This window comes from Cibotium barometz, chromosome 33 (assembly GCF_041138505.1).
Source record: "Cibotium barometz isolate CiBa-2024 chromosome 33, ASM4113850v1, whole genome shotgun sequence".
In the NCBI taxonomy this organism is placed as follows: domain Eukaryota; kingdom Viridiplantae; phylum Streptophyta; class Polypodiopsida; order Cyatheales; family Cibotiaceae; genus Cibotium; species Cibotium barometz.
Genome location: NC_141078.1, coordinates 41,500,913 through 41,573,001, shown reverse-complemented (window position 1 = coordinate 41,573,001; position 72,089 = coordinate 41,500,913). Strand labels below are relative to the sequence as shown.

Sequence of the window (72,089 nt, the reverse complement as noted above, 5' to 3'; positions counted from 1 at the left end):
TTGGGATTTAGTGTAATTACTTGAAGGCAAGAAAGCCATTGGATGCAAGTGGGTGTACAAAGTAAAACATAACATTGATGGAAGCATAAATAGGTATAAGGCTAGGTTGGTAGCCAAAGGATATGCGCAGACATATGGCATTGATTATGAGGAAACTTTCAGCCCAGTTTTGCTAAGATGGCAACAGTGAGAGTTGTGATAGCAGTGGCTGTGTCAAAGCAATGGTCTTTACATCAAATGGAAGTAAAGAATGCATTCTTGCATGGGGATTTGCAAGAAGAGGTGTATATGTTGCAGCCACCTGGTTATGAGGATGTGGGTCACCCCGAGCATGTTTGCAGGTTGAAGAAAGCCTTGTATGGCTTAAAACAAGCACTAAGAGCATGGTCTGACAAGATTTCTAAATATCTTATCACTATTGGCTTTCATGTAGCCAATGCAGATTTCTCGCTGTATGTGAGACATGGTGATAGAGGGGTTGTGCTTGTTGTCATCTATGTAGATGACTTGATCATTACGGGGGACCATGATGCAGAGATCTTTGATGTAAAGATCCTGCTTAGACAGAAGTTTGAGATGAAGGATCTGGGGGAGCTCATATATTTCTTGGGCATTGAGGTGATTAGGTCACCACATGGTATTGGATTACTGCAGAGACAGAGTATGGCTTGGACATGTTGTCCAAGTATGGTATGACAGGCTGTAAGTCTATTTCCGTGCCATTGGATCAGAATGGCAAGTTAAGTGCATATTCAGGAAAGATCTTGGAGGATCCTACTATGTATAGGCGCATAGTAGGAAGTTTGATCTACATGACAATCACCGGACCAGATTTGAGCTATGCTGTTGGGTTGGTGAGTCAGTTTATGCAGGTTCCACGGAAATCGCATTTGGATGCAGTGAGACGCATACTGAAGTATGTGAGGTCTACTTTGCATTGTGAACTATTCTATGAGACTGGGACAGAGATATGTGTACATGGGCACACAGATGCTGATTGGGCTGGTAGTATCTCACATAGGAGATCTACTAGTGGATTCATGTTTTCTTTTGGGAGTGCTGCTGTGACTTGGAGCAGCAAGAAGCAGCCTATGGTTGCTCTATCCAGTACAGAGGCCGAGTAGAGAGGGGCTTCTATGGCAGCATGTGAGGTAGCTTGGTTGAGAAAGCTACTTGCAGATTTGGGTCTATCAGTGGATAGACAAGTTGTCATTTTCTATGACAACATTAGTAGTATAGAGTTGGCCAGGAACCCAGTCTTTCATGCTCGTACGAAGCATATAGAGGTCCACTACCACTTCGTCAGAGAGAAGGTCTTGGCAGGAGACCTCGACCTTGTTTATGTCAGCACAGAGGATCAGGTAGGTGACATCTTCACCAAAGCATTGGGTATAGAGAAGCTCTGTAGATTCAGGGCTTTGCTTGGTGTACATGAGATGGAGTTGAGCTCGAGGGGGAGTGTTGAGATATCGAGCTCATCCAGTGAGGCGGTGGACACTGATGACCCGCCTGGGGGATAGGCCCCACACTTACACCACTGGCATGGTTGGTGAGATCATGGGTGATATACGGCCAGTGGGATGACAGGCTGTGTGACAGCCATTCTAGAGACTGGTATAGTTATAGCGCCAGCTCATTTAGTTGGGTTCACACTATAGAGAACCCGTGTATGTATTGGTTGAGTACCTTTCATATTGTGTGTACTCTCATCTTTGTATATGGTGTGTTGAGTGTTGAGTAGAGATGAAGAAGATTTTCAGGCTCTCACCTTGTGTGTTCTCTATTGGGGTTTTGTGAGTGTGTGTGTGCTTGCAAGAGCTCAAGCTCTCTCCCCCCTACATCTTTTCAAACCTTAAAGGACTTTGTGAGACAAAGAGAAAGGCCAGAAGCAAGCATGGTAGATAAATGGGATATGGAAGAGTGTCTTGTGTATATCTCAAAAACATTTATCTCACATAGATCCTTTCATGCCACGATTGTGGAGCAATGAGGAGGATGACCGACTCATCACTGATGTGCCTCAAAAAAAAGGAAGGCAACGAAGACTAGATGAATTATTATACCATAAGGTGAATACATTCTGCATTCTATATAGTCCCATCATGGAGAAATGGATTGGGAAATACAAGGATGCAATCAATAGACGAAAGGATGAGAGAAGAGCTTTCAGAAGAGCAAGTAGACGCTTGTCATTCCTGCCTAGCTTGGAACCTCTACCAAATGTGATTAATATAGAATGGCTTTATATGCAAATATCAATGGCATCGCAAAATGGAGAGATGATCACAAGAGAAGAGCAAGAGTATGCAAGAGGATGTGACCCTCAAGTAAGTACATTCTTCATCTCTATCTCACATATATACCTTGTGTAATGCACTATACCTTGTGTAATGCACTATACTAAATGTCATGCTTTTGTTTTGCTTCTCAAAAGTTTTTGACTATCTTTTTTTTTTTGCTTGAAACATGGCTCCAAGGGTTTTAATGAATGTTTTTTTAGAGCTATATATCATTTTGTGTGTGTATGTGACATGTATTTTTAGAATTTAGCATCTAAACACTCTCTCTGGAATTTCATGCAACGAAATTAGCATCGTAATTTTGCTGCTATTTTTGTTGTTCATTAGTGAAATCATAGTATAGCAGTGAAATTTCACTAATAAATACATTGCTCAGCAATGAAATTTCGTTGTTAATAGTGCTGCCCTCCTGCTTTGACATTTTGCTATTGGATAGAAAAATTTCTCTATGGAGCAACGAACGGAATCCCCGACATCCCGTCAAAAAAAGTGTTGTTTAAACGTTGCTGTGCCCCCGATGTGTTGTAGTGATATTCAATCTTCTTCAGTTGCTCTGTTGCCAATAATTAGTTACTCTTTAACTACTAAAATTGACATGATCCATTTCCTATTGATGGCTAGAGAGTATCGGATCTATCTCCAAAGTTTTAGCATTGATCATTTCATTTAAGGCTTTAACCTTCTCTGCATGGGCTTTGTTTGTTTGTTCCCATTCAATCTTAAGACTGATCACTTTTTGTTCAACTTCCACGTGACGGATTCAGTGAGGGTGGAAATTCGCTTAGTTAACCCTTCTTCTTTCACATGGAACAGGGCCTAGGCCTCCTTGAGCTACTATGTAAGTTCTTCTTTTTCTCAGGCATGAGCCACCTCTTTAGCTTGTTCGACTTGTGTTGTCAGCACAGTGTTCTCTTTGATTTTTGGTAATATGGTTTTATTGAGCACTTGGTTGTTTCCTTCTAATACCTGGTATCTGGCCTCTTATTCTTCTAGAGCCTTTAGACCCTTGAGAATGACATCTTTGTGTGTAACATCGGCTGCAACCATTTGTTCCTTGAGCAGTTGTACTTGGTGTGTCGCTTCCTGCACTTGCTTCCATAAAGTTACATTCCTGTCATATGTAGCAAATGAGTGGTGAGTAAATGACATTGCAAAACCCGTTGCCACTTTCTCCCAAATGGAAGCGCTTGTAGAGGCTGACCCTCCTAATTCTTGTAAAGGCAATTGAAGAAAGCTATCCAGACCCACCATTGTTTCGTGTAGGAAGTAGTCATAATAGAGGTTATGTAAAAATGAATCTGTTGTGACGTGGCCTTCGTCATCCAGTCTTTGTCTCTTGCTTGAGCTCTCAACTTTGTCAGTGCTTTTCCTTTTTTTAGCTTCTTGACCATCTTCTGTGGTTTTTGGATGTGCTAATGATTCTTCTTCATTCTTGTGGCTCACATCTTCTTGCAGTACTACTTTCTTCGAGGCCTTCTCTGGTGCCAATCTCTATTGATGTAGGTTGATCTGATATAATAGAATCTCGAAGTGGGGAGAGGTTCTTAAAAACCATATGAGATGGGCTTGGAGGGGGTGTTTGTTTAGGTAATTCTGAAGCTGTGCTCACTGGTACATCTAAAAAACTAACTCCCCTTGCCTCTTATTGTTCCACCACTTGCTGATAAGAAGCAATGTCATGGGTCAGTTCAGCTTCCAAGCATTGGGACTCCTTTGCAGCTCCCAAAATGATGCCCCTCATCTTTTTGTCTATCTTTTTTTATCTTCCCTTTTTTTATCTTCCCTTCTTTAGTTCCTGCAATATCTCCTTTGTTTCCTTTAAAAGTGCTTGCCCTTCTTGCAACTCTTCAGGGGTAATGTTGGTAGTTCTAGCAGTGCTGTAGCTTGTGGTACCTGTTCTTCTAGCATGCTTTCTGGAATTGGAAGATTCGTTGCATGACTAAGTACCTTGGTGAGCAAGTATGGATTGCACACTTTTGATTGGTGTGCCTTCAAATAGTTCTCCATCTCTGTGTGGATATACCAAGCCTAGTCTTCTTCTTTCTCTTCATGTACTTTGGCTATTTGGTTGAGAGAGACTCTGTTGTGCCTGTTGACTAGCTTGACTTGCATAATTATAGACAATGCTTAGCAGGCTTTCTCTGTTACTTTATCTCGTAAGTTCTCATATTCTTCCCCATTTGAATTGTACGAACTCCTTTTGAGCATTACTTTTACTGGCATCTTTTCAAAATTGTGAGTGTGTATTTTTATCGATGGTGGCAACTGCAAAGCTTCACATATTAACTCTTCGGAGAGGAGGACCTGCTCTATTGTTCCATCTACCTTTGTAACATGTCCCCTCTTGGTTACCCTATCATAGGAATTTAACTATTCTGCACATAACTTTGTGTTGATTGTGTGGGGGAGGCATTCGACCATTCTTCCAAGCCCCTCTTTCTCCAAATTTTCTTTGACTTATAAATCCTCCAAAATCCATAAACACTCTGAGCTATAGTACTGTAGGGTTATCTTTCAATGTACTATCTGTTGTTGATCTTTTTTGATCATTGATCCCTTGAAAATTTGTGCAGACAGCCCCAGATAACTAAGTTTTGTACCGTGTGGTTCTCTCTTCTTTCGGTCCATTGGTGACCCTGTGATATTTGTTTGTGTGATGACCAAAGTCTCATTGACTTCTAGTTCTAGGGTTGCGGAGGATGACATCTGGAACATTGAGAAGACTGTCAATCATAAAATGACTGGTAAGAGCTTGTGGCCAATTGTATATAAGGCATTTTCTCATAATAGAAGGACACAATTCCCCTTTGTGCTATGTGATCTCTTGTCTTGTCTTATGAGAGAGAGAGAGTGTGAGAGTGTACTCTAGTGCATGTTCCTTCTCTCTATGCATGTATGCGTAGAGGAGTGAGAGAGATATTGGCTTGTGTTGTGGTGAGAGAGACTCTACGGTGACAGCGTGGAGGTGGAGCTTGGAGGATTGGAGCTTCTAGAAGTGAGCTTGGGGACCTCAAGGGATGTGAGCACAAAGAATTGGTAAGTATCCTAACGATGGTTGTTTTCTATTGCTTCTTTCAATGGTGAATGTTTAGAGTTATCTCTTGGGAGGTACAGTAGCCCCATTAACACCACTATCGGGGAACCATCCCTTGGCTTTTTCCATTGTTTTTCGCTAATGTACATATTAACCATTGCCCATTGTCTTGATTAGTGGTTTCCCATGCAATAGATGTGGATTTGATGGCGATTTGTTTGTGATTTGGTGTAGAGTAGCTCTCTTTTAGTTTTGTAAAGAATGTTTTTTGTTTAATTTTTAGCCCAAATTATTGTTTTTGGTTGTTGGTTAATGTGATTTTTTATGTTTCTAGGGATTACACAAAGAGTGTGTTAGGCTTAGTTTACATCCATTGCATTAGTGGTTTCCCATGAAATAGATGTGGATTTGATGGTGATTTGATGGTGATTTGTGTGTGATTTGGTGTAGAATAGCTCTCTTTTTGTTTTGTAAAGAATGTTTTTTGTTTAATTTTTAGTCCAAATTGTTATTTTTGGTTGTTGGTTAATGTGATTTTTAATGTTTCTAGGGATTTCACATATAGTGTGTTAGGCTTAGTTTACATCCATTGCATTAATCATTGCAATAGAATGTAATTTTTAGTGATGTTTAGCTTACTTTAGAGTTAAACATAGATCTAGAATCATTAATTTTTGCTTAAATTATGTGTTTTTTGTTTGAATTGTATGCATTAGAGTGTTAGCAAGAAGCAATATTACTACCTTAATCATTGAAAACATTTCTCAAAACCATCAAAAAATCCTTGAAATACATTTTTTATTATAAAAGTGTTATTTTCATTGAATTCAATTTCTATGCGTCGAAAGATGCATAATGGAAATTTTTTTAATTATAAAAGTGTTATTTTCATTGAATTCAATTTCTATGCATGGAAAGATGCATAATGGATTTTTTTAAATATAAAAGTGTTATATTTATTAAATTTAATTTCTATGCATAAAAAGATGCATAAATAAATTCTTTTTATTTTAAAAGTGTTATTCCTATTAAATTGATTTTATGCATAAATAGATGCCAAAAAAAAATTTTATATCAAAATTAGATTCTCTTTAATTCTATGTTTAATTTCCATGAATATTTGATAAATGAATAAGTAAATACTCTGAGAGAGAAATTTCTATCGTTTCATATTCACTCGGATTGTAAAGAAAAAAAATAGAAAATCTATCGAAATCAAAATTTTAGATAAATGATTAATTTATTCCTCATCGAAATTCGTTGATTAATTTAGAAATGAGTTAAGTGAATATTCAATGAATGAAATTCAGTAAAATAGTAACTAAAATATCACCCCCTTTTCGAGAAAGATAGTTCAAGAAAAACCTTATTAGACTCGAGCCCAAAATTAGACTATGATCAAGACCAAACTCTTTCGTTAGATTGGAGGAAAGAAGATGTGACCAGTTCAAGAAAATACACTCAAATCTCCCCCCAAATCTGAAACTAAGTTAAGACCCTTCGAATTGATCTGAGGATCAAGGTTACAGAATTCGAGGAATTCTGTTTTGAAATTCAGTATTATGATTATGAAGTTTTGGGGATACTGATTTAAGATATACTCATGTATTCAAAAGAAAATCAAACTAAAAACTTGCATAGAAACCCTGTTTTCGTAAAGGACTATCTTATGCCAGAATGTTGGAGCGTTTGGTATATATGTTTTTCTAAGGAAAGTTAGGTTGCAATAGTTGGCAGGGAGTGTTCAAAGGACAGCTCACGCACAAAGCCTATCCAAGTCTTGACCAGCCTTGGTACATTTAAAATGGTGCTCTTCCGGTACGATGGACGAGGGCCGACGAAGCGGTCCCTGAGTGAAGTGCCATGACACCTAAGGAGGATCTTGGAGGGTTCTGATCAAGCGATGGAGGGGCTCGCGGTGCCTAGGACACCCATGCGTATGTTGTAGAAGATTTGTATGATGGACCAATGATTATTGTAATCTGTTACTGGATCTCTTTGTTGCTGACCAGTTGGTCTCAACAAAGAGTCCAGAGTGATACTGTTTTTTTTTAGAAACAAGGATTGGATGAAAATTTTGAGTTATGACATCTGTAATCAATAACTGTTTGTCAATGGATTGTTTTATAAGTTAAAGTTTAAAGAGGAGTGTATGCGTATCTGTATTCGAAAGCAAAAGTTAAGAAAGACATTCAACTATGGGTGGGCGAGTAATTGTCTGGTTCTACCAATTCCAGTGGTTGGGCGGTGGCTAACCCATGGGTCGGATGGGGTTAGGTTAGACTCAATAGAGTTTTAATAATGAAATTGATTAATAGGAATACGCTTAGAACTCGAGTAGTTAAATAAAAACCTGAAGACTTCTCAAATGAATAGATCAATGGTAGCTGTGCTGCCTGATTCAGTTAGAAAAAAAGCATTGATTTCTTCAAGTTAAGTCTATAATAGTTTTCCTTCTATCTGGTTTAATTAGGTGAAGGTTAGTTTAGTCTCTTGACCCCGTTAGAAAATTCGTTAACGAAATCAAAAAGGTGGAATCGTCTCCGTTTTCCAGGCAAGGAAAATTTTTTCAGTTTTGGTTTCGGTTTTGGAATGACTACCAGATTAGTCTCATGTCATCCGGACATTTGAGGGTGAGCCCCTGAGTGGGAAACCCTGCCCCGCACAAGAAGAAGCTACTTCCACTGCTAGCAACCGGGAATCCCCGGTGCATGGAGGGGGCAGTGGAATCTCACAGGCGCACTTATTAGAAGAGAATTAAGTTGTAATCCTGATTAGAGTTGATTCAGCTCTAAGTAGTATAAGCAAATTGATTAACGTAGGAGATTAACACAAGTGCTGATTATTATTCCACTTCTAATATACTCATCATAATTAGTTTGATCGAGACGACTTATTACAAGCAATTACTTGGTGATTTTTTACAGAGGACGATGGGGTGCGCTCTTACCATCGTCATTAGGAGATCGGTGCCCTTGCTTAACGGCCATGACGGATGCAAGCATACCAGCTGAAGGGTGGTTGCAGGATCAAGGTGCCCAGTTTTGCCCACTCAGGCACCATGTAAACAGTAAAAAAATAGGCATTTGTTTACCTTTAGTGGCTAATCTCTCCTAGAAAATGAAGGAATTTCCTTTCAAGTTCTTTTGTTGGAACATCACATTCACAGTTGGGAATATAGTTTCAGAATCTGATTAAGCATTAGATAGTCAAACATTAGGAAAAAGGGGAGCTCATTTTGGGGCCTTTTAGGATTCAGAGAAAATGTCTCTCAACCAATCAGGAGAAGGCCAATGTATTATAGAAAACCCACAAAAAAAGAGTGAAAAATAGAAATAGAACAGTACTTTATCGTGGCAGAAGCATGCGAGTTGAATAGGGAGATTTATTTTTTATTCTCTTCTTCAGCATGTCTCTATCATGAGATTTTAGTCCATCTTTGAGTGTAAGAGTCTGTTTTTAAACTTCTCGCTCACGACAACCCAATTTCCTTTCTTCTCAGACTTTCGAGGGACTATTCCATCTTCAACAAGCATCCCTCCTTGCCATAGCTTTGTTGTAATTTGCTCTCTTCAACATTTCACCTGTTGTGGATATCTTTTTGTTCTTTCTTTTAAGTCGATCTACATTACTTAGAATGTTAGATTAATTGAAATCTAACATCATACTATCTTTCTTTTGTGTTGGTTTCTATTAGGGGTGTGTTAGATTCGAAGCCTGAGATGGCACCCAGAAACAATGGACGCGGCATTAGAAAACATTCGACGGGTTTAGATAGTGAAGACTTTGTTAATGTACGAAACATATCTTTGCCACGAAGGCCTATCACACAGATTTCAAGCATAGAGGTTTCCAATATTGTAACAGCAAATGCTAGTTGGAAAATGTTCGAAGTGGGAAAAGGAGCTTAGGCACTAATGCAACCCAAGAGGATCAGGAAGAAGAGCAAAAAGCAACAATCAACGAGTATTTCTTGACATCCTGGAAAGGCAGAGTAAAAGGTTTTAGAGTGAAAGAAGGCAGAAGATACGTAAAAGAGATTTTGGTGCAGCATGTTTATATGCATTGAGAACTTCAAATGCAAGAATATCCAGCTTATCTTCCACATCATAGACCAAATTGTAAACACATAATATAACTTAAATTATTTTCAAGGCACAATTGTTTCTCCCATTATAACTAAGATGATCTTTCTGAATGTTTCAGATCTATATCCTTCATCATATGAGGAGTGGCAACCAGTGGAATGCATTTTAGGATTCTTCAATGTCGTACATGGCGCGGTAGAAGACCCATCTTGAACTCAGGTACAATAGACAATTCATATATACTTTTACCAGACAGTAAAAGCATTATAGAATTCTTAACATTTTCAAACCAAAAAGTGATCCATTGAGAAAAATAATTGCATTTATATTTGCATTTACTGTTGTTGTTCTCAGAGGAGGGTATATCTACAGATGTACAAATATGCCTATATTTGGGACTCTAGCTCAGGCTGAGCCTGGCTTTGGTCCAAAGACTCAGATAAAGGCTCCTTGTCGCTATGGCTCTCCCTCGGCTTCTCCTTTTGCACCTCAGTTACACCCGAAGACTTCATATTTCGTGGGAGAGGCTCATCTTCCATTTTCATCTCCTCGGGCACTTTGGAAGGCTGCTTTTGAACTTTCTGGAACCCATTAAGAATGTTATCATTTACATTGAAAGATTTCAAATCATCTTTTTGCTTAGTACTCACCTCTACATCAATATTGGAAGGGGATATTGGCTCGTTTAGAAGTGGAGGAGATGCAGGAATAGGAGAAGCAAGTCGTAGTAGCAACCTCAAAATTGTATTGGCTCTGAAACTATAGACGTAGTCAGAGCCAAGACTATTTTCTTGCATCTGCAATAAAGAAAATATTGTTTTCAAAATCTGATTGCATTTATGTTAAAAATTAGAAAATTTGAAGATTGTAAATCTTTTGACTTACAAACTCAGGCTGCTTCTCTCCAAAGTAGGAGTCCAACATGTATTTATTAGCTGCTATAAGTAATCTCCATCCACAAGAATATGGGTCTGTTTGTTGTGGTGTTTGTAAATGAAAGTATGAAAATTTAAATAAAGATAAACAGTTCTCTATATAGAATGAGAAGATAAAATAAGATTGGTGTTCTTCCACAAACCTGCAATGCAATTGGCTCAATCAGTTTGAGTAAATTTGTATTTGGAGGACATAAGTCCAGGGCATCAAAAAGTCTTTTCAAGACACTACAATACCAAAGGAAATGTGAGAACTATCCAAGATTCTTTGATATTAGCATTCTCCATACTCCAAAGTTTCATGAAGGATAAGACTTACAGGCCTAGCTCCTGGTGGGTACCCTGAAGAGAGTTAAATGTATAACATCTCTTTTGTTCAAGGTCAATGGAAACAAAACTCCAATGAGAGATACAAAAAGAAGAATAATATAAGGGCCAAAAAGATAAAGGAACCAAAAAAGCAAAGTACTGTTAAATCTAAAATCTAGGTGTACTCACTTGGAGTGATATGGTAGGAAGATGACATCAACTACTTCAAAATTGCAGTAATTGAACCATGCTCTCTGTGTGATCTCTGAGCTTGAAAGAGATTCCTGGATCAGTGATGAAGATCCTGTGCATAACCCTAGGATGCACTTTGCTCTTGAACATGCTGCACAAGGAAAGACTCAAAGACTCAGTTTGAGATTGAAGAGGATTGATACTTTTGTAGAAAGAATAATCTTGGAAAATACTCACTAGAGAGTAGCCAGGATGAGAGTATCTATCAGATACATCTTTCTCTGGGAAAGAGCTTTTATACAGTCTCTAGTGAGCCTGAACTCCAAATCAGCCAAATCAAAATCAGTGGTCTCTAATTTTATTGTAATTTTGGGCCCCAACTCGAAAAGCCTCTCCTATATCTTCAACTCCTTAACAAGTGTTTCTTACTCTAGGTCCGAAGATGAATCCTTCACTTGTTGTTTCATTAAATCCTCATAGGCTGACTTCCCTCTGGTCTCATAGTTGTGTGTGACCTCTTCTATCTTCACCTCATCCTTAGAGGGCTTCCTGCTTGGTGGTATTAATAAGATATCTCTCATCTTAATATCATCCTAGTTTTCTGCATTCAGAATTTTATCATATCTGTACCTTACTCTCACTAATGTGTTGATATCCTTTTTCATCATTGTCATCCTGTGTGCATGGGCAGCAACTAGCATGGTATCCTAGAAGAACTCTATGAGAAAATCTTCTACTGCCTCCTGTAGGATGAGAAGGGCTGTTCTACCCCACCTGAATCCGACACCCCAATAGTCACATATTTGTCTCACGAGTCTCTCGAAAAGGAGCCATGGGCATTGCAAAGCCTGCAGCCTTTTGTGCCTTCCTGATCTCCTTGAGAACACTGGTTCCCTGATTGATTCTCTTCTTCTGGCTTTTCTGGAGCATGTGCATGGGCTTGCCTTTCTTGGAGGACTTTGACCTCCCCTTTGAAGGACTTTGACCTCCAGCCACACTGCCAAGTTAGGCCCACTTCCCTTTGAAGGACTTTGATCTCTAGCCACACTGCCAAGTTAGGCCCACTTCCCTTTCTCCTTGCAGTTTCCTTTGTTCTTTCCATCAAAACTGAAAGAGAAATAAGCAAAATGGTAAATTACCTTTAAAGATGACATCCAAGCAAGGTAAACTTCCACTCATAAATAGGTACAATGATGAGAATCATCATCGAACAGAACATGGAAGAGGAGGACTGGAAATTCCTATCTATCATCAAAATCAAGTAAGATATGGAATAGAGAACACATCAAAGCAACTCGAAATTTGCCGTCTCCACGAGAGAGCATGTCAAGGGAAGAGATTTTTTTCAAAACGCGATTTCGGAACATTTGCTAGGAAAATTGCACCATATCACGTTTCCCCTTTTAAATTCTAGTACTATCTATAGACACATATTATCTCATCTCACTAATTATTCCATGTCATTGCAGAGAGATGTACGATACATGAGTGATCCAAGGTGAAAGAATAGAATCTCATTTTTCAAATGGTATGTCCTACAAATGAGATGAATATGCCAAAGACATTTCATGTCATTGGAAAGGGACGAAGATGATGTTTCTCACTACATAAGCCAACATATCAGTTCGAAAAGCTTAAAGAAAAAATTTGCAATGAAATGCGATTTCAAGATTCTCGCTCTGCAAAGACATATCGAAATCGCATTTTCCGACAAAAACGTGTTTTGACACTGAAACTTGTTTTAGCATGGCTTAGCTTATCTGCTCTTCGATGCAGATGCAGATATCTATTTTTTGAAAAGATTCTTGAAAACTTGGACTAGATATCGAATATATATAAGGAAGAAATAATACGAGGTTTTAGTTTTGCAGGAGTATCACCTCTCAGATGGTACAATCCTTTCTGAAGTATTTGTACTTTGCTTTGGTTGAGCTGGGGATATGCTGATGGGGTTATCCTTCAGTCGGAGGATGCCTTTTTGTGGATGAGATGTTTGTTTTTGTGCTGACCAGACTTGTGGGGAGGGCAAGTGTTCTAGCACATTGTATACTTTATGTCTCGAAATTCATGCCCACATGGCACGTGCCACACTAAATGTCACACGTGTGTACAACGGTACTTGCCACGTGCCACACTAAATGTCACACGTGTGTACAACGGTACCTGCCACGTGCGTCATGATGATGTGCCCTCGATTTTTGTGCAGATTCTTTAATCGTGTCCTTTTGTGTTTTCCTCCACACAGACCATCTAGTGACCATGTTGACCATCCCCTTCATATGAAGTACCCAGCCAATGCTTTCCTCATCAACCATTATCCTCAGACCCCACAATACCAAATAGACACAGTTCATCTGCTCTGCAATCCTAAACCACCTTCCTGCCATCTTGATATTTCTTTCCAAAAAACTACATCTCCTTGCAGGCAATCTTGGTACACCTATTCAAGGTCCTGCATACACTTTTGTTCAGAAAGCATGGACAGAGGAAAAAGAGGTACTGTTCAAAGCGATCTCAATTTTATACTTTTTCTGAAAGATCCATAATAACTGCAATGTTATATTCTGTAATGTCAGAATCTGAGACTTCTATGAACAGTCCACACACATGCACTTGTCGACGTTGTCGAACCCCGAGGTGTAGTAGTTCCCAAAGTAAAGTTTGTGGGTTTTGATGGAAAACGCGATATAGGGTGGTTTTGCATGAGGGATACACAATATCGCGTTTTCTAGCAAATTTTGTGACAAGCCATGCTTAAAGCATTTTCTTGTATATCCTTTCCTTGAACTCATCCCGGGTCTTCATAGAATGGTTGAAAGAAATAGAGAACATGCCAAAGCTCAAAATTTTTCGTCTCCACGAGAGAGCATGTCAAAGGAAGAGATTTATCGCAAAACGTGATTTCGAAACATTTGCTAGGAAAATTGCTGCATATCGCACTTTTCCACTAAAATTCTCGTACTATCTATAAACACATATTATCTCATCACGAATTATTCCATGTCATTGCAGAGAGATGTATGATACAAGAGTGATCCTAGGTGAAAGAACAGAATATCATTTCGAATTGTATGTCCTGCAAATGAAATGAATATGCTAGATACATTTCGAATTGTATGTCCTGCAATTGTGTCATTTCTCACTACATAGGCTAGCATATGAGTTCTAAAAGCATACACATAAAATTCGCAATGAAACACGATTTCAAGATTCTAGCTGCAAAGACATATCAAAATCGCGTTTTCCGACAAAAAAGTATGTTAACACCGAATTCTGCGATATGATATATTTTGTGATGAGAATCGATGCATATCTCGTTTTCCAGTTAAATCTCCAGGATTTTCTTGCCTTTTTTGATATATTCTATAATAATTTTCTTCTCATCTCTCTGTGTTTCTTTATGTGCATGTACAGTTTTGGATAATGCTCCTACGAAGAGAACATTGGACCTGTCAACATACTCTATCAAAGCTGAGGAAGGTCCAGGTGAGCAATATTTGGATTTACTCTTCTTTTTATGAGAAAATATAAATTATGTTTTATTTTTGCTATGATATTTTTCATCACAGCTAAGAGGCAGAATACCAGTAGTAAAGGAGTAATCAAATCAGGTGAGCCAAGGAATCCTCTAGAAGAGAAAAAGTCACGAGACCTATAGCTTTTTGAGTTTCTCCAAAAGTCCAATGCCCAAAAGGAGTATCCAACATTTCACAGGATGTTCAACACTCCTTTCAAATTGACTGACATTATAGCTCAGCACAAACACTTTTTGGAGGACGAGTTTGAGGTGTTTAGACAGATGACAACTAATGGAAGGATTGTGAATAAGGATGAGGATTTTGTGCATATCAAGGACTTATGCCAAAGTGATAAGCTAAGGTATCATATGAACAGGAGATTTGATGTTTTACCTGGCTGCTTCAAGGGTATCTGCAATCTCCACAAGAGAGGCTGTAGGATATTCGAGGAGAGGCTTTGCATTTGCCATTTATTTACATTATGTTGAACTTGGTGTTTCTGAAAAGTTTGCTCAAGAACATGACTTGGAAGAATATGAGGAAAAGGAGGAGGATTTGGCAAGTGAGCAGAGTGAAGAACTTCAAGATGAGGAGCAAAGCATTAATCTAGAGGAGGAGAAGTCTGCTATTGCAGCACTTGATCTTATATCTCTGAAATTGGTTACAGTTGATAAAATTGAGCTTGATAGTTCCAGTTATGCTGTTCCCATCCTTCCATCATTCAAGATAGAAGGTGGAGAATATGTTTTCCTAAATGACATATTGTACATTTTCAATCTAAGAGAGGACTATGCACTTGGCCTCATAGCTCAATCATGCAAGGTGGACAAGGAAGTAATGATAGATGATGACCCCTTGCTGGACCTAGAAGACAAGTTTAATCCTGCATTGGAACTTTCTATATGTTTTAAGGAGGCAAGTAATTTTCAAGAGGTGGATGATGAAGTCTTTAAAGAGGTACAAGCCTGTATGAATCTCACTGGAAGCTCAGCTCTGGCACATCATTCTGCGCAGACATCAGAACATAGTATCTCATTGTGGAAAGAGAACTTGCTTGAGCAGGATGAGAATATGAAGGTAATGGCATCTTATTTGTGTATTTTTGTGATATTTCAATCCTTGCTTTTGAGTTCTAATTACCATTTAGGTAATCAAAGAATATTGTCTACATGATTTTGCAGTTCGGTATTGAAGATGAAACCTTCCTCTTGAGGTCCAAAGGAAGCAGAGTTGCTGGCTTGGGTAAACTGTCAAGTCTTTCCCATTTCATTGCAGACTTATGTAATGCCAAATTGTTAATATACCATGGGAAAATGAGCAACAATGGGGAAGCAATTTTTTTTTTTCAAGTGTATGTCAAAGGCCCTGGGGTGGCCATTCCCTTTCATGGTCTGCAGACAAAGTGATATTGATAGAGAAGAGGTATGCCTTACATATTTTTGGTTATTATTCCGAAAAACAGTGCTGTAGAACAGGATATTTTGGGTCATATACTGCCTATGCGCTCGCTACTCTGCTAGTGTAAAGAATCCTCTCAGGCTCGAGCCTTATGGCAAGCACAAACTTATATGGAACCGAGAGCTAGCACTATTGGGATCACCAGAGAAATTGGAGGAAGGAGAAAGTGCTCGAGAACTGACCTCACCAGAACAAGGAAGATCTCAGAGCACTCTGGTTTCATTGAAGAAAAAGAAGTCTCCAAGTAAAGTGAAAGGGAGGTTCCCATTAGCAGACCTTGGGAGAAACCCTAAGACCATTTTAGCTTTAGAACAACAATTTATTTCTATTGTATCTTTTGTATCCACCACAAAAATTTTGTCTATACACATTCTATAATTTCTATGCATCATAATTTGAGAAGTGTTTTCAATTATGAGATACACAATTTTCACACTTGTATTCTTCTGTTTCCACCACAAAAGAATAGTAAACACAAAATTTCTATGCATCTAAATTTGAGAAGTGTTTTCAATTATGAGATTATGAGATACACAATATTTACACTTGTATTCTATCCACCCATTTGTGATCTACAAAGACCTTTGATTTTCTCCATTCAGCATGTCTCTTTGCTGCATTCGAACTCTCTAAAATTTTTTATCTTCTCTGCTTCTGAGCTACTTGAAAGGCTATCTTAACTTGAGATGCATTGACCTTTCTCAATAATTCTACACAATGCATGCAATGTGCAAATGTGAACATTGCATAATGGAATATCAAGAACTGCTTTAAAATTTGGATCTTCCTTGTCCCTATTGGGTGCTCTTCTCCACCATTTGAAATCCAAGACATGGGCTGGTTGTTTACAATACAAGCAAGGAGATTTGGAGTTACCCCCTTTACTGATATTGTACATACACTTCAATGTCTTAAGAGCTAGCCTTCAACTCTGCAATGTTGTGGATTTTTCTATTCCGTAGTCTCTCTCCTAATACAGTGCCTTTTCTCCTCGCTTTCAGTAGCATTGCCTTTGTCTTTTTATGTTCTTCCTTCTCATTTTCTAGAAGTTGCTTCAATGCCACACACTCTATCTTATCTTGCCTCCTCCTCGTAGATATAAATTCTTGTACATATTTGCATTAGCACATTGAGCTGAGATGTATCCATGCAATCCATTTACTCCATTGCCTACAAACTTCAATAGAGTTGTTGAGTTAGAGAATGGAGGTGTTGAATTTCTAATGATGCATGTTGGATAGATGCTTTTGTCACACCACAAGTTTATATGCTGCAAACCTCCTTTCTGCAGCATGTCTCTTTACTCAATGCATAGATGCAAACTCTTTTGGAACTTCAATATCGGTGCATAGTGTTGTTCCAAGTCGACATGGAAATGATGAAGTCGTTTCCTACTGGTTTCTACTTTTGCCATGTTTCGCAACAATGCGATGTATTCTTTCTTACTATATATTGTTTTGTTTGAGAGTTGATGAAGGCGCTAAATATTTTTAAATCCAAAATGAGAGAGATTAGTTATGTAATATTGACAAAAGAATCGTTCACACGTGTGAGCCAAACCTATGAAAAAGGTATCTTGTCAAAGCTTTTAATGATAAGACCTCGTTGTTTGTGAGCAACAGTATATATATTGTCTCAAACTGACGGTTTTGGACCTGTTGTTGTGACTATTTTAGGTAGTTTAAGAGAAAGATAAATAAGAAAATAGTGAATTTCTTACAGGGCCCCAAAATGAGCTTCGAGTTCTTCTAATGAGTCCTCATTTCCTCAGGTACAAAGTCAATGTATACATGCTGTCCCAAATTTGGACTGATTTCATAAAATGCTAATATCTTTTACATATAAACTCATATGTGATTACCACTTTGTACCTTAGATGTTCACATAATATAGAGCTTAACTTGATTTTTTGAGAAAATTTTAAGCTATTTGTCTATTTTCTTTCAATATTTCAAGGTCTTTAAAATGTTATAATATATGCCATTTTTTGTACCCACAATAACTACCACTTATAATGCTCAATCTTGTAGATCAAAAGAGTGGCATATAGTGAGACTTTGTTAGAATGTGGTGGTTAGTAAAAATTACAAATCCAATGGTTGGATTTTTTAATGATCTCTTTTTCAAAAAAAATTTCGGCTAACAGAAAGCCTGTAAATATTAATAATCTAATTAGTAAAATTATATTTTTGATGTAAATCATCTAAACTCTATAAGCACTAGTGTACCTGTAATGGTGCATCTATGGAAAAAAACTTTAGATCACTCTAAGTATGGAAAGATCAAATTTTTATCATTTCATCATATTTTTATTTAATTTTGATTAATTAGACTAATTTATATTAATTTGAGTTATATTGAGTTAATTTAAGTGCATGTGTACTTTCTATTAGTTTCTTGATCTCATTTGAAGTGTCTTACCCCTCCAAATTTGCTCTCCAAGAATTGTCCCAGTCCAACATAAACTAGACAAAACTGGACACCGTGATCTTGCAACAACCCTGAAGCAGTCCAGAAAGCAAGCCTTCGAAGCCCAAATCTGGTGGCAACATCTTGTGTGAAGTAGAGGTAAAGGTCCGAAATCATGCATGTGACCGGGCTCTCCACGTCGGATCAGAGCAGACCTTCCACCAGCTCTTCAAAAGCCGGTTTCAAGCTAAAGAAAGGCTTGCACAGCTCAACAAGGGTTTCTTGCCCACTCGTGCTCCCATTCTCCCTCTTATCCCTTATCTCCGCAAACCGTATGTCAAGGCCTTGCTCTTCAAATCGCGGCTGCAAATGCTGCAATAGTGCATGGTTGTGCTGTGTATTAACGAACGTAATGATGAAGCCTTCCAAAGCTAGCTTTATAGACAAGTGCATCATGGGTCCGATGTGGCCTTGTGCAGGGAATGGGATAACAACCGCATGTGGCCGTAATTTAAGGTCGCGGAGGCTTACAGGAAGACCCATTATATTGCTTGTGTTTCTACTACAAAAATTAAGTGAGATAATACTGCAATCGGCTAGTGTGAGATGAGGCAACTAGACGAGGAGGACAGCTCCAAATGCTTAATTGGAGCTTACGAGCAGCATTTTTATGCTTACAGAAGAAAAACCGCCCTTTAGTGTATTTTATTATCAAGGCAAACTTTGGAACTAAAGGAATGCTTCATGAGAGCTTACGAGCAGCATTTTTATGCTTACAGAAGCAAGGGGTGGTTGGTGGCATTAATAATATATCTTTGAAAACCGACGTGTCACGACAAATTGGCATTGGCTTTTGAATTATTCAACACCACACGTTAAGTGAGATAATGCTGCAATCAGCGAGTGTGAGATGAGGCAACTAGAGGAGGAGGATCAGCTCCAAAGCACTGTAAATGCTTAATTGGAGCTTACGACAGAAGAAAAACCGCCCTTTAGTGTATTTTATTATCAAGGCAAACTTTGGAACTAAAGGAATAATTTTCTGTCTAAATTTTTTCAAAAAGGAGAAAATTTGATCCTGAAACTTGATATTCCCGGTAGGACAAAAATTTTCCCGGGTTATGTGTAAGTTTGTCCTTACTTCAAAGGACATGGAATATATATACCTATTAAAAAATATATAATATTAATAATACTATAGTTACATAGTATATAATATATATTTTCTCTTTTCTGGATGTGGTGGGTGTGGTGTTAATGCTCTTTTTTTTTCTTACTTTTGAGCTTGTAAATAAGAACCCCCTACCATGTCTAAGGCCAAAATAAACTAATAATCTTCATTGTTTGCAAGGTTCATTGATGTTTTCTATAGTCCAGACTTCAATTTGGTTGCCTATTTTTTATAGTATTATGTATTAACATGAATTGGACTCTTGGAAGTATTCTCAATGGCTACAAAATGGGAAAGCGGGAGGAAATTTGAGTTGCTCTTGACTGAGCAGTTATTTTATGTAAATAGCTTTGTTTGACAACATACTCAATGAGGATTAGTTATAGAGTTGTGTTTTTTAAACGATTTTTGGTTAGCTAAGAGCTTTTTTAAAAACCGAAATGATTGTTGTTTTGGCTTTAAAAAACCGGTGTACTTGACATGGTGCCATTTGAAAACCGGCCCATAATAAAAATCCTGGCTTGAATTAGAAGGAAGGTTTTTTTCACTTGCTTAAAAAATCATTTTTCCTGAGCACTAAGGGGCGGTGGTGGCATTAATATATTTATTATTTGAGGGCGGCACCGCGCCAATAACACTAGACGAGCATTGAGACGGCCTGAAAACCGACGTCGCACGACAAATTGGCATTGGCTTTTGAATTATTCGTCTTTTGAAAATAGTCAACACCGCACGTCTTTTCAAAATAATGTCGCCCGGGAAAATTTGTGGAAAATAGAAGAATCGTCAGTGATTCGTCACCTTAGACAGCATGATGATGTAGCGCTCGGAGATATTTAGTGGTTGTCGAATCAAACTAGGTTTCTCTGTATCTTAAAAGTCAATCTTTCATATCTCAAAAGTCAATGGTATCTAAAGTACCGCGAAAAACCTGTAGGCCCTCCAACGGTCAAACAATCCTCACTCTCTAAACAATTACTTTCCTAAGGGAGAAACTTGGTAATTACCTTTGTTACTAGGTAGCCTGGGTACCCAAGCATTAAATATAGGCTACCCAAGCTTGATAAAGAAGGTTGGCATGGCTCATACCTAGGCACCGGCGTAAAGGGGCCATAGCCAAAAAGACACACATCATAACCAAAGGAATTAGAGATGGTTGTCGTGGTCACTCAGCACAAGCAAAGCGGTTGTTGTATCAGAGCCATGCAAAAAGCAAGGAGGCGGCACCCTAAGTAAGAAGGTGGTTGGGGACTCGTGGGGCAACGCCATGGAGAGGTGGCGTCCGAAGCAAAAAGGTGGTTGTGGCAATGCCCTGGAAAGACTGGCTATAGCCTAAGCAAGAAGACGGCCCTCGGTGGCAAGTAAGAAGAAGGTGGTGTGGGTTGTGCAAGCAAGGCAAAAAGCAGTCATCGTGGCTCAGGAAGGAGATAGCTGTGTGGCAAGGCTAGGCAAGGCGACGCTTCGTGTTCTGGGAGAGCTTCGAGGTGGCTAGAGTAGTGCCGCAAAGAATCAAGAGAAGGCTCTGACGTGGCATCGCTTAGCATAACGAGCAAGAAGGGAGGCGGAGCTAAGCACAGAGGGGAGGCTAGCTGTCATACAGGAACGCAAGCAAAGGAAGCTGAGGCGGCCTAGCAGCAAGCAAGAAGGTGGTGTTGCAATAAGCGGAGAAGCAGAGGAGGCATCGTGGCTTCACACTACAGCAAGGCGAGGGCGGAGGCAGTCATGTGGTGGCAAGCTCAGTAGGTTGCAGGACTCACCAGCAAGCAGAAGCGTTGTCGGAGCAAGCACGGAGAAGGTGGAGGTGGATCTGAGGCATTGGGATTATTAGATGGTTTTTATATTGTGGGTAGTAGATGTAGGAGCTTCGAGGAAAAGTGCTTCATTTTTAGGGAAATATTGAAATGCATTCCATTGAAAAAGTTGATAAAGATAATGTAATGAGATTTAAGATTATTGATGGATGAGTCTTCTCTCTCTCTCTCTCTCTCTTCTCTTCTGTATGTTTGATTGTTTGTCTATCTCTGTCTCTCTCTAAACCAATTCTTATTATTCACTTTAATTTTATTTGGTGTGAAATATAGTTAGGAGAGGGTGAAAAAAATACAGAGATCATAAATTTGTTCTTTTATGTATCTTTGTATGTCTATGTGTAGAAGCAAGCACAAGGGCGATTGAATCAAAGTTGGTGCTTTCGAGTATAATTCTGTCTTCAACTTGAGGTTAGTTCTTTTGATGCTATCACTGTCTCTCTCAATTTTTATGTTGAAAAGAGATGCATAGAGAAGGAGAGAGAGAGTGGTGGAGAGAATTTTGTGTACATTAACATACTTTAAAAAGAAAAAAAAACCTTTCATAGAGAAATATATGTATCACTGTGTACTTCTTTTTGTTGTTGTGATATACATATACGATACTAGGGTAAGGTTTATGTTGGCAAAGATACATAGAGATAATTGTGGATCTTGAACATTTTAATTTTGGATTTCAACAAATGGAGCTTCAAAATGATAATAACCTCTCCAAAGATGTAGTAGTTGTGGTGGATGATTCTTGCAATGAAAAAGTAGCTTTGTGTCTATGCCATATGAGTTAATGAATGTTTGAGCTGCAAAGCACCTTGCTCGGTCAAGGTCTCCATCTAGACAAACAAGCTGTAAACGTCTTCAAACTATTGCGGATACACGCGACCGCACTGAGAAAACTTCGGTTTCTTGCAAGGAGTACTTAGATGCCCTTTGGGATGAGATTCGTGGAAGTGGCAGCCAAAGGGGAGATACGTTGAGAGATAAGTTGACTCATCATCTCCATCACATCCATGACAGTAGTGGTCACATGGAGTGACAAACCAACTAGGCATGATTTCTTTCATGGAGAACATGCAATTTGAAATTGGGGAATGTCTAGGCAAGTCATGCATGTTGCATCATCCAAAATTCGAAGCCGACGAACTTGGTTTGAGCTCAAGTATGTATAGCTCCTAGCCATCTTTAATCTCCTTCGAAACACAAAATTATGAATACTATTTTTCTTAACTTCAAACAACATAATACTTGAGATAGACAAAGAGAGAGACAATGACATAGACACACACACACACACACACACACACATATAGAGAGAGAGAGAGAGATAAAGGAAGGCAGAGTTGAAATATGTTGAGAGATAGAAGAGAGAAGTATTAAATTTGAAAAATAGAAATTTCATATATATCGCCAAAATGAAGAGCCAAAATTTCTAAAAATCGGAACACAATTTGACCCTTGATAAAAAAACATCATCCCTCTCGCAAAATCTCTAAGCAACTACCATGGCTTCTAAAACACGGCACATCTTTTTTATAATTGCATTGAGTCGATTAACAGATATCTTTAGACTCAATACCTCCATGCCTAATGCACGCACTCTACATGTTCTTTACATTGCCCATTACATCCACATTGCCGTAAACGGTCACAGACAAGGACTTGCATTCGAAAACAAAATGGTGCTAATTTTACGGATTACTTTGCCATAGCTGGAATTGAAACATTTGGAAGGGTTGAAAATGAGGAGCATAGTGAACCCCATGGCAAAATCCACTTGAATTCAAGAAACAGGACTATTCTCAATGCTATGGTTCTTCAGGAACCTATCAATGAACCTCACAATGCTCAGACACATAGAGATTTGGTGCAGGGCCCTTTCTCATTTGATTTAAATGAGCTACCTCCTATGGATGATAATTTACATTCTATAACATTTGTTGTTGGTGATGTGAAAGATATTAAATCTGAATGTCACTCTATAAGGCGGGTGTTTTATTTTCCTCGGAATATCAAGCACCCAGCTACTATGGTGTTATATTCTGGAGATTATACTCTTCACTCATTAGGAGCCCTTTCTTGCAAGTGTCATTTTTGTGGTGCAATGATTTGGAAGTGTGAGGCGACAAGAAAGCTTGGAGAATATGTGGGCAAACACTGTTGTGGAAGTGGGAAGGTCTCTTTATTGCCGTTGGAAAATCCACCTCCTGCATTAGTCGAGCTGTTGCTTGGTAATGATAATGCAAGTAAGTAATACAAAAAGAATATATGATCTTATAATAATGCCTTGGCATTTGTTTCACTGGGTGCTCACTTGGATAGTTAGTTCACAAGCGGAGGAGGAGTATTCAATTTTCGAATCCATGGTACCACCTATCATTCGTGTTGGTTCTGTCATAACCTGATGGAGCCCGAGATGCGACTCCTCAATTTGCCCAGCTTTATGTGTATGATACAGAGCATGAACTAGAGAAGAGACTTCATGGGATGCCCTCTTTAAATCACAACATTACTGAAAGGTTGCAAACAATGATGTATGTACATAATCCATACGCTCGTGCACTTCGTTCAATGAGAGAAATGTTGCTATCTTGTCCACATGCAAATTTGAGAATGGTCATCACTAAAGCTCGATCAACCTCACGGCAATACTTGGTTCCTACAGGAAGTGAGGTTGCAGCTATCGTGCCGGGTCAAGGAGATGATTTTCATGTGGGGCATAGAAACATTCAAATAATATCACGCACATGTGCTATAAAAAAATATCTAACTTGCATTGCTCATATATGTCTCTATTATATGTTCTTCTATTTCCTCAAGGAGAGGATGGTTGGCATGTTGGAATTCCACTCAATAGATAAGGCTCAAATGAGGATACAAAGACCGTAACTCAACGACAATATTATGCTTATAGACTACAGATTAGGGAAGATACAAATGCATGCCTTCTACACGATGGTCATCTTTTGCAACAGTAAATCGTTGATGCATTTATTAGCATGGAAGAATCTAGATTAGTATGGATATGCAATAACGAGAAAGCATTACATGCAAAAGTATAACAGGGTCTTGCAGATATTGTTAATTTAAGTGATGGAGTTAATAGAGTTTCTGTAGGCATTGCTGGACGCACGGTGGTGCTGCCATCTACATATACTAGGAGGGCCTAGATATATGCATCAATTGTACCAAGATTCAATGGAGTTAATAGAGTATCTGCAGGCATTGCTGGACGCACGCTAGTGCTGCCATCTACATATACTGGGGGGCCTAGATATATGCATCAATTGTACCAAGATTCAATGGCTATTGTTAGAAAGATGGGTAAACCTGACCTATTTATCACCTTTTGCAATCCTAAGTGGGATGAAATAACCAATTCTTTATTGTCGGGTCAGGTTGCGCAAGATCGACCCGACTTGACTGCACACGGGTCTTTTATGAGAAGCATAAGGACATGATGCACTTATTGGTTAAAAAATCAATATTTGGAACGGTATTGGGATTTGTTTCTGTTATTGAATTTCAAAAAAGAGGCTTGCCACATGCATATATATTATTGATTTTGGAAAGTGCATGTAAACCGATCGAGATTTCTCATTATGATATGTTGGTGTGTGATGAACTTCCTGACAAGGTGATGTTTCCAGAGCTGCACAACATAATTAGTCATTGTAATGTCCATGGACCATGTGGTGAACTGAATATGCACTCTCCTTGCATGGTTAATGGGAGTTGCAAACATCGGTATCCATGAAATTTTTGCGCGACAGTACTAGCGTTGATGACAATGGGTATCCAACTTACATGCGACGCGATACTGGTAGTTTCATCCAGGTAAAGGATTATAGGGTGGATAGTTGATGGGTTATTCCATATAACCCTTTTCTCTCTTTGAGGTACAAAGCCCATATTAACATAGAAGTATGCTCTACCATTACAGCTGTAAAATATTTGTATAAGTATGTATACAAAGGACATGATAGAGCTACTATAGAGTTGCAAGACATAAATGGGGTTATTGATGAGGTTAGTCAATATCTGGATGCACGGTACGTTTCTGCTTCTCAGAGGTATGTTGGCGCATATATCAATATGATTTGCACGATGAAAAGCCGAATATACAAAGGTTATATGTTCATCTGCCAATGCACAATAATGTGCTTTTCAATGACTAGGATGACTTGCGTGATGTGATTAGTTGTGAGAGAAACCAAAGAATATCTTTCACTAAATGGTTCAAAGCCAATCAATTGTATGCAAATGCAAATAGCATACTATATGTTGATTTCCCTTGCAAGTGGGTGTGGAATTTGGCTCTTCGCTCATGCACTAAAAGAAAAAGGGGAAATATGATTGGACGCATGTATAATGTTAGTCCGAGTGTAGGTGAGCAATATTACTTATACGGATGCTACTCATAGTGTGCAAAGAGTGCAAATCTTTTGAGGATTTGCGAATAGTGTGGACATTTGTATCCATGTTTTAAAGCTGCATGTGAAGCCTAGGGCTGCTAGAGAGTGATGAGGAGTGGTGCATGTGTCTCTTTGAAGCTACAATTCAAAATACAGGATTTCAGTTGCGTCAATTGTTTGTCATTATAATGGTTTTTTGTGAGCCTATATAACCTCGCGAGCAGCTTTGGGATGAATTCTCCGCTGAACTTTCGAAAGATTTTTTGCATTTCATTACTACATGTGTCGATGTTGGTGTTTGTCATTCTATAGCATGGAATCTGGCTTTGTTGCACATGCAAGATCTCTTACACTAGTAAGGAAAGCGGTTAACTAATTTTGAAGGGTTGCCTACTCCGAATAGATCAAGTTTTGCCACCACTGTCAACAATGGTTTGCTAAATGGTGGAAGAGATGATGTTTGATTCTGTTCAGCAGAGTGATTTATCTGTTTCCATGGAAAGGAGTCTTAATAGTTGTCAACAGGGATTTAATATTCATGTGATCACAAGATTTTTTGTGATAATAACACATGTGAACAAGTTATTCACATGTTCTCATGTTACCGTTCACAAAATAACAGGTCACTTGCCATTTGGGAACCCCTTAAAAGCTTGGCTACACATGGGAATAAGCTATTCACATGTTCTCATATTACCATCTTCACATAATAGCAGGTCAGTGGCCACCTAAGAAGATTTTTTATGCCCGACAAAGATAATTTTTTTTGGCCCTTGTGAAAGCTTTGTGAATATAATATGTGATCGCAAAATTTTTTGTGTTATTAACATGTTCACATGTTCTCGTTTACGTCAGTGAAATCCCTGGTTGTCAATCAAGAGCATTTGATACTATCCTTAGAGCCGTTTCTTTGAAGCAGGGTGGTGTTTTTTTTCTTGATGGACCAGGTGGATCAAGTAAAACTTATCTTTACAATGCCTTGCTATCTCGATTGCATGGAGAGAAACACATTGCCTTGGCATGTGCATCGTCTGGAATAGCCACATTATTACTCTCGAATGGTCGTACACAGCTCACTCGCGTTTCAAAATTCCATTGGTACTGAATGCTTCTAACATATGTGGAATTAAAGCTAATAGCCTATTGTCCGAGGTGTTGAAGCTTGCAAGGTTAATCATTTAGGACATTATTGAGGGACAATATGCAAAGTGATATAGTGTTTGGTGGAAAAGTTATGCTTTTTGGTGGTGACTTTAGGCAAATCTTACCCGTTGTGCCAAAGGGATCGTGCAAAGACATTGTTGATGCAACATTATGCCAGTCACATATTTGGAGATATGTGTTTTAAAACTCACCCAAAACATATGGGTTAGACAAAGTGCTTACTGTGGTATAGAACATGAATTTGTCAAATGGACATTACAAATTGGGGATGGTACTATAGGTCAGCCAAACATTGAAAGTAGAGTAGTAATTCCATTGCAAATGTTGATCCAGGGCAACTCTGTTTTGAGTTTGGTACCTAGAATGGGTATACAAAGATCTTCATAGAGTTGAGGATTATGCATGCTTCTTCAAAGACCGTGCTATTCTTGCACCACGAAATTTAGAGGTTGATGAGATCAATTAACTAGCCTTGAGTTCATTGCCTGGTCTTGAAAGAAAATACCTTAGTGCAGATTATATTGTTTCTTGTGAGAATGACGCAATACTGTATCCAATTGAGTACTTGAACAGTTTGAACTTAGGTGGCGGTTACCCTCCTCATCGCTTAGTTCTAAAGATTAATGCACCCATCATTTTGCTCCGCAATTTGGATCCTCGACGGAGACTTTGTAATGGGACTAGATTGATATGCAAGCAATTTAACTCAAAGGTCATAGAAGCAGAAATCATTACACGTACAAACATTGGAGACAAAGTCTTTATTTCCCAGGATAACATTTGTGCCTACTATGCTTCAATTGTCGTTTGACATGAAAAGGAGGCAATTTCCTATCAGGTTAGCTTTTGGTATGTCAATAAATAAGTCCCAAGGACAAACATTGAGTGTATTGGGACTTTATCTGGCCACGCAAGTATTCACACATGGACAACTGTACATCGCTATGTCACGTGTTAGATCATCTAATGCAATGAAAGTGTGTGTAAAGCATATTGTGGAATATGATAGTGGCACAACAGGTTCAAATGAACTCTTCATAATCAATGTTATCTATACAAGGAGGTTTTGCAAATGGCATGTCGAAGAATTTAAATGTAAATGGCAATTTGCAAATGTAAGAGACTACATTTATACCTATCTTTGTGCAAGGAAGGAAGCATTTGATTGGAGAATGTTTCTGAAGATGTGCAAGTGCAGTCTTTGTTTGCTATTGGATTGCTTTTATATACAGTGCCCTTATACTCCGTGTGTGTGTGTGTGTCTATATATATATATATAGAGAGAGAGAGAGAGAGTGTGTGTGTGTGTGTGTGTTATATTTGATATCAGGGATATACTCCTGAGGATAGATATGGCAAGGAGATCATTTTCGTTCGTGTATGGTGATGTACAGACATTGAAGGTAAATGTTTTAGACATTTGCTATAATTTAGGTATTACTGTTTTCCAAGATTTATTTAACACTGGTTCTGTAATTGGACACTTAAGTGTCCTGAGACACTAAAGTGTCCTGAAAAGTTCTTGAATTTTTGTGGGCAATCTATTAAGAGTTTGGAAATGCTTAACATCCACAGATGTTCCTCAAGACCCCAAAAAATCCTTGAGATTTTTTAAATTGCACTTTTCTTAGCTTTTGCAAGGTAATATTTTAATTTTCTTAGACACATGCTGATAAAATGCATGATTTTTGCTGTTTTCAAAATAGTAGTAATTTGGACATAACTTTTAGAAGGGACATAGTTTGATCATGAAACTTGGCTTGATGGAAAGCCCATGATGTAAACTAAATCCTGGAATCATCAAACGACAATTATTGAATAAATTTTTGACTCGCTAATATTGAAATGACGTTTTTTATACAGGTGGAGCATGAATTTTTCTCCTTCCATATGCAAGCTAATAATGTAAAACTTGAGGTGCACCCATGTTATATAGGGTAAATACTACTTTGTTTTGAATTTTCCAAAACTTTAGAGCTACTTTTTGGGCCTCTTCTCATACATGGCCTTTTGCGCAACCTGTTTTTAATACATAAAATGTCTAATTATGAGCCTAATTTTGATTTTTATCAAAGGGAAAAGCTGTGTAAGTGCAATATTTGTTGTAACTATAGGTGTAGACTACTTGTGCAAGCATAGTTATGATTAGTTTTTGATAAAAGATGATCAAATTTTGTATTTTTATTTTTTACAGTTTTTTTAGAACTAGGCAATAAGAACCTACTTAAGTGAAGGCTAAGTTAGTATCATACACATCAAATTATGGCTTATTTATCTCATCTCAAGCATGAAAACCAATAATCAGCATTCTCATTGATAGGGCTACATTATTTTTTAGTGGCATGATTGAGTTTTGATAATACGCGTTACTTTTGCTGATTTTATGCAACTTTTTTGAAAAAAATTCTAGGAAAGGAAAATGATTTTTTGGTGAACTTCTACCTCCTTGGACTGATGTATGCTATTAAAATATCTTGGGAAAAATGCTATTGATATCATTGGATTTTTTTTTTGAGAGAATGATGCTTGCATATTTGGAAAAATCCTGAAAAATGTTCATTTTCAAGACATATGCTACTTTGTTGCTTATGTACTTCCAAATAAAAAGGCATTTTATATGTTTAGCATTTTTTACATAAGAATAGGGTTATGTTCTACATGCCCAATGAAGCATTTTGGTTTTTAAAGCCTACATTAGGAGTTTGATTTTTTTTCGCAACCCCCAAAAAAGGACACTTAAGTGTCCTGTTTTGGTACCAAACTAGTGTATTCATGGCTGAATTGTAGACCCTCCATTTTGGGAAGGCCAAGCAACAGCTTCTCTAATTATCGAATTGTTAGAGAGCACTAGTGTTTTACGGTATATATACAAACTTTCTTTTTATGTAGCTTTTGTGTTTTGTTTGATTAATTTATATTTTTGAAACATTCATTTGCAACAGGGAATATCTTCACTTTTTAAAACCCAGATTATTGTTGGGTTTGTATGGTCGAGATAGTTACGAGCAACGAGAAGGAGTTTACAATCTACGATTGTGGAAGGTTACAGATCAGCTTCATGTACGTGTAATGTTTGTGGATTATGAAAAGCCTGATAAGTTAGATTTTCAGTGCATACGCACCGGACAATATAGAATTTTTCGATTTGCTATTTACAAGCCTGTTCAAACGCCGTTCGCCTCAAATATTGATCCACCAAATGAGTTTTGTAAGCTTTTATCTTTTTCCAACTTTTTTCTATGAGAGTTATATTTTCAATGCTAATATTTTTTATGGCATACATTTTGCCAGATGGAGGCGCGGGATATAGGCTACCAAGTAGAGAGAATCCCATTGTCCGAAGATTGTTTTGAGGTTGTGTTCATGTGTGTTAAGATACTCATCATTTTATGGGCTTGTAATGCTAGGAACTTCTATATGGATATATATGGCAATCACGATGTTTTTTATATATTAGTTTGGCAAGTTGAGGGCGATGTATACATATATGTATGAGTGTGACTAGTATCTATGGATATTATGGGTGCGTGTGCATACACAGACATAATCTATATGTGTGTATGTGACATGCACACATGCATTCATAGGCGCGTACACACTTACACATATCTTCCAGTTGTCGCTCATGTATGGTTTCGTACGTACATGTATATACATACGTATATCTTTATGCATGTTTGTGTGTAACTCGATGTGCCTAGCTTCTAAAAGGAAAGGAAGAGTGATTTTACACATATATCTTTTACATGTACCTAAATGCAAAATGCTTCTTGCCGTCGAAGACGGGTCGCGACACTAGTATATTTAAAGCTTGGGTACCCGAAGATGGGTCTTCTCTCGATGCCACGTGGCCTTCTCTCGATGTTTGCTTTCATGCAAGCATCTTAGGCCACCTCGTACCAAAGGTAATAACCAAGTTTCTCCCTTAGAAAAGTAATTGTTTGAGAGAGAGAGAGAGAGGGGGGGATTGTTTGACCGTTGGAGTGCCTATAGGTTTTTATCGGTACCTACCCTTCGGGACTATTTGACAACCCTTTTTTCAAAGGGGATCAATGGCGGACATTGTCGCTCAAAAATCGAGGATCGGGTGGGCCGTCGAATTTTTTGTGATCCAAGTGTGAACCCTGTGTGATCCCATCTTGGCCATTTGGCTCCCTTTACACAGGGATCACAAGATGGGATCACACAGGGTTCACACTTGAATTTCACAGGGATTACACATGGATCACAAAAATCTGACGGCCCACCCCAATCCTCGATTTTTGAGCGACAATGTCTGCCATTGATCCCCTTTGAAAAAAGGGGTGTCAAATAGTCCCGAGGCTACCTACCCAAGGTAATAACCACCGTAGGAAAGTAATTGTTTGAGAGTGAGTGACAGAGAGGGGGGATTGTTTGACCGTTGGAGTGCCTGCAGGTTTTTCCCGATACTTTAGTTACCGTTGACTTTAAGAGATGAAAGATACCGCGCAGAGAAACGTGTAAGCCTTGAACTCTCTACTATCTAGTTTGATGAATAGCGTTGGGAAAAGTTTGTTTTTGTCAATAACCGACGAGTTTCGACAACCACTAATTATCTTGAGCGCACTAATTACCTTGGTAGACTTAGAAATTTTGGATGTTACTAGCACAGTTTAATCATGACACCTAGCGTTCGACAGCCACTAATTATCTTGAGCGCACTAATTACCTTGGTAAACTTAGAAATTTGGATGTTAGTACTAACTAGCACAGTTTAATCACGACACCTAGCGTTCGGAGAACACGTATATGTACACATGATGAACACGCACAAGTGTCACGAGCACGCCCGTACATGTACACATGATACACGTACACGGGTCACGAGCACGTTCCTCAATATTTCCGAGCGCTACATCATCATGCTGTCTATTTTCAACAAATTTTCCCGGGCGGCGTTAATTTTGAGAAGACGTGCGGTGTTTTCAGAAGACGTGTGGTGTTGAATAATTCAAAAGCCTATGCCAATTTGTCGTGGCACGTCGGTTTTCAAAGATATATTATTAATGCCACCAACCCCCCCTTGCTTCTGTAAGCATAAAAATGCTGCTCGTAAGCTTCCATGAAGCATTTACAGTGCTTTGGAGCTGGTCCTCCTCCTGTAGTTGCCTCATCTCACACTAGCCGATTGCAGTATTATCTCACTTAATTTTTGTAGTAGAAACACAAGCAATATAATGGATCTTCCTATAAGCCTCCGCGACTTTAAATTACGGCCACATGCGGTTGTTATCCCATTCCCTGCACAAGGCCACATCGGACCCATGATGCACCTGTCTATAAAGCTAGCCTTAGAAGGCTTCATCATTACGTTCGTTAATACACAGCACAACCATGCACTATTGCAGCATTTGCAGCCGCGATTTGAAGAGCAAGGCCTTGACATACGCTTTGCGGAGATAAGGGATAAGAGGGAGAATGGGAGCACGAGTGGGCAAGAAACCCTTGTTGAGCTGTGCAAGTCTTTCTTTAGCTTGAAACCGGCTTTTGAAGAGCTGGTGGAAGGTCTGCTCCGATCCGACGTGGAGAGCCCGGTCACATGCATGATTTCGGACCTTTACCTCTACTTCACACAAGATGTTGCCACCAGATTTGGGCTCCGAAGGCTTGCTTTCTGGACTGCTTCAGCTGGTACACTTGCATCCGTCATGGCCGTTAAGCAAGGGCACCGATCTCCTGATGACGATGGTAAGAGCGCACCCCATCGTCCTCTGTAAATAATCACGAAGTAATTGCTTGTAATAAGTCGTCTCGATCCAGCTAATTATGACGAGTATATTAGCAGTGGATTAATAATCAGCACCACTAGTGTTAATCTCCTACGTCAATCAGTTTGCTTATACTACTTAGAGCTGAATCAAACTCTAATCAGGATTACAAGCTAATTCTCCTCTAAGAAGTGCGCCACATGTTGCAGAGCCCGCTGATCAGCGTATAACCTGGGTCCCAGGAGTGCCACCGCTGAAGATGACCGAGCTAAACACGTTTTTGCAGTGCTTTGATCCGGAGGACTTCATGTTTGACGTGTTTCTGCAGCCATACACAAGGCTGAAGGAGAACACGTGGATTGCAATTAACACGTTCGAAGAGCTTGAGCAGGGTTCAATGGAAGCCCTGAGAGAGGAAAACAATCCCATATACACAGTGGGACCTCTGCTACCACCTTCCTATTTCGACCAAGAGGCCGAGGGAGGAAGAGTTGCTACTGGTGCAGGGCTAGCCTCGTATCAAACAGCAGCCCTCTGGCCAGAAGACCACACTTGCCTGAAATGGCTGGACGGGCAAGAGCGCTCTTCTGTTCTGTATGTATCGTTCGGGAGTATTGCCGTGATGTCCGCCCAACAGTTTGAAGAGCTGGCCTTGGGCTTGGAAGCTAGCCAATCAGCTTTGCTTTGGGTTATCCGACCCGACCTCATGTCCGGAGACACGGCCCTTTTCCCGCAAGGGTACCTTGAAAGGATACAAGGGCGTGCATGCTTCGTCGAATGGGCCCCCCAGCTCCAAGTGCTCACTCACCCTGCCGTGGGAGGCTTCCTCACTCATTGTGGCTGGAACTCTACACTAGAAAGCATCTCGGCCGGGGTGCCCATGCTGGGTTGGCCCTACTTTGCGGACCAAATGCTCAACAACAGGTGCTCTGTGGACGGCTGGAAAGTGGGGTTGGATTTCAAGGCAGACCAAAATGGAATCGTGCATAAAGAGGAGGTGGAGAGACAAGCTCGAGCCCTTATGCGAGCTGGAGAACACACCACGGCCTCTTCACAGCTCAAACGAGCAGCATCGCGTTGGAGAAAGGCCGCCCAGGAAGCTATCGATGCCCAAGGATCGTCCAATCTCCAATGGAAGCAACTTGTCAATTCTATGGCGGCCCAACCTCCTCCTTAGCTGCTGTTATTATATTCATCAAAATTAAAATAAGAAGAAAGAGCTGTTGTTATTATATTCATCAAAATTAAAATAAGAAGAAAGCAGCTGTCCTCTCCTAAGACATAGTATCTAGATATTTGTTGTTCAACTTGGATATTTTGCACCTTTTGATTCCATTTACTTGCTTTTTTCCTCCTGACAAAAATTCCACTTCCCCTTTCTCGCTCAAATTTTTTTTAAAAGAAAAATCAAGATGTCACCACATCCATAACGTATGTGTACTTATATAAAATATGAATACATATTTTCATGCACGTGGCAATTACACCCTTTTTTTTTAACAAAAACCGCCCTTCACATAAGACCCCTAATTATCAGAGAGAATGCAGGGGACAGAGAGAGGTTGGGTTCGTTGCGAGCAAACACACATACACAAGAGAGAGATGTATGGCTTAATTTTTTTTCTATCTTCTTCTCTTCTCTACAACCATATAACTAAAAAGATTAGAGTACATGCTATAAGAAAAAATATTCTCCTACAATAACATGCAATGGTCGGTCTATAGTGTGAACTCGATTATATAAGCTGGTGCTATAACTGTGCCATAGCTCTAGTACTCCAAAGTGATTGTCACACAGCCTCTCGTGCACACTAGCGGCATATCAACCATAATCTCACCAACCAAGCCAATGGCATAAGTGCGGAAGCTATCACCCAGGTGGGTCATCAATATTTGTAGCACTAGTTAAGCTCGATATCATCCTTTTATTTTTATTTAAAAAACCACCCTTCATGTAGACCCCTCCCTAGTCATGACAAGCATGTGTACTTAACAAGATATAATATACACACCTCTACAAAAATGTGTAATGTGGGCTACGTGAACTTGATCTCTCCATTGCCCAATGTGTTGCACTATTATGAAGTTGTGTCCCCGCGGTGGCCTTTTTTGAGCCTAGCCTTATGCTTCTTCTTTTGGCCCTCCACGTCAGCTATGGCCCAACAACCTCATTTGTAAGGAGTCTTCATACCTTGCGTTCTAAATCAGGGCATCAAATATACCGAGGGTTGTTCACAATATACCTCCTCCTTGAGATGTTCATTGACAAAGGCAAACTTCACATCCATCGGTGCACATTACTAGCCACTTATCATGAGTAAGAAAAGCTAGTACCTTGTGAATAGTCAATCTATATGTGGGAAAAATGTCTCCTGAAAGACAAATCCCTCTTGTGTAAAGCCCTTTTCCAATAGCCATATCTTGTACTTCTCTAATAGTTTACCATCACATATGTACTTAGCCTTCCAAACCCACTTGGTTCGGATGACTTTATGTCTTTGTGGACAGTCTACTAGATCCCAAGTGTGACTCCTCAATCATAATTATTTTGCATGGCTTCCTTCTAGTTTTTTGGATCTGCTTGTGCTTCCTCCAAAGATCTTAATCATGCACTTTCATTACCTTAGGCATCAAGACCATAATGACAATTGTGTATGTACCCTCTTTAGGTCCTCTAATCTCTAACCATGGAAAATAGTTCATAGCTCATTCTCTAGAGACCTAGAGATTTCTCATCAAGAAGTTCCTTAAATACATGCACTATAAAACAATGGAGACATGCAAGATTGACGAGTTAGTAAAGTCGAATGTGTAATGCCTGTTTATTAGCAGCAACTCTGTATAGTTTTATTGCTCTTTGTTTTGTTTCTCAATGTTCTCCTGGCTTGGATAATAGCCACACTAGTAGTAGGGCTAGTATCACAGTAGAAAAAATCCCAAAAATGGTTTGAACTAGGTATGCTTTTCTCCTACCACCTAGTCTGCCTTCTTTTTTTCAAATAACCCACATAAATATTCTTGTCCAAGGATCGTCCAATCTCTAATGGAAGTAGCTTGCCAATTCTATGGCCCATCCATAGGAAGGAGAACTAAAGTTATTCCTTTACTAAATTGAAGAAGGACAAAGAATTTGTCCTCTCCTTCTTGATCCATGGAGGTTGCCCATTGCGAGCGACGATTGTTTTGTTGGCCCACCCCACCAATTTTTTTAGGCATCTTCATTGAAGACATAGTATCTAGATATTTGTTGTTCAATAGAAGGAGCAACTTGGATATTTTGCACCTTTTGTTACCATTTACTTTATTTTTTCCTCCGAACAAAAATGTCATTTCCCTTTCTCGCTCAAAATTCTTTTGTAAAGAAAAATCAAGATGTCACCACATCCATAAATATGTGTACTTATATAAGATATCAATATATATTTTCCTGCATGTGGCAACTACAACCTTTTTTTTTTAAAAAAAATCACGCTTCACGTAAGGCCGCTAATTATTAAAGAGAATGCGGGTGAGAGGGAGATCTTGAGTTCCTTGCAAGCAAACACACACACATAAGAGAGATATGGATGGCTGAATTTTCTTCTATCTGTTACCATATTATAGTAGTGATGTGTGTGAACACACTTAGGACCGCCGGGGCACTTTTTCCCTCACTAGGAGGTTTTTTCCCCCGTGCATTGTATATACGCCCATTATCTTCTAGGGCTGGTTATCTTTCATTTTTGGCACTCATAATACACTACTGTGTTGTGCTCAAGCTTCCTCATCTTCTTGAAGTTGTGTGTGCATTCCTGCAACCCTAATTCCAACAATTGGTATCAGAGCAGGCTTCCTCTTCCCGGGCAGCATCACCGGCACCTGCCGCTTCATCTCCTCCGATTGCGACGAGGTTTCACGAGCGTCTGCAGGTTAGTATATGCCGTGGGAGAGCCCGTGGGGCTTGTTCGTTTCAGAATTTTGATCTGAAGTCATTTCGCCCTCCGTTTTTGCATTCCAAGTACTGCGCAGGCAAAATCGTCCTACTGTTCAGATTTTCTGTCAAGATTAAAATCTGCAGGACAGGTGCCCATTCGTCTGTTTTGGGCTGTGCTACATAGCACAGGTCGATTTTATACAGGTTTACCTCTTACAGACAGCATTTACATCTAGTAGTACAGTCATTGGCCATGGCTGACAACAATGATGTATTCCGCATGTTGGCTGCTGAGGATAAGTTGGATGGCACCAACTATCCATTGTGGGCATATATGATGCGACATGTATTGGTAGCAAAGGGGTTATGGAACATTGTGCAGGGTATTGATGCACGTCCTATTGTGGCTGAGAATGCTGCAAACACATCAGAAACAGGTACTGTTGATGATGGTGCAGGCACAAGTGCTGTAGCAGCTGTTCGAGAACCACCACTTTCAGCAGAGCAGATTCGTTGGGATGGTAGAGATGCGCAGGCTCATGCCTTGATTGCGCTGTCTGTCAAACGTACCATTATCCCACATATTCGCTCCTGCAGGACTTCTAAGGATGCTTGGGATGTACTTGCCACATTGTATCAGGCAAGAAATGAGGCTCGTGTTGCTTATCTCCGAAAACAGTTGGAGAGTGAGCATATGAACGAAGGTGATTCTATGGATAGCTTTTTGACAAAGATCAAGGATTTCAAAGAGCAGCTCATTTCTGCAGATGAAATCCTGTCAGACAGTTCACTTGTGCAGACTGTTTTGAATGGTCTACCAGATTCTTATCAGGGTTTTGCTTCCACTCTTCGCTTGATGATGAAAGGCAATCCCAATGCCTTATCATTTGAGGAGTTAGTTTCTGTTTTGCTGCAAGAAGACCAGTCAAGGCAAAACAGGAATATTATGCGTGTCGCAGATCAAGCTTTCGTTGCTAGTCAGAGAAGCGGGAAAGGTAAAGCTGGCTTTTCTTCTAGTAAGCAGAAATCTGCAAATGCTGCGCAACCAAAGAAGGAAGACAAAGATGAGAAGAAGGGTGACAAACAGAAGACATTTTGCAAGTACTGTAAGGGAAATGATCATGTCATCAAAGCGTGTCCTAAGCTGGCTGCGAAAGAGGCTAAGAAGAAAGAGGCTGGTATGGCTGTTGCAGATGCCTCTCCTTCTAACAATGAATCTGCTAATGTTGTGCTAGATACAGAATGGGCATTCAATGCGCAGTGCAGTTATGACCCATCTTTGCATGACACATGTATGTCTGCAGTAGATTCAAATGTATGGTACTTTGACAGTGGTGCCACTAAGCATATCACCTCGCAGCGCAGTTTATTCACTTTCCTTGAGTCTGCTCCCACAGGGAATACTGTCACTTGTGCCAATAACTCCTCTTATCCCGTTGAAGGAGTTGGACAGATTGTGCTGAATGTTGCAAATGGCAACACCTTTACACTTTTTGATGCATTGTATGTGCCAGGGATCAAAAAGAATCTGCTGTCAGTCTCCGCATTTGCCAAAACAGGTTTGGTTGTAAAATTTGTGGATGACAGATGTACTGTTCATGATCTCTCTTGTGGTGACATCATTGTAGCATCTGGTTCACTATGTCGAGGGCTGTATAAGCTCAATATGGATGGCAAATGTGTAGAGGATTCAGCATGTGCTATTATGGATACGCAGGCTATTTCAGATGCAAAACTGTGGCATGCACGTTTTGGTCATCTGAATTTTGCAAGTTTGTTGCGCCTGCAGAAATCTGAAATGGTGTCTTCTTTGCCTAAGCTTGAGGCACCTGTCAAGCATGTTTGTGAGGGCTGCATATTGGGTAAAATGCAGCGTGCTTCCTTTCCCAAAGATGGATCAGTGAGAGCTGAACGCAGATTGCAGCTTGTTCACAGTGATGTTTGTGGTCCCATGCAAACTCCATCATTTGGAAACTACCTTTACTTCGTGACTTTCATTGATGATTTTACCAGGCATGCATGGGTATATCCTTTGAAGGCAAAGTCCGAAGTGTTTTTGTGCTTCAAACAGTTTTTGGTTATGGCTGAAAATGTGTCAGAAAGTAAGATGGGCACCCTCCGTTCAGATCGAGGGGGGGAGTATATGTCTTCAGAATTTAATGCATTTCTGGCTGAGCATGGGATAAAACACCAATGTACAGTGCCGTATACACCACAACAAAATGGTGTGGCTGAGAGAAAAAACAGGTCTCTCATGGAAATGGCAAGATGTATGGTTAAGAGTCAAAGTCTACCACATGGTTTTTGGCTTGAGGCTGTCATGTGTGCCACTTATGTACTAAACAGGTGTCCCACCAAAGCATTATAGGTTGTCACTCCATATGAGGCTTGGCATAGCCGCAAGCCATCTGTTGGCCATTTACGTGTTTTTGGTTGCCTGGCATATGCATTAGTGCCTGTGCAACATCGCAGAAAATTGGATGACAAAGCTGTCAAATGTATTTTTGTTGGATATAGTGCTGAGAGCAAAGGCTATCGTTTGTATCATCCACAGACAAAGCGCATTTTGGTTAGCCGTGATGTTGTATTTGTGGAAGATGCAGTTCAGCCCTTGGTTTCATGTACTAAGGAGACAGATATCAGCTCACGTGATGTCTATGATACATTGTTGCCTCTTTTCAGTGGTGCACAGTCAAGTGCAATACCTCATGAGGCAGTTTTTCAGCCTATGCAGGTTTTAAATGATGGCACAGATCAGCCTATATCTGATGCAGATGTGCATGATGCACTTGAGGATGAGAGACAAGAGATTGAGGGCTCTAGGAATATGCCTAGATGGCTGGTGCAGACTTTGCGTGACAGCAAGTTGGATGCCCCTTTGTCTAGTCGCACTCGTTCTGGCTCTCATGGTGCCTCTTATGCGTCAGATTGTTATGCATTGGCTGTTTCTAGTATGTGCGATGAAAGTGAGCCTGTTTCATTTGATGAGGCACAAAGTTCAGAAAATTGGATGGCTGCTATGCAAGCAGAATACGATGCTATTATGAAGAATGGTACATGGTCTTTATGTGACTTGCCCCCTGGCAAGAAGGCCATTGGCACTAAGTGGGTATACAAATTGAAGCGTAAGCCTGATGGCACAGTGGATCGCCATAAGGCTAGGCTTGTTGCAAAAGGTTATGCTCAAGAGAAGGGCATTGATTTTGATGAGACTTTTGCTCCCACATGTCGTATGACCACTGTTCGTAGCATCTGTGCATTAGCAGCTCATAATGGTTGGAATGTACATCAGCTGGACATAAAGACTGCGTTCTTAAATGGAGATTTGCATGAGGAGGTGTATGTATCGCAGCCTCGTGGTTTTGTTCAAAGAGGGCAGGAAAACAAAGTGTGCAGGTTAAAAAAGGCTTTATATGGTTTAAAGCAAGCTCCACGAGCTTGGTATGAAAAAATACATGCATATTTGACTGCACATGGGTTTCAGAATAGTCCAACAGAAAGCACTTTGTATGTTAAACGTGTGGATGGTGTACATCTAATCATTGCTCTCTATGTCGATGACATGCTGCTCACAGGACCAAATGAGAGTCATATTGCTGATTTTAAGGCTAATTTGAATGCCTCTTTTGAGATGTCAGATTTGGGGCATTTGCATCATTATTTGGGGATACAATTTAAGCAGTGTGATGGAGGTATTGCTTTGTGTCAGACAAAGTATATTGAAACATTGTTGCGGAGATTTGGCCTTGAAGACTGCAAGCCTATTGCTACTCCAATGGAGACAGGTTTGAAGTTGAGTCTTCATGATGCTGGAGATCACTTTGATGTCACACTCTATCAGACAGCTGTTGGTTGCCTCATTTATGTATGCATTACGAGGCCAGACATTCAGTTTGCAGTCTCACAGGTGAGCAGATTTATGCATAGCCCAGGCATTAAGCATTGGCAGGCAGTGAAGCGTATCTTTCGCTATTTGAGTGGTACTCGGCATCTTGGGTTGTTTTATCCCAAGGGGGGATCATTGCCGCCAGATTTACATGCTTTTTCAGATTCTGACTGGGCTGGTTGTTATGACACACGCGTGTCCACGAGTGGTTTTTGCTTCATGCTTGGAAGCTCATGCATATCATGGTTGAGCAAGAAGCAGCCTACTGTGGCCACTTCTAGTTGTGAAGCTGAGTACAGGGCAGCTTTCACAGCTACGGTTGAGTGTGTGTGGCTCAGACGCCTTATGGCTGATTTGGGTGTTGGGCAGCCATCTGCCACCACCATCTTCACTGACAGTCAGAGCGCATTGGCAGTTGCGCGGAACCCAGTGTTCCATGCTCGTACGAAGCACATTGAGGTGCACTACCATTATGTCAGGGAGAGACTCTCTGCAGGAGAGATCAATTTGGCTTATGTGCCAACACAGGATAACCTTGCAGACCTTTTCACAAAGGCTCTGCCTCGTGAGAAGTTCGAAGCTTTTCGCAAAGCTTTGGGCTTACTCCCTTTTGTGGATTCGTCCACATAGCTAGACACTTCCCTATACATGAGTGCTAGCTCTTGTTCACCGCATCACTCCAGGGGGGATTTGTTACCATATTATAGTAGTGATGTGTGTGAACACACTTAGGACCGCCGGGGCACTTTTTCCCTCACTAGGAGGTTTTTTCCCCCGTGCATTGTATATACGCCCATTATCTTCTAGGGCTGGTTATCTTTCATTTTTGGCACTCATAATACACTACTGTGTTGTGCTCAAGCTTCCTCATCTTCTTGAAGTTGTGTGTGCATTCCTGCAACCCTAATTCCAACACTATCTTCTTCTCTTCTGTACAACCACATAACTAAAAACAAGACTACTTTTAGAACACAAACGGGTCATTATGAGTTCTTAGTGATGCCCTTTTTGGACTCACTAATTCTCTGGCTACTTTTAGCCACATGATGAACCGCATCTTCCTCAAATATCGCAACTTTGTTGTAGTTTTCTTCGATGATATTTGATAGTGTTGCTGTGAGCATGAGAAATATCTGGAGATAGTGTTTAATCTCTTAAAAGAGAATGAGTTGTATCTCAATCCTGAGAAGAGCTCTTTCTTTCAGACAGAGATTGAATACCTTGGTCACATTGTTTCTGCGGATGGTATTCATGTGGACCCCAAAAAGATACTAGAGACTATAGTGACTTGTCCGAGACCCAAAGATATTCATGAACTCTGATCATTTCTTGGTTTGTGGAGTTACTATAGATATTTTGTGAAGAATTTTGCTTACATTTCTCATTATCTGACTTTTCTTTTAACGAAAGCAAACAAGTATGTGTGGACTGATAAACAGGAAAAATCTTTTAATGCTTCAAAAGAAGCACTCACTAAAGCACCAGTTCTGCAATTACCAGACTTTGCTAGACCTTTCTTTATTGTCGTAATAACTGATGCTAGTGGTACAGGCATAGGGGCAGTATTAATGCAAGATGGTCACCCCATAGCATTTGAGAGTAGGAAACTCAGACCCCCTAAGTGCAAGTACAACATTTATGACAAAGAATTGACTGCTGTAGTCCATGCCCTAAAGATTTGGAAACATTATTTGATGGGATTAGAATTCATCATTAAAACAGACCAACAGAGTATCAGGCACCTGTTACCCAGCCTTTGATATCTGACCGACACATCAAATGGATTGCTTTTATTCAAAGTTTCCAGCCTACTATTCTCTACTAGCTTGGAAAAGAGAATGTAGTCGGCTGATGCCCTTAGTCCACAGCCTAGTGTTCATCACATGACGGCTGTAGATAGCTCGACTTTCAATGCTATGAAAGACTCTTATGACCAAGACCCAAACTTTTAAGACACTTGGACCAAAATGAGAGATAATGGGTGGATTCCCCACTCAGATTACTTTATCTCATGTTTACTATCATATCCATGCTTAATACGTTTGAATCTTTTATTTGTATGGAGTTGATTACTAATTCTTGATTTATGGGAGTACTTGTGGTACTTTGATTCTCTTGTGTGGCAAAGATCGTGACATGGAGTTTCCATGTCAGTAGAATTTTACCACGTGGTAAAACGCATGCATTTCATGATTTAATTATAAAAAAGTATTTTTAAAATATTTTTTTAATTAAAAAATTTTGAAATAAAATTATGTAATATAATTTTAAGGCTCTCCTCCAGAAAAAGAAAAATAAATATTTTTTTAAAATAAATATTATTTATTAACTAAAATTGTTATTAAAAATTAAACATTTATTTTATTTTTCAAGTAAGTGAATATTATGATATAATTAAATAAAATCTTAATATTTAAAAAATACATTTTAAAAAAAAATAGAAAAAAACTTAAAATATGTCTAGCCCAATTTTTGGTGTCTCCGTCATTCTTAGAGCTTCAACAACTTTGGAGATAGCTCCACTCCAAGCATATGTTAATCTTGTTCTAGTATTACTTTAATCTTGATTATCTTTAGTTCTTTGCTTAATCTCTTTTTTCCTACTTCTTTGCATGGCTTCACAAAGTCGTAGGAGTAGAAAAAGAAATAGGCAACGGGATCCCCCAATCCACCTTGTTCATGAGGAGCAAGCAAGTATTTGAATGGAAGATAGGAGAAGAAGAGATCGTGAGCGCAAAGCAAAGGCTCGAGCATTGCAACGCACAGCGGGTTCGATTGATGAGGCATCATCTCCTCCCCCACCATTCTCCATCTCTTCACCATGACCCCACTCCACCTCCTTCTCCTCCTCATTATCCCACAATTCTTTCTCCACACTATTTCGAGCCCTTTTCTACTTCTGTTGAGTGTCACATTAACAGATCCACCTCCACCTTCTCCGTGCTTGCTCCGACAACGCTTCTGCTTGCTGGTGAGTCCAGCAACCTACTGAGCTTGCCACCACATGACTGCCTCCGCCCTCGCCTTGCTGTAGTGTGAAGCCACGATGCCTCCTCTGCTTCTCCGCTTATTGCAACACCACCTTCTTGCTTGCTGCTAAGCTGCCTTAGCTTCCTTTGCTTGCGTTCCTGTATGACAGCTAGCCTCCCCTCTGTGCTTAGCTCCGCCTCCCTTCTTGCTCGTTATGCTAAGCGATGCCACGTCAGAGCCTTCTCTTGATTCTTTGCGGCACTACTCTAGCCACCTCGAAGCTCTCCCAGAACACGAAGCGTCGCCTTGCCTAGCCTTGCCACACAGCTATCTCCTTCCTGAGCCACGATGACTGCTTTTTGCCTTGCTTGCACAACCCACACCACCTTCTTCTTACTTGCCACCGAGGGCCGTCTTCTTGCTTAGGCTGTAGCCAGTCTTTCCAGGGCATTGCCACAACCACCTTTTTGCTTCGGACGCCACCTCTCCATGGCGTTGCCCCACGAGTCCTCAACCACCTTCTTACTTAGGGTGCCGCCTCCTTGCTTTTTGCATGGCTCTGATACAACAACCGCTTTGCTTGTGCTGAGTGACCACGACAACCATCTCTAATTCCTTTGGTTATGATGTGTGTCTTTTTGGCTATGGCCCCTTTACGCCGGTGCCTAGGTATGAGCCATGCCAACCTTCTTTATCAAGCTTGGGTAGCCTATATTTAAAGCTTGGGTACCCAGGCTACCTAGTAACAAAGGTAATAACCAAGTTTCTCCCTGAGGAAAGTAATTGTTTAGAGAGTGAGGATTGTTTGACCGTTGGAGGGCCTACAGGTTTTTCGCGGTACTTTAGATACCATTGACTTTTGAGATACCATTGACTGTTGAGATATGAAAGATTGACTTTTGAGATATGAAAGATTGACTTTTTAAGATATGAAAGATTCCGAATTTCCGCGCAGAGAAACCTAGGGCCAGGTCGCATGGCTACAGCTGCCCAGCTTTTCGGCTCTCTGAAACGGGCAGGACTCGCAGGAGGAATTCGCACTGCCCCAATGAGAAAAACCACTTGGAGGTCGCATTTACACCTGCCCTTTGAACAGAGAGAAAACGCTGGGAGGTCGCATGCTGTTCGAATTTTTTTTCCGCCCAAATTATTGGCGCTCCTCCTCCTCCCTTCACGCTCTCGTTTGGCCTCAGTTTCTACCCAGGTACTCTTTTGCCTCTTGCAGAAAGCTCTCTCTCTCTCTCTCTCTCTCTCTCACACACACACACACACACACACCTCTTTGCAGAAAGCTCTCTCTCTCTCTCTCTCTCACACACACACACACACAGACCCACCTGGCGCGAAGAACCCCCACTCCTCACAAGTCTGGCAGAGCTCTCAGATTTATAATCTTCCTTCTTGTTGGAGGCCTGCAAAGGAAATCTTACTCCAGCTAGAAGCTCACATTTGGTGGTGCCTAATCATTAACATGGCCCTACCAAAGCACATTCCATTTTCCCTCATGTCTGGGCTTATTTTCACACTCGTGCTCATTCTTCGCCGCCGTCAACAACTACGAAGCCTCTGTTATCAATCACAGAAGATTCATCAAAGAAGAGAACTCGGCCCTTGCAGCAAGCCATCATGGGATTATTTAATACCTCTGCTGCATGCTTATGTTGAGCACTTTTGCATGGAGGCTTTCATTGCACGCAGGGTAATTTCAGAGTGGTATGTGAAACCACGAACACCCCAATGGTGGAACAACTATGTTGGCTTTGTGCATGCAGATGATAAGAGGTTCAGGAGTGTATTTAGGTTGCCTTTGTGCCTCTTCCAAACCACAGTGGAGCTTCTAAGGGTGCATTTGCAACAGGACGACATACCAAGGTCATTTGCCAACATTAAAGGGAGGGTGCTTCCTGTCGAGAAGCAAGTGGCAATGGGGTTATTTCGTTTGGCAACAGGTACATCCATGATAGCTATGAGTGAGTTGTTTGGTGTTGGAAAGTCCACAGTTGTTGAGTCTGTAGATAGATTTGTGAAGGCCTTGTTGGTGCATCAACGCCAATACATAGCATGGCCGAGAAGCTCCAATGAGATTGAAAAGATCAAGGCTGGCTTTTATGTCAAGCAAGGCTTGCCTAATGTTTGCGGAGCTATGGATGCTACACATATTCAGATGGAGAAACCAAATGGTGAGCTCGGCTTGGATTGGTATGATAGAAACAAGGACTACTCTATGTTGGTTCAAGCTGTGGTGGATAGTGACATGCGTTTTTTGGATGTATTTGCTGGATTCCCAGGGTCGGTCAATGACAATAGATTGCTTAAGAACTCAGCTTTTTATTCTTGTGCTGAACGTGGTCTAATACTAGATGGTCCTGACTATGTGAATGGCTCTTTCTCCATACGAGAGTTCATTGTGGCTGATGGAGGCTATCCGCTACTTCCGTGGCTAATGAGACCTTACAAGACTCACACCACTTCAACAGAAAAGTTGCTCAACTACAAGTTATCGTCTACAAGAATTGTGGTAGAACGGTCATTTGGACTTCTTAAGATGAGATGGAGATATCTACATGGCAAAGTGATGAATCCATATCCACGTAAGTTGGCCCGGGCCATTGTTGCTTGTTGCATGCTCCAAAACATGTGCATAGAAAGTGGTGTCACAATGGAAGGGATTGAGAACATCACTATGGATGTACCATCAAGAGATGATGAAGCCACAAGTCCCATCGACGCCCCAGCAGCGGATGCCACAGCCATGAGAGACTCTCTAGCTAAATTCTTGCATCCTTTTTTATAGAAAGGCCATCATGTAAGAAATATATATCTTTGCTCGTGTATGCATCCTTTTTGAGAGAATGACCATCATGAAAGACATATATCTTTGCTCGTGTATGCATCCTTTTTTAGAGAATGACCATCATGTAAGACATATATCTTTGCTCGTGCATGCATCCTTTTAGAGAGAATGACCATCATGTAAGATATATATATCTTTGCTCGTGTAATAAAAGTTTTGTTGTGGGTTAAATGAATTGGTCTTTGAGATAATTTGGAATGATGTTGGTGTCCTTGGTTTGAAGAGCTGAATAGCTAGTTTTTAAAAATCTTTTATATACTTTGTTTGAGAATAACTTTAAGCATGTAATTGGTAAGTGTGATCACTAAAGAATGAGGCTTGACATTGTACTCCCTAGAATTATTGTCCTTTGTCCTTGTTATGAGAAAGGTGATCAATAATATGCATTTGCGCATGTTTACAGATAGCTATTTGTGCAATTCAATGGTGGTCCATCTACATGGCTATGACTAGGCTTTTAAGGAGTGTATTCTTGAATAAAATCATTTTCTTTATCTTATTGGATATTCAGCTTGTGATATATGAAATTGGGTTACATGGATCTACCTTGTTGTGTTTTTTGTTGTTGTGAATTCATCTTGTGTCTTGACTCGAAAGAACCACCGCACCTTGGAATTGACTCTCAGAAGCAAACAAGGGTAACACAACCGCGTGTTTCTCAGAGCCTAGGAGGTTGTGCAATGAGGTCATGCTTGTAGATTTTGATGGGCCGGATGGCTAATTGTTGGTAGTAGGCTCCCTTAAGTGTGATAATCTACAAATCAGCTATACTTGTGCATAGAGCGGATTCTATGGTAGTGGGTAGTCCAAACGCTATGATAACCGCTAAATAATCTTGTTGGAATATTTCAACATATAATTTGTCACTATAGATGTGAAGATATGTATTTCTATCAGGCAGACACAACAACCAGGTGTAGAACATGGTTTGGCATGACAGTGTGTGCCAGAGAAGCTATACAATGAAGTCATATGCAAGGTTGTGTTGTCTAATTGGTAGTAAGACAGTCTAAGCATGATAATCTACAAATCAGTAATTTTCTTGTGCATTGATAGTATGACTAATGTATGCATGATAATCTACAAATCAACCATTTTCCTGAGTTGTCTAATTGGTAGCGTGACTTGTGTATTCTATTTTCGCATTAGGATGGAGGAATCACAGCCATTTTCTTGAGTTGTCTAATTGGTAGCATGACTTGTGTATTCTATTTTCGCATTAGGATGGAGGAATCACAGCCATGGTGAAGTGAATATATGTGTATGTGTGTCTCGCTATGCCACAATAGACTTAGAGTGGGTTTAACACCAATTTTTGTGCTCTTGAGTGCATCAGAAGCTCATATAGGTGAAGTCATTCGTGGTGAACTGCAGGACAGCACTTCAGTTTTTTGAACATAACTTCCACTAAAAGTGTCTGATTGACAAAAAAATTAGTGCATCATGAAGCTCACATTGAGCTTGATAAACTTGCAGAAGAGGTGGCAACCTGATTTAGTCTTTGCTTCTCATGAGCCTCAGATCTATGAGACTCTCATCCCAAGCCTCTCAGAGCTCTACCATGTCATGCTGCAAGGGAAGAAATTCATGCAAGACTGCATGCATGATGATCATGGGTGGGTTAACAGAGCCGTTGACCTTGCTTTCAGCACAGATGCGCGAGAAGTTCACCTCCATGGCTTCATGTGGTGCATCCATGTCATCAACCAGGCGATCAAGCTGCAAGCCATGGCAAGAAGGAATGAGGACCATATGCACAAAGGCAAGGAGAAGACGAGTACAGTGTTTGTTGAGTCCTTGAACCAAGTATGGGCTGGTGCGTCTGATCTAAAGGATCTAGACACACTCTCCATGGCATTGAAACACAAGATTGAATCATCACGAGGGCAAGAGGAGGATGTAGATAACCTAATGGCTAAATTCTTGTTGCAGAAGGTGTGCAGCCCAGACTGCCGGAATTACGAGCTTGCCAAAAAGGAGGAGCCTCTGCCGGAGTGTTTGTGGGTGGATCCGGCGAATATCCGCATCATAGACACCATTGCCAGCAACGGAAGCACGGTGTTTCACGAGGTGGAGTGGTGGGGGAGAAGGTATGGGCAGAAGGAATTCATGGATGTGAAGGACAAGTCATGTTTCAGCAGGGAGGCAGCCATACAAGCCAGGCTGAGGCACCCTAATCTAATTGAACAGAGCAGTTTTTGCATCATCATTCCTGGTGGACTGCAGGACAGCACTTCAGTTTTTTGAACATAACTTCCACTAAAAGTGTCTAATTGACAAAAAAATTAGTGCATCATGAAGCTCACATTGAGCTTGATAAACTTGCAGAAGAGGTGGCAACCTGATTTAGTCTACAACATGGTCAAAAAGCTAGTTGAACAGAGCAGTTTTTGCATCATCATTCCTGGTGGACTGCAGGACAGCACTTCAGTTTTTTGAACATAACTTCCACTAAAAGTGTCTGATTGACAAAAAAATTAGTGCATCATGAAGCTCACATTGAGCTTGATAAACTTGCAGAAGAGGTGGCAACCTGATTTAGTCTACAACATGGTCAAAAAGCTAGTTGAACAGAGCAGTTTTTGCATCATCATTCCTGGTGGACTGCAGGACAGCACTTCAGCTTTTTGAACATAACTTCCACCAAAAGTGTTTGATCGACAAACAAATTAGTGTATCATGAAGCTCACAATGAGATCTATAAATTTGTAGAAGAAGTAGCAGCCTGATTTAGTCTACAACATGATCAAAAAGATAGTTGAACAAAGTAGTTTTTTCATGGCAGCTTAACTCTAAATTGGAGTGTTTAGTACAAATGTTTAGCACAAATTGAACCATGGACAATGCTAAGTACAAAGTTTATTGTCGATAGATATATCATGTACAAAAGTGGCTTGACATTCATATAGCATGATCGGATTATACATACTACATCGGATTGAATAGAAAAGGGCTTTATATATTGGGCAAAATGAGATAGGAAATCTACATAACCAAGAAGATGTGATGCCTTAATACATATCTTGACTTCCCATACAAGATGTGTGTCATGCTAATTTCCCATGCTAGGAGATGATGCATGCATAGCAAAGCATTTGAAAGCTTCAGCAATTTGCTTCAATGCCTCATTGCTCTCCTCCTCCAATGCAAGGCACTTTCGGTTGAGTGCCACGGACTCTTCAAATTCAGCCCTCGTCAATTCCAGGACATCATCATCGTGCTTTGTCCTCCTCGAATCAATGCCCTCCATGAAAGAGAGAAGTTGCTTGGTTGTGCCCTCTAATTCTTTCTTCAAGATGGACATTTTATCTCCTCGCTTGCGCTTCTTACCGGATGAGCCCTCGTCAACCAAGATCTCCTCCTTCTTGTCCAGCTTTGTAGCCTTGTTTGGCGAAGTAAACGAATCTCCTATGCATCAGAAAAATAACATTAAGTATGGATCCTTTACACTAAGAATTAAGTATGGATCATTCACAGCTAAAAATTAAAAACAACAAATGATTTTGCATCTTACCCAATATATCCTTTGAAGTGTCATACACAATGTTTGCTGGATTAATCAATCTATCTGACCCAATACGGTCAAGCATGGCTGTGTATACATCTTCTGTAAAGCTTCGAGGCAACTTCATCTCGTCTCTTTGAGTTGAGCTCATAGACCAATAACTATCTCCACCAGAAGGAATATGTTGTTCATAGTCATGAATCTTCTTGAATGCAGCTAGAATGCGGTCCCAACGAAACAGGCATTGGTCGGCTGAGCGGAGCACCCCTCGCTGGATACAATACGTGGATATAAACTCCCACCGCTCGTCTTGTGTCTTTAGAACAGCTCCTAAATTGCCTTCTCTCATATCCTCTAGAAGCTTTGCTCTGCCATCTAACAAAGTCACTGTTTCTTTGAGAGTCCAATGCCCGCTCCGAAAGAAAAGCTTTGGCGGTATTGGCTTATCACCATCAGGAACTATCCGTTGTGAATCAATGTCTGTGCTTGAAGGCATAGGCTGGGAAGTGACAGTTGGAACCTTTGATGGAATAGGTTGAGATGTAGGCAGCAAGGTTGTCTTTGGAGCACTAGAATGCATGTTTGGGGATGAAATAGCTAAAGCTTTCTTTCCTTTTCTAGGCTTTCTAGCTTTCTTGCCTAGAGCATCTTGGCATGGAGTATGATTAGTAATGTTTGACAAAGGTGTTCGTATAGCAGATGGGTGGGCTGAAGACAAAGGAGAGCAAGGGCTGCCTCCATGTGTGGCAGCTGGGAAAGTAGTTTGAGAAGGTAGGTTAGTTTGAACTTGAGGAGAGCAAGGGCTACCTCCATGGGCCATAGACGGAAGATCATCAGTAGTAGTCATGCTACCAATAGAGGGCTGCTGGCTGCATTGTGTGGAAGGGACAAATTCATCTTCGTCCCACTCCATATTCAAATCCAATGAGTAGTTTTCCATCCCATAAGACCTGCAAGTGGATGCAAAAGAAATCAGTAGCAACTCGAAAGCTAAATTGTGAGTGATAAGGAGCATGGGCAAAGCCCATGAGCTCCTGTTAGAGATACTGAACTTGTAAAAATCCAACAAGAAACTGAGAAGAAGAAGAAGAAGAAGACCTACATTGTTATTGCACAGATGTAAAATATCCCTCTGCTGTGAAATAACCCTCTGTTGCAGATGTGAAAAAGCTCAAGAGGAAAAATCCCTGCAGCCCTCTCCTGCAAACGTGAGAGGAAAAAGACCACATTTGAAAAAATTTAAAGGTCGCATGTCTCAATGTTTTATGAGCATGACACACCTGGCACAAAACAATTGGTGTAATTTGAAATGCAGTCGAGTTGCTCTAAAAATTGAATCAATTTCCCTCCCTACGAATATCTCAGGATCCTGTTATAAATGTGTAAAAGACAGGTTGGCGGGCTGAGCCATGTGACCCCTAAGTGGCTGCCCTTCCCACTAATAAAGCTGGCGGGCTGTAGCCATGCGACCGGTGCCTAGGTATGAGCCATGCCAACCTTCTTTATCAAGCTTGGGTAGCCTATATTTAAAGCTTGGGTACCCAGGCTACCTAGTAACAAAGGTAATAACCAAGTTTCTCCCTGAGGAAAGTAATTGTTTAGAGAGTGAGGATTGTTTGACCGTTGGAGGGCCTACAGGTTTTTCGCGGTACTTTAGATACCATTGACTTTTGAGATACCATTGACTGTTGAGATATGAAAGATTGACTTTTGAGATATGAAAGATTGACTTTTTAAGATATGAAAGATTCCGAATTTCCGCGCAGAGAAACCTAGTTTGATGAATAGCGTTGAGAAAAGTTTGTTTTTGTCAATAACCGAGGAGCTTCGACAACCACTAATTAACTTGAGCGCACTAATTACCTTGGTAAACTTAGAAATTTTGGATGTTACTAGCACAGTTTAATCATGACACCTAGCGTTCGACAACCACTAATTATCTTGAGCGCACTAATTACCTTGGCAAACGTAGAAATTTTGGATGTTACTACTAACTAGCACATTTTAATCATGACACCTCGCGTTCGGAGAACACGTACACGGGTCACGAGCACGCCCCTAAATATCTCCGACCGCTACATCATCATGCTGTCTAAGGTGACGATTCTTCTATTTTCCACAAATTTGCCCGGGCGGCATTATTTTGAAAGGACGTGCGGTGTTGACTATTTCAAAGACGTGCGGCCAATGCCAATTTGTCGTGAGACGTCGGTTTTCAAAGATGCGCATTATTAAAATGTTATTTTGATGAAAGCAGGCCGTCTCAATGCTTGTCTAGTGTTATTGGCGCGGTGCCGCCCTCAAATAATAAATATATATTAATGCCACCAGGTTCGGGAAAACAATTTTAGGAACTAAATCTTTTTCACCACTAAATGAGAAGGAAATTGCTATTTTTGAGATGGTATTTTCTATGTGAACTTAGAAAATATAACTAAAACTTGTAAAATTTGAAAGGGTTTTATTTCCTTCTCATAAGAATTTGAGAAGGATTTTCCCGAAGTTGAACAAGTTCTAGGCTAAAGCGAACCCGTCTTTTCCCGAACCCTGAATGCCACCACCGCCCCTTACTACGAAAAATAATTTTTTAAGCAAGTGAAAAAAACCCTACTTCTAATTTAAGCCAGGATTTTTATTATGGGCCGGTTTTCAAATGGCGCCATGTCAAGTACACCGGTTTTTCAAAGCCAAAACAACAATCATTTCGATTTTTTCCCCCCCCGAGAAGCAGGAATATATTAAGAGAGGAGGAATTAATAACGTCCCATGAGGTTAGTCCATGGGGGGACCCATAAAACAGCTAAGCCAATAGGTGGCTTTAGCTACAATCCAAAAGCTCTCAAAGTTGAATATACATATCTGAACAGAAAAGGGATTGCTAAGAATAACATAGAACTGGACAGTGGACTGGGGATGAACCACCTATATACAAAGCAAAGGACATGTATGAAAAGGTGTGCTCCACCGTGTGTCCCCCCTCTGGTTTATTCAGTGAACTAAGCCAGATGACAACCTTAATGAAGCCTGCTGAAGCATTCCTGTTCCAGGCCTTGACACATGCTTGCCCTAGTGTTGGAGTTAGAAGAATTCAGCACTTTCCTCCACTTTCTCCACGGTTGATCGTGCCAGCCGACCAACTTCTGAACTTTCATCTCTAAGTTGGACTTGCTTTGTCAGCTTGAGAATGCTGTCAAGAAATAGAAAGAAGTTGTGATTGGTTTTCATGCCAAAGAGGGCTTCATTCCTTTGTTTCCAAAATCATTTCGGTTTTTAAAAAAGAAGCTCTTAGCTAACCAAAAACCATTTAAAAAACACAACTCTAAAACTTATCCTCATTTAGTATGTTGTCAAACAAAGCTATTTGCATAAAATAACTGCTCACAGTCAAGACCAACTCAAATTTCCTCCCGCTTTCCCATTTTGTAGCCATTGAGAATACTTCCAAGAGTCCAATGAGAGTCCAATACATGTTGATACATAATACTACAAAAAATAGTCTGGACTGTAGAAAACATCAATGAACCTTGCAAACAATGAAGATTATTAGTTGATTTTGGCCTTAGACATGGTAGGGGGTTCTTATTTACAAGCTCAAAAGTAAGGAAAAAAAAAGAGCGTTAACACCACACCCACCACATCCAGAAAAGAAAAAATATACAAATGGACTGAAAAAGTAAAGAGAGGCTAGAAAAATGACAAAAATACGTGTGTGTGTGTGTGTGTGTGTGAGAGAGAGAGAGAGAGAGAGAGAGAGAGAGAGAGAGAGAGAGAGAGCGAGGAGTCAAAAATACACACGACTTGCTGAGAATTTAGAAAGTGATAAGGTTGGAACTTGGGCTCAGCTAATTTAGAAAGGGACTGGTTGACTCTCGGCCATTTCACACGAGCTGGGTAGAAACAATTCAAAAATATATATTATATACTATATAACTATAGTATTATTAATATTATATATTTTTTATTAGGTATATATATTCCATGTCCTTTGAAGTAAGGACATACTTACACATAACCCTTGAAAAAAAGGGAAAACTTTTGTCCTACCGGGAATATCAAGTTTCAGGATCAAATTTTCTCCTTTTTGAAAAAAGATTAGACAAAAAATTATTCCTTTAGTTCAAAAGTTTGCCTTGATAAAATACACTAAAGGGCGGTTTTTCGTGAGCACTGCCCCTTACTTCTGTAAGCATAAAAATGCTGCTCGTAACCTCCAATTAAGCATTTACAGTGCTTTGGAGCTGGTCCTTCTCCTCTAGTTACCTCATCTCACACTAGCCGATTGCAGTATTATCACACTTAATTTTTGTAGTAGAAACACAAGCAATATAATGGGTCTTCCTGTAAGCCTCCGCTGTTGAAACCTTTGACAAGAAATTATTTCACACACATAGTTTTTTGTTGATGAAGATGTTCACACACACTTGGGTCTGCTGCCCGGCTTTGGCCAAAAAGGCTTTGTAATTTTGTATTTTTTACCCAAACATGATTATGGACAAACGTCCAGGAGCATGCGTGCTCAAAACAGAAATTTTTGTAATCATCCATGGTATGAGGGTCGCCCTGCCCAAGCTCACCTAGAAGCTCAAAATGGTTGTTGTGATATGTGCATGAGCGATGCACGTGTGAGGTGCATACGCATGGGTTGGTTCCCACCCGAACTTCCATGTTCAAATCGGACTCAGTGGTTCCGTTGTGAGCGAGTTAGCTCAAAATGGACTAGGTGTCTAAGATGGTAGACACGGGCACACATGTTTGGTTGATAGACACTCCAATGTATCATTGAGAGGGAGTGTTGAGAGGTAGCGATTGCGGTTGTGCAATGCTACATTGATATAGGTGATGGATGATGGGTGAGTTGTGGAACACCTCGATTAAGAGGGGGTGTTGAAAGATGTAATCGTGGTGTTGTGTGTGTGTGGAAAAGCACCCTAGAGGTGCAAGATATTGTGGTGAGATAGGAATGCCACATGTAATATTGTATGGTGTGTGAGTGTTGACCAAAAGAGTGGAAAAGGAGTTGCCACATGGATGATGATGTGTAAAGTGGGATAAGGCTAGAAAGCCTATAACATTGTATGGTTCATTGTGATATGCAATACAAGGGAATAGTGTTGAGTGTGCAATCTCTCTCTCTCTCTCATGGAGTTCTTAGTGTGGGTTAATCCACCTTAATCTTATGCTTAAGCTATGTCCTTCACCATGATCAATCCCATTTCTAGAATCTTAACATCCGCAACCTTAAATTACGGCCACATGTGGTTGTTATCCCATTCCCTGCACAAGGCCACATCGGACCCATGATGCACTTGTCTATAAAGCTAGCTTTAGAAGGCTTCATCATTACGTTCGTTAATACACAACACAACCATGCACTATTGGAGCATTTGCAGCCGCGTTTTGAAGAGCAAGGCCTTGACATACGCTTTGCGGAGATAAGGGATAAGAGGGAGAATGGGAGCACGAGTGGGCAAGAAACCCTTGTTGAGCTGTGCAAGTCTTTCTTTAGCTTGAAACCGGCTTTTGAAGAGCTGGTGGAAGGTCTGCTCCGATCCGACGTGGAGAGCCCGGTCACATGCATGATTTCGGACCTTTACCTCTACTCCACACAAGATGTTGCCACCAGATTTGGGCTCCGAAGGCTTGCTTTCTGGACTGCTTTAGCTGGTACACTTGCATCCGTCTCATGGCCGTTAAGTAAGGGCACCGATCTCCTGATGACGATGGTAAGAGCGCACCCCATCGTCCTCTGTAAATAATCACGAAGTAATTGCTTGTAATAAGTCGTCTCGATCCAGCTAATTATGATGAGTATATTAGCAGTGGATTAATAATCAGCACTACTGTTAATCTCCTACGTCAATCAGTTTGCTTATACTACTTAGAGCTGAATCAAACTCTAATCAAGATTACAACCTAATTCTCTTCTAAAAAGTGTGCCACATGTTGCAGAGCCCGCCGATATCCTAATGACGATGGTAAGAGCGCACCCCATCGTCCTCTGTAAATAATCACGAAGTAATTGCTTGTAATAAGTCGTCTCAATCCAACTAATTATGATGAGTATATTAGCAGTGGATTAATAATCAGCACTGGTGTTAATCTCCTACGTTAATCAATTTGCTTATACTACTTAGAGCTGAATCAACTCTAATCATGATTACAACCTAATTCTCTCCTAATAAGTGCGTTTGTGAGATCCCACTGCCTCCGCCACGCACCGGATTCCTGGTTGCTAGCAGCAGAAGTAGCTTTTTCTTGCGCGGGGCAGGGTTTCCCACTCGGGGCTTAGTCCACTCTTCACCTTATGTGAGTATTTACTCATTTTTGGGGGTTTTTTTTTATTTCTTCAATTTATCTCCTCCCTACATTTGGATTAATCTTATGGTCCCTCAGAACCTTAATCCAAAATTTTCAGAAAATCTAGACCCTTAGGCTAAGGTCTTTTGAGCAGATTATAATTTATTTATAATGCACCTTAGGAAATTCTTTTTAAACTTCTGTTTCAGGGGAATTTATTTTAATAAGAAGGGATATTTTTCTATCCAAAGATATCTAAAAATTGAGCTATCTCTCTCTAGAAAATTTTCTCTCTCTAGGCCAAAATAGGTAAAAACAAGATCTTTTATTATTCTTAAAAGGGGATTGATTACAAGGGAAGAAACTAGACATCTTGGGGGGCTGGGGAGGAATCTTATAGCGCCACATGTTGTTGCAGAGTTGGCTGATTAGCGTATAACGTGGGTGCGAGGAGTGCCACCGCTGAAGGCACCGCTGAAGGAGGTGACCGAGCTAAACACGTTTTTGCAGTGCTTTGATCCGGAGGACTTCATGTTTGACGTGTTTCTGCAGCCTTACACAAGGCAAAAGGAGAGCACATGGATTGCAATTAACACATTTGAAGAGCTTGAGCAGGGTTCAATGGAAGCCCTGAGAGAGGAAAATAATCCCATATACACAGTGGGACCTCTGCTACCACCTTCCTATTTTGACTAAGAGGTTGAGGGAGGAGGAGTTGCTTCTACTGGTGCATGGCTAGCCTCGTATCAAATAGCAGCCCTCTGGCCAAAAGACCACACTTACCTGAAATGGCTGGACGGGCAAGAGTGCTCTTCTGTTCTGTATGTATCATTCAGGAGTATTGCCGTGATGTCTGCCCAACAATTTGAAGAGCTGGCCTTAGGCTTGGAAGCTAGGCAATCGGCTTTACTTTGGGTTATCCGACCGGACCTCATGTACGAAGACATGGCCCTTTTCCTACAAGGGTACCTGGAAAGGATACAAGGGCTTGCATGCTTCATGGAATGGTCTCCCCCCAGCTCCAAGTGCTCACTCACCTTGCCATGGGGAGGCTTCCTTACTCATTGTGGCTGGAACTCTACACTAGAGAGAGCATCTCGGTAGGGGTGCCCAGCTGGGTTGGCCCTACATTGCCGACCAAACAAGAGGTGCTTTGTGGATGGTTGGAAAGTGGGGTTGGATTTCAAGGCAGACCAAAATGGACTTGTGCATAGAGAGGCAAGCTCGAGCCCTCATGTGAGCTGGAGAACACACCACGGCCTCTTTGGAGCTCAAACGAGTAGCATCGCATTGGAGAAAGGCCGCCCACGAAGTTATCGATGCCCAAGGATTGTCCAATCTCCAATGGAAGCAACTCGTCAATTCTATGGCGGCCCAACCTCCTCCTTAGCAGCTGTTATTATATTCATCAAAATTAAAATAATAAGAAAGAGCTATTGTTATTATATTCATCAAAATTAAAATAAGAAGAAAGCAGTGGTCCTCTCCTAAGACATAGTATCTAGATATTTGTTGTTCAATCGAAGGAGTAACTTGGATATTTTGCACCTCTTTTGATTCCATTTACTTGCTTTCATTAGGAGGCATTTGAGCATAAAAAGGGCCCTGTAAGGATCTCTAATTTTAAGGAATTAAGAATAATTTTATTGAGGGTTAAGGAGACAAAGCTCATAATGACGCCTACCTTTGGGCCTAAAAGTAGGGGATCTCTCTAATTCTTGAGGGTTAAGGAGACTAATTTTATTGAGGGTTAAGGAGACAAAGCTCATAATGACGCCTACCTTTGGGCCTAAAAGTAGGGGATCTCTTTAATTCTTGAACTAGGATTCTCTTTCTAGCTCTTAAACCCCCTACTAAGATCATTGATATCCACGCTTTCATTCTTATTTACTCCACTTTAATAATAGTCATATTTGAAATTCCCCCCACATTTCGTTTCTTTCAATCATTAATATTATTAATCACGTTTCCTACCAACCTCTGCAATAAGATTCTCTATCTCTATCTCTCTCTCTCTCTCTCTCTCACCCTTTTTCCCAAGCTCTCTTCTCCTATTGCAAATACAATAGGAGAGCCTTAAGTCACTTCAGATTAGTCTCTTCCATTTTGGTTATGACAGAAATTTCAGATTCAACAAGAGTGTGGAAGGTGGACTTGCATATTTGCATATTGAATGAATATGTACCAATCAAGAAAGAATATCTGAATGCACATGAGAAGCATGCAAGAAGACAACAGTAATGATTTTATATTCACGTGATCATAATTTTTGTTTTGTTAATAACATGTGTTAACATGTTCCCAAAAAAGCCGATGGGAGGTTCCCTGATAACCGGCTAAAATCCCGCCGGGATTTTGCAATACCCGGCGGTCCCGCCGGGGAAATTAAAAACCCGGCGGGTCCCGCCGGGGTCGTCATCTAGCTCGGCGGGCTACAATTTTCTATATATTTGGGCCCAGGGGGCCCTTTGGGAGTTCATTGCTGACAGTATACACAGGTAATGACAGTTGTGGGTGTGTGTGGGTGTGTGTTCGTGCGGGCAGCCACCCATTGTCGCAATGCGCGGCAGGATGTGGGTGGTCCGCCACACGAGGGGTGTGTGTATAAGGCCATTCTTTGGAATGGTGCTTATCCTGGGGCACTTAGTTGGTAACGCGGCTGGTCTGTGTCCTATGGTAAGTATGGCACACCGTAGCGGTACTAGTCGGTAACGCGGCAAGCATAGTATCATTATGGCGATGTCACCTTCCCTTCCCTTCCCTTTGTCAAATGCGGGCATATGGTCGGTAACGTGGCCAGTGTATGTCTGTATCCTATTTGTATTTCCATGAGAAGGTGGCACATGCGGTCTCCTACGCAGATAGAGAGCGAAATAAACGGCCGTGGATAGCCCCGGAAATTTATGATCTGTTTTTGGCAGATGCATACACTCTTGCATCTGATGTTTTTGCTTTAGGGTATTTATTACAAATTTTATATGACTTTTGGCAAAAAGTACAAGAGTTGTGGATGGACAATAGTTCCTATGACAAAGTTACCATGGATACTATTATTTACAGAGTCAAAAATTGGATGTGTCTGCCTAATCGCGACGAGCAAAAATCTGTTTTGCAAGTAGTGAAATTTTTTAGATCACTAAATACTGACCCAACGAGGACACAACGTCCTCTTGTAGAGCTATCGGTGTCATTCACCCCAATTTTGTAATGATACAGTATCAGGAGATTAAGTTTCAAGAATGGCTCTTTGTTTGTCTCTCTTCAAAATTTGATATATGCCCATTGTTTGAAATATTTTCTCATTGAGTCTTTGCAATATCTCTCTCCTCTTGTGGTGTTTAAGTTTATGTTTTCTCTTCAAAATTTGATGTGCGCGCATTATTTGAAGTATTTTTTGAGTCAAGTGGATATTTCTCATTGAGTCTTTGCAATACATATCTCATCTCGTGGTGTTAAACTTTTAGTTTTTGAGGGTAATGGTCAATTTATCTTACGTTCATCTTTACAGTTCATTAAAATCCTAAAGTCATTTTCGTTCATGCAGATATGGCAGAAGCGCAAGCAAACAAGCATCAAGAGTTAGCCAAGAAGGCATATGAGCGAATGAAGGCCCTTGCACATGGATTGACAGCCCGCGAAGCTACGAGAACAGCATGCAGGTTGTCGAAATGGACAAATCCTACTTATGTCCAATGGAAAGACATAAATAAATGCGTAACCACAGAGATGATAAAGGAAATATGGCCATGTCAAGATGGCGAGATTAAGAAGGGAAGATGGAAGGTTTCGCGTTGCACTCATAATGATATCAAAATTAATGCCGAGCGCATTTTCTTGGAGGTGTACGGTCGTCCTCTCCATAACGCCGACGCTCCACTCTATTTTGCTAAGATGCTATATGCACAATTTATCCTAGAAACTCCAGTGGACTTCACCAGAGAGGCCACTGTCAACACCCACGACATACGTGAAGAGACAGTGACATTCACAAGGGAGGAACTTGCTCTCATGGTGGAGGGCGCTGGATTGGAGTTAAACAAGGACAAAGAAAGCTTAGGGGCACAGCTAGCAGAGAAGGAGAAAGAAGCTGTACGATTATCTCAAGCGTCAACTCCTCCCCCGGCCAATAGAGGGATTCAAGAGCAGCTCACAAAGATCAGCCAAGATGTAAGACCATCTCTTCACGTATAGCTCCTGTGCGCCAAGGGAACCACATCTCTCATTTTTTGATACATCTTGATCTTGTGGGAGTTTCTGCTGAGGCTACTAGTTCCTCCACCCCCCAATGTCCTGTATGTTACAAAGTATTTGATGGGTGGAGCGGCCAATATATACTACCCTGGACACTACTACCACTTAATATGTTTCGTGAGGCAAATGCAAAATATTTCCACATGTGCATTGTGCAGTGTCCCAATAAATCAAGGTATTTATACAGTGTTCAGCATGGCTAGCGAATATAAACCACCAGGACCTTTAGATGCAACTCCTAGTGCAATTCGTAATTTATTTCAAGATGAAAGCTAAGAAAGACATAAATCCTACTTTTGTATTGATAATTTCTCCAAATACAATCATTTGTACAAGTACTTTTTATGAAATTAATGAAATGACTTCTTCCTCTATGTCAGTATCCTGCTCCAAAATTCTTTCACCGTTTACCCTCTCGTCTGCTAATTAAGCTCATCTAAGTCAATGTCCAAATCGTCTTCTATCTCAAGGGTAGTGCACGACGTGCGTCCAACATCAAAGTTCTCGTCTACTACATCATCACAATCGTACATCCATCTGGGCATATCTTCTTCATACTCTTCGCTTTCAATGTCTCGCAAGATCTTTTCATTGCAATACATGTAAACAAGTTTATCTGCTCGATCTGCAAGAAGTCAATTGCGAATAGTACTGTGAATATATTTGTACATGCTCCAGTTTCTTTCTGAGCCTGAGTTTGAAGAGCACTGACTTAGAACCCTTATCGCAAGGTTGCGCAATAAAGCATAATGCTCACCACCATTCATCATCCACCACTTCCATGCAGGTTTCTCTTTAGCCATTTGTTGAACAAGGGAGTTGGAAAATAAACCCTCTTTCAATCGAAATGAGGTCATCTCCTTTATGCACTTTAAAAAGTGTTTACCACTTTATAAAAATCTTGCACCACCTCAACGTTGGACATCAAATCCATATTCCAATATTCAGGATCTAACATGTAAGCAGCACTGTGTAGTGGTGAATGCGCTCCAATCCATCTAGAACACCATATTAGATAATTTGGCAAAAATCCCATTCCCATTTGAAAAATGGGAGCATGGTGAACTTGTCCAAAAGTTTGTCAAAACCCCCTCATGTGACATATCATCGGAAAGATCTTGAAGAGTAGAATCTAAATCTATGATCTCCGACAAATTTGGAGTTAGTATGTTTAAGATATGTCCAAAACTATATGGAGTAATTGATTCCCAAAATGTGAGATTTTTCCCAAATTACCTAATATTGACTTCTAGCATGAAAGTACTTCAATAGGACTTTTCTTTGTCTATTGGAGAATGGTACACGCCATTGCTTTTCCACCACTGAATGCTCTAATTTCTCAGGACACTCCAAACCATTAGGGGAAGGTTGAGGTCTATAGGGGCCCTTTAAGATGCCATGTGATTAAAAGGTTATTAAGGAAAAGGGCCAATCATGTGATGCCATGTATACAAAAATGTTGGGTGATTAAAGGTGGTCAAAGAATCTCTAGAAGATGCATTTTTGTACTTTTCATTCCCAAAAAGGGGGGAGGGGGAAGTTTTTGAAATTTCGGACATCCATAACTTCTACATATGAGCTCAAAATTTGTCGGAGATTAGAGAATCTACTTGCTGAGCTCTTTCCATAGATATGTCACATGATATGTTTTTACCCACTCAATTTTAAATTCAATTTTGGCGAGAAACTTTGAAATTCAAACTTCTAGCCATTTGAAGAATAAGAAGGTATCTAAAGTCAAAGAAACTTAACATTTTAACAAAAAGGTCATTAAAATCATAATATGGCAGCTTAAAGGGCCCCTACAGACCTCAACCTTCCCCTAATGCTCTACTGGACAGTCCACCATTGCATCCATGCTTTCTTGAGATTAGGCGCTCTTTGATCAAGACTTCGTACGGCATACATAATAGGCATCATTACATGGTATGCATCCATCACACTGTTCCACCAACTTCTTCTCGTAAGCGCTGCCTTCAAGACTTTGATTTTCTCTTTCACTTTTTCAAGTTGAGTGCTCTCCCAGTCATGAAATGCCATGCATGTAAATGTTTCGCAAACTGCATCTTTATTTCGAAGAAGAGACTCAAAAGTGTAAAAGTGAGTGCAAAACCTAGTCTCTGCTGGAAGCTTTAACATAACTGACATGCGAGGTCGAAAAGTATCTAACACTCTCTGTCTCTTGAGCATGAATCTCACAAGCTAGCGAGCAGTGTCGACGATTGAGGCAAACCATTTGGTATCATCACTTTTATACCAATCTTTTAATACAAGATTCAAACTATGAGTATTATAGTCTACCGGAAAAACATGTGGATAGTGTCGCTTTAGGATTTTGGATGCATTCTTGTAATTCTTTGCATTGTCCATGACGATTTGGACTACATTTTTGGCACCCAGCCAATGACTTGAGCAATATAAGCCCCAGTTTTGATTGAACCAGCAGAATCCACGGCACGGATGAAAGTCTCACCTCTAGGTGAAATAACCATTATATAAATTAATGGTTTTCTTTGTACATTAGACCATCCATCACTTACTATACTACATCTAGAAAGCTCTATATTGCTAAGAATTATTCTTTGTACACGTTCTTTTACTTGCGCATAACATTTATCTAATAGATCATTTTGCATAGCATGGTACGTAGGCGGTGAAAACCCTAGTCCAAACTCACCAATTTTCTTCCATGCTCTCTTCGAATGCTCACTGTCCACCATCATCATAGCACTCCCAGAAAAGTAAATCGCTTCAGCAAGGGCGAGTTGTGCATCATCGAGCCGACCTTGACGTAGGCTTTCTTGCAAAATGAAGTTTGACGCATGGGTATATTTCCTACGTCAAAGTTTCGCTTGCAGGAAGATGCACTGGGTAGATTACTTTCTGGTTGCACATTGACGTTCGGAGTACAAGCAGGCGATGTAGCGGGAGTTTGATGATTAGAAAAACAGTGTTCTTGCTGCCTTGATACATTAACGGTAGGAGTGTAATGTTTTCTTGAATCTTTCTTTTGAATTTCTTCTCTTATGCGTTTGGCCACTGCAGGTGTAGAGGGGTGGGTACATGACTTTTTCTTTGCTCCGCCTAAAAAGTGTTCTCTTAGTCGAGGCGCCCCACCTGATTTTACTGCGTGGCATAGCTTACACTCCCAATCTATGAATCGATCACCAACGTTAATTGCATATTGCCACTCTATCCCAGGTGCCTTTTTTTTCCTACTATTTGGAATTTGGACTCTATTGGAGGTATCACTAGATCCAACATGGTCCTCCATCTCAAATAACCTATTCAACCAAGCATATAACAATGAATACACAATGAATACACAAATGAAAAAACAACAAAGTCACTCACGTATTACAAAACATACATTAGCAGACAAACTACTTCGAAACTATCTTGACAAACACAAAAGATCATCACATAACACAAAACTACTTCGAAACTATCTTGTAAGGTCTGACTACAAAACTACTTCGAAACTATCATGCACATTGCACCCCCAATGAAGGATGCCTTTTGTACCCAATTAAGGATCCTTTACACAATCAAAGATCTATGCTTGCCCAATACTCTAGTATAGGACAATAGACCTTCTCTAACATTCACAAAGAAAATGAAAGATCTATGCTTGCCCAATACTCTAGTATAGGACAATAGACCCTTGTCTACTCTAAACTATATCAAGTATCAAGAACCAATACAAGCCCCTGAGCAGGACTCTTGGCTCCATCAAACCATTCATAAAGCAAAATGAGGTAGATTACCTACATAGCTCAAATGCAAAGCTGAATGACTCTAACTTTGTCCCTAAATCTCCGCAAGTATTAGCTACGAACGACACCCTGCCCCCAATTCAAAGAACTAAGGACGAGTGGCTCAATAGCCTTAGGAGTGCCTACAAGAAAAGACGACAGTCCCTAAGATAAGGACGTTCTTCCCAAGAGGACACTTCTAGCAACTCGAAAGCTCTACAAGTACTTTGAGGAGAGATATCACGCCCCCAAAACAAGGACTATCTCCCCAAAAGTTGCACGATGGGTGTCGGGCAATGTTTATAAACAGAACAGAACCCCGCCAGGCTTCTTTTGTTTTATCGGCGGGCCCGCCGGGATATGTGATATCCCGGCGGGCCCGTCGGGAAAACAAGAAGCCCGGAGGTGTTACGGGACTAGTGGGTTCTGGCAGGTCATTGCTCAGGTCATGTGAATATACAATGTGATCACAAGTTTTAATACGTTAACAATAGGTTTTGTTAACGTGATCACGAAATTGTGAAGACGTTAATGAAATCCCTGGACAACAGGGTTGGACTAATGTGGATCTTTGGATTGATGGATATTTATATCCTAATAATGATCCTTCTTCGCATTGTCCTCCACCCTTCACTGATCTCACTTCATTTATTCAATTTGTTGGAGAGGGTGAGAATGGGCTGCTTGGATATTGTAGAAGGTTAAGCATGAGCGATGCATGGAGAGTCCAATTCCTCCACTCACAAACACAATCACGTTATGAAGCTACAAGATACAATCTCTCACACCCCCATGGGAGCAAGATATTGAAAGAGGACAATCAATAACATTCAAAAACTCGTAGTTGGTGGTGGTGCTCGCAAGTGAAGCCTATCCATGCAGCAAGGTTTGTTTTTTATTTTTTGGCTATTATTGTTGGTAAGTAATTTTGATTAAGGTATTTTTGGTTGTTGTGGTTGTTAGACTTGTAATTAAAACTTATTCGTATCATTTCATTACATAAAAGATATAACAAAATATTTACAATGACAAGATAATTAACTGCTCTTGAGTCTCTTCTGTACTTGCTCTTCCTCTTCACTAGGCATTTTTCCTCTATAACACAAAAACTTCTTTGTGACTATAACCCTTCAGTGCATTTACATCTTCTAGTCCAACACCTAGAGCATAGCTAGCATAACAGAGGAAGTATCCGGTTCTGGAAGGCCAAAATCCTATACCATATCCAAAGATACGAATAGCAGCGCACTTCTCTATCAGCATGACCTTATGTGTATTATAAGGGATAAAGGAATAGCCCGTATATCTAGATAGTGCCTTGAGTGTGAGAAGTGAAATTTCAGCATCACTAGAATATTTGCTGTGGTAGACAATAAATATTTCTTTCTCAATAGATGGGATGTAGTATGCAAGAGCAACATCTTGGCCAACTCTTACACCGCGCAGCACCTCCACGTCTAAGGAAAGCATACATCATCAAGCTCAATCTGCAATAAACAAAGAATTAGCTTTCACATAAATTCAATCAATACTAAAACATAGATTCACTCACTCAAGAACAAATAAATTACCTTCTGGTTTTCTGATCCTCTTCCAACTTGGATGCATCCCAAAGATTGATGGAGCCTTCTTCATTTACTTGATCAAGGGTGGGCAAGGGCTCTCTTCCTATTTCAGTAATTCCTAACTCCTCTTGAAGAATTTAAAATTCTACATCTGTGGGAAGAGAAGATTCAGTTTCCTTGACTTTTTGAAAGCGGAATGACATGGCTCTAGGGGCTTCAATGAAGATCTATGTCACCTTAGTGTGTCCAACTTCAGAAACTCCTCTTTACGTTCACTTTCCATATCCAGTAAACCCCATGGCAGCTTCACAACCATCTGCTATAATTGCAAGAAAATATTCCTCCCTTAAATTATAAAGCTTTTGTATGTGGGAGAGAAGAATAAAGTTCTTGTCATTAATAAGAAAGGAGGGCAGCCTAGGGAGGATGAAGTTTGATTTTAAGTGTTCTCCATGGACAGATGATCCCTCATCGATAACAGTGGATGCCTTAAACTCTGCCACATCAAAACCTGTGCTTAGAAGCTTCTCCACATCACCAGAAACTAGGTCCATAACTTTATCATCAGATTCAATCTCTATGAGAAATGAAGCTTGTGCAAACTTTTGACCCTTCTGAGCTTCCAATTCATCCTTTGTGTAGTCCTCTTTGTCTGCAAGAAGAAAACGATAAGCCACAAATCCAAAGTAGTACTCAAGAACTTTGCACTTTTTCTTGTGAAGAGGGCAGTGTTCAAGACAAATCTTTATCCTCTTATCTTTTGAATAGGCATCCTGCCTGACATGCTTTTCTTTTCAGATGAGGATAGGGCAAAGCTAGAATGTGAACATATTGTGTGATGATCCCTCATTTATAATTTCTATACTAACAAATTTACTATATGCCTCCCACTCTTTCTCTAACATGGAGCTTGCCATGTCCTTAACAATTTGTTCTAAATTAAAGGGCACATTGAATATAGGCTCAACATCTGGAAGACGTTCATCTCGTGCCTATCTCTCCTTAATAAATCAAATAGGTTCTCATTGGCACTAGGCTCATCTTTTACCTCTTCAAGTGTCTCTACATCTTCCAAAGGATCATAGGAGTGAACCACTTGAACCACCTACTCCATGCTAGCCACGATGCAAGAAAAGATAACTAATAAGAAGCGGAATTGTCTATTGCATGATGATTTGCAAACACGAGTGAATGGGAAAGGAAGCCAATCCACGGCACGAGGACGAAGAAAGAACTATAAACAAACTCTCTTATCGCACGGTGAACTGAACCAATAACTGAAAGCGTGTGTGGAGTAAGGGGCAAAGAAGGAGGACCGAAATTTAAAAATTAAAATTTAAACAAGGCACGAATATATATAGATCTTATTAGGGCTGATGTCATACGTGTACGACGGAAGTGAAGGGCTGACGTCACCAAAATGTGCCATTGTGCCATGTGTAGGGTTGACATCATCATCGGAGTGCCACGTGTAGGGCTGACATCATCACCGGAGTGCCACGTTGTAGGGCTTACGTCATCCTTTCAATGATGACATTGCATTCTATAAAATGGGTAAAATATTCAAAAAAACTTATCGGGTACCATTGACGGCATGAAAGTTTTTATGATTATTTCCGTAACCTCCATCTACGATGTGAATACTACCATCCGTCAAGCTCTCAGCAGGTTTTTTGCACCATGGACAGCACATTCTCACCCTCCTCCCTCGACGACATGAATAGACTCGTCCGGTAGGGTCCAATCAGGCTTATCGCACTATTGAAAGGGACTACTCGACTTCATCTCTCTATGCCACGATCAATCATATCACTGGCTCCAACACCTTCTATCCCACCGTGGATAGCCTCTCGTCATCAATGCCCTCGCCCTCCTCCCACGGCGTGAGTAGACACATCCGTATGATCTAATCTCTCCTATCACACCATAGCTTCCTCGCAGTATGGCTTGTACAAAGAAGACTGTGAGGATGGTGTACCCAGATCCCTCCCTTCCTAAAGATTCAGTGTCAGATTAAGAGCCAGAGCAAGAGCCAGAGGCAACCACTTCTAAGCAACCATCAGAGAAGAAACAAGTAAAGGGTAGAACCAATTTATGCAAGGCAAGAACTTTCCTCCATAGACAAAAGAAATTGTTTGCTAAGATAAGGCAAGCACAAGAGGCTACACATTTGCTCATCCCTAGGGCACCATTCCTTAGAATTGTAAGAACAGTAAGTGAAAGTATCAAAGGGTAAGGACATTATAGATGGCAAAGCAGTGCCACTGGCATGTATTCAAGAAGCTTGTGAAGACTTTCTTATAGACTTCATGAATAATAGCTTCATATGTGCTGCCCATGCAAGAAGAGTCACTTTGATGGACAGAGACATGACACTTGTTAGCAGGGTGAGGTACAGGTTTGATAAATTTCTTCATCCCTTATCAACAATGAGGGATAGGAAAGCCTTTGATATCCTTGCAATTCCCCCATCATTGAAAAGGAAATCAAAGGCAGATGATATTAAAGTTGAAGAAGTTACTTCCCCTCCCAAGAAGAAGAAGAAAAGAAAGTTGGTTAAGAAATCTAAGCCAGATGATAAGAGTTCTGAGGAGGAGGAGGTGATTGAAAAGGTCCCACATGTGTATGATAGCTTACCGACCCTTGTGTAGATGGAGAAGGCCAATACTCAGAGGCTTGCCCAAGTACCAGGGCAACTAATCTGCAATGTTGGCACAGTGGAGGAAGACTATCTCTATATTACACCTAGGGACCTCTACATGCTTGTAGAGAAGGATAGGGAGATCAATGACAGTGTTGTTTTCACGTGTATAAGGTATGACTACATTTTTCACATATGTGTATTTTCTTATATGTTTATTTTCTCATATGTATATTTTCTCATATTTTGTTCATTCCTTCATAAACTCTTGTAGGGAACTTATAAAGGAATTGCTTCCAAATCAAGTCAACGAAATATTCATTTGTGATCCCTTAGTGTAGCTTGCATTGATTAATATGAAGAAGATGACTTCTGAGTTGGCATCCTATTTCAGGCCAATGAGAAATAAGAACATTTATTTTGTTGTTTTGCCATATGTAGAGAGGTTCGTCTCTAACTGATGATTCCTTTGTGTTTAAATACTTGACATACAATATTTTCTTTCTTAATTATACCTTTTCTTTTTTCCAGTGGGCATTGGAGTGCTGGTGCCATTAATCTTCTGAGAAGCACTGTTATTTTCATGAACAGCCTAACTGGCATGCATGGGCAAATTAAATTGTAAGTAGTTTGGCTATTGAAGATGAATATCCAAATTATAAAAAGGAGGCAGAGTATAAGTTTCTGAATCAGCCAGTGGCTTTACAAAAAGATTCTACCTCATGTGGATGGCATGTTATTGCCAATGTGTGGAAATATCTTTTATCTAAATAGGAGTGTAGGTTAAATTAAAAACCCACTATTTTTGCAGTAAATTTTACTTAATTTTTTAACTTATTTTCTATAGTTCTTGGTTCTTAAATATGAGAAGTTTTCTTAATTTGACAGACTCTTGGATCTCACGAGTTTTGGATGTGGAGTGTTCGTGTAAGAGCTATCAATATTATTTTGAATAATTCAGTTACTCCAAATGATCCAGATTCTCCACCACCCCCAAGGCAAGCCTCACCATCTAAGAAGAAGAAGAAAATGCCTATACATTCACCACTAAAGCATTTTATGTTTAAGCAAGGAACTCTACAAAAAGAAACCAAGGGTTCTCTCAACAAGGCACACATAAAGAAGCCAAAGGTACTAAAATAGGAAATACCTCAAAGAAAAGTGGTCCTCAAGTGGGTGCCAAGGTGTTAGCAAGAAAGCTAAGAAGGAACTCAAGTTCAAGTTTACAAAGGAGAAGGCCACAAAACCAGAGAAGACAAAGGAAGACATGGAGACAAAGGAGGCCACAAAATTAGAGAAGACAAAGGGGGACATGGAGACAAAACCAAAGGAGATGGAGACAAAATAGAAAGCTTCATTCTCCTTTCCCTATCTATCATTATAAATATCTATAAATTTTCTTTTAATTTTATAATCTTGTGTGTAAAGATTGAGAAATTATCTTCTCATGTTGTGATGTTTTTTACTCAAAACACATTTGTACTTGAGTTTGTAATGGTTTTGAGATATTGTGCCATAATTGTCATCTCGTGAATCGAGTACAACTCTAAAAGGAAAATATTAGAACTCTTAAAGGGATTCATAAAAAGAGGTCTGAATATTGTAATTCTAAAAGAACAACATAAAAAATTACAAAGACATAGTAATTAAAAGATAAAACTTTTAATTGATGAATTACAGACGTAAATTTACAAAATCCCAAGAGTAAATAAACTTCAAATAAAAACTCCAAAGCTTTCTTATTAAGTCATGCTTATACAATCATATTCCCAATTAGCATCTACCAAGGTCTTCGACTCCATTCGCATTCGAATCTTTCTATTCTTCACCTTGAACTGTGCCCCACTTATATCCTCACTTCCCATGATATTGAGGTGCTCCCTAATATTTAGTAGGCTCCAATGCCTGCTTGCACTTACAATTTCCACCACACCATTGGGCAACCTAACGCATATGTCAAGAGGAAAAACAACTTGTTCATCTGCTTGCAATGGGACCCAACTACTATTTTTCTTCATCCACCGTTCGTTAAAAGAGAATGTATAAGGTAGCACGAGCTTGAAGATACCGAAATGTAACACTAGACTGTACTATTTTGCACTTGAATGTATCATCCTTATGCTGCCCCTCTACAATGTTCCACTACTCTCCAAGCAAGGCAACCATGTCATCACCTAGTACTTTCTTGCACACAAACATGGTAAGTGTTTGTGAGAAAGTTAATTGATTGAACATCTTAACAAAAAGATAAATTGGACATACCCAACTGAGACCCACAAATCGAGATGGCTTTGCAAACTTCAAAGATCCTTGTATGTCACAAAGCATCTTTGATTTCATGACCATAACCGTCCAAGCATCAGGAGTTGGCCATTCAACAGAAGAGAGGAGAGGAGATGTGATGTTCTCTAGCTTACCAAACCCACTGTCATGCATTGGCACCACATAGGAGTGCCGGTAAAAGAAGATCTTTTCCTTAAGAAGGTCTGCACTGGGTCTGCACTAGTTTTACAACAAGAAAACAATGCCTCACCGATGTCTGCATGGAGTGCTTGAAATGTTCTGGTAAGGCTTTGTAATGGGTTCTCCCCAAGTTGGAAGGAAAAATATCTACAATCAAAAAATAAGATCATTAAACATGAAAGATGTAGCTATCGCAATATCACAAGCCTCCTTCCTTCCTTATGATACTTTGAAACATACCCAAATTCTGTTCTATATTCTAACACAAAATTTTCCAAATCTTACAGAAAATAAAATCACTCATACTTCAGAAAAACGAAGAGTTTTTCAACAAATCATATTTGTTTGCAAAATCCAAAGTAATAGTAATATTCGTCAATACAAAAATCTAAAAATCATAGAGAGAATCACCAACAAAAGATCTAGCCAATAGGGCCTTTCTCCGACGCGCGTCCACCCAACCACCACTCTGGACGTCGCGGCTATCCCGGGTATGCCTCTAGTAAATCTCATCCACTCTGAGTTCTACCAAATGGTTCCCAAAGGGCATAAATCACAATCTCTATCCGGCGTTCCCTGTCTAAGGACGGCCGGTCCAAATCTCAAAATCTCTCTCTTTATTCTACTCAAAAAATCCTCAAGGCTCAGGAAGAAGCCCCCAAAAAAACAGCCCATGAGAATTAGTAGATGATCATGCACAAAATCATCAAATATAGAAATTTTTTTCTAAAAACATGCGTTCGAACCAAATTAGAGAAGATACATTTTTTATAAAAAAAACACTAAAAAGTGGTGTCGGATTTGTTTCGCAGAATCTCCCAATTATCAAAACTTAGACTTTATTCATCTTGTGATGAACTAACTTTCTTTAATTCGCCTCTCTGACAAATTATTTACTCCCTCATGCGAGGCCGTTACTGAAAATTAAGGGTTAAATTGATGACCGGGCCCCATTTTGGGCGCTCATGCAGTTAAATTTATTATGTAAACCCCCACATGAGTTTCCTTTAGGCTAAACCACTCACTATGACCCTCTTATACATTATCTAACATCGTTAAGTATAGAATAGAAATCACATACAAATGACGCCCCGGTATTCGAGAAACAAATTCGACACCACTTTCCAGTGTTGATATTTTTTTTTTCAAAAAAATGTATCTTCTCTAATTTGGTTCGAACGCATGTTTTTAGAAAAGTTTTTCTATCTTTGATGATTTCGTGCATGATAATCTACTAATTCTCGTGGGCCAATTTTTGATGATTTCGTGCATGATAATCTACTAATTCTCGTGGGCCAATTTTTTTGGGAGCTTCTTCTTGAGCCTTGAAGATTTTCTGTGCAGGATAGAGAGAGAGAGATTTTGAGATTCGGGCCGGCCGCCCTTAGATAGGGAACGCCAGAAAGAGATTGTGATTTATGCCCTCTGGGAGCCATTTGGTAGAATCCATAGTGGATGAGATTTA

The 72,089-nt window shown here is 40.1% G+C and overlaps 3 protein-coding genes across 3 annotated transcripts; 2 read left to right on the top strand and 1 right to left on the bottom strand.

Annotated features, from left to right (window-relative positions):
- Positions 1-31,845: 31,845 nt before the first annotated feature.
- LOC147619574 (UDP-glycosyltransferase 85A2-like) lies at positions 31,846-33,756 on the top strand. The gene is made up of 2 exons (XM_086773241.1): positions 31,846-32,504; positions 32,734-33,756. Exons 1-2 carry the CDS (start codon positions 31,994-31,996, stop codon positions 33,699-33,701), a joined length of 1,479 nt encoding a protein of 492 aa, XP_086629367.1. The 5' UTR covers positions 31,846-31,993; the 3' UTR covers positions 33,702-33,756.
- Positions 33,757-49,328: 15,572 nt separating this feature from the next.
- Positions 49,329-50,814, bottom strand: LOC147619573 (uncharacterized). Its single transcript, XM_086773575.1, has 2 exons — positions 50,755-50,814; positions 49,329-50,602 (listed from the first exon to the last, which is right to left on the bottom strand). Coding segments are annotated over exons 1-2 (990 nt in total). The 5' UTR covers positions 50,757-50,814; the 3' UTR covers positions 49,329-49,614.
- Positions 50,815-54,949: 4,135 nt separating this feature from the next.
- LOC147619572 (UDP-glycosyltransferase 85A2-like) lies at positions 54,950-57,053 on the top strand. The gene is made up of 3 exons (XM_086773467.1): positions 54,950-55,375; positions 56,382-56,565; positions 56,689-57,053. The coding sequence occupies exons 1-3, from the start codon at positions 54,950-54,952 to the stop codon at positions 57,051-57,053; spliced, it is 975 nt and encodes a 324-aa protein (XP_086629593.1).
- Positions 57,054-72,089: the final 15,036 nt, after the last annotated feature.

Bases quoted from the DNA above. Each gene is read 5' to 3' on its own strand.
- LOC147619574 (XM_086773241.1), top strand. From the start codon at position 31,994: ATGGATCTTCCTATAAGCCTCCGCGACTTTAAATTACGGCCACATGCG. The intron at 32,505-32,733 runs GTAAGAGCGCAC...CACATGTTGCAG, and splicing joins CCGATCTCCTGATGACGATG to AGCCCGCTGATCAGCGTATA.
- LOC147619572 (XM_086773467.1), top strand. From the start codon at position 54,950: ATGATGCACTTGTCTATAAAGCTAGCTTTAGAAGGCTTCATCATTACG. The intron at 55,376-56,381 runs GTAAGAGCGCAC...TTGGCTGATTAG, and splicing joins CCGATCTCCTGATGACGATG to CGTATAACGTGGGTGCGAGG. The intron at 56,566-56,688 runs GTTCAATGGAAG...GTGCATGGCTAG, and splicing joins ATTTGAAGAGCTTGAGCAGG to CCTCGTATCAAATAGCAGCC.